This window comes from Patiria miniata, unplaced genomic scaffold, assembly GCF_015706575.1.
Source record: "Patiria miniata isolate m_02_andy unplaced genomic scaffold, ASM1570657v1 HiC_scaffold_27, whole genome shotgun sequence".
In the NCBI taxonomy this organism is placed as follows: domain Eukaryota; kingdom Metazoa; phylum Echinodermata; class Asteroidea; order Valvatida; family Asterinidae; genus Patiria; species Patiria miniata.
In genome coordinates, this window is record NW_024037066.1 from 5540941 (window position 1) to 5613029 (window position 72089).

General features: G+C 40.2%; 2 protein-coding genes and 2 long non-coding RNA genes across 4 annotated transcripts in view; 1 reads left to right on the plus strand and 3 right to left on the minus strand.

The window, feature by feature from the left end:
* Positions 1–1577: 1577 nt before the first annotated feature.
* LOC119734626 lies at positions 1578–10848 on the minus strand. The gene is made up of 3 exons (XR_005272085.1): positions 10564–10848; positions 4008–4112; positions 1578–3583 (listed from the first exon to the last, which is right to left on the minus strand). It is a non-coding gene; the product is annotated as an uncharacterized LOC119734626 (long non-coding RNA).
* Positions 10849–12124: 1276 nt separating this feature from the next.
* Positions 12125–28611, plus strand: LOC119734426. Its single transcript, XR_005272067.1, has 3 exons — positions 12125–12266; positions 26823–26935; positions 27912–28611. It is a non-coding gene; the product is annotated as an uncharacterized LOC119734426 (long non-coding RNA).
* A 12588-nt stretch (positions 28612–41199) lies between these two features.
* On the minus strand, positions 41200–54552 carry LOC119734513. Its single transcript, XM_038208047.1, has 3 exons — positions 54495–54552; positions 44319–44504; positions 41200–43289 (listed from the first exon to the last, which is right to left on the minus strand). Exon 3 carries the CDS (start codon positions 43231–43233, stop codon positions 42394–42396), a length of 840 nt encoding a protein of 279 aa, XP_038063975.1. The 5' UTR covers positions 43234–43289; positions 44319–44504; positions 54495–54552; the 3' UTR covers positions 41200–42393.
* Positions 54553–68939: 14387 nt separating this feature from the next.
* Positions 68940–72089, minus strand: part of LOC119734495 (coiled-coil domain-containing protein 18-like) — a 7027-nt gene continuing 3877 nt past the window's right edge. The window contains exons 6-8 of the mRNA XM_038208029.1: positions 72039–72089; positions 71113–71230; positions 68940–70441 (exon numbers count right to left, since the gene is read on the minus strand). The exon at positions 72039–72089 is cut by the window's right edge and continues 796 nt beyond it. Of these exons, the coding sequence (XP_038063957.1) occupies positions 70303–70441; positions 71113–71230; positions 72039–72089 (308 nt within the window). The 3' untranslated portion in view covers positions 68940–70302. The remainder of the gene's footprint in view (positions 70442–71112; positions 71231–72038) is intronic.

Consider the following 72089-nt stretch of genomic DNA (forward strand, 5'->3'; position numbering starts at 1 on the left):
TCAGACTTGAATTAAGACCAATGGAGTACTGAAACTGAGTACTGAAAATGTGGTCTACTTAACTGTAATAGGTCTCTCTCAAATGACGTCATTTCCTTCAGACCAGCCACGTGCATCGGCATTTTGAGTGTCGACTTGCATAACGCACATCGGCTGCGTCGTATTTCAGACACATTTTGAGCAACAAGCGCATGTTTGGAACATTTTTAACGCTGCATTTTCAATGCGTGCTTGTTGCGTAAAATACGCAGTAGCAGTTCTCCTACAGAGATGACCGTCTTTGAGAGAAACCTATGGGCCACCAACAGGGGGTCTAGTCTCGTTCCAGTTGAAAATAGGTATGACTGATGTACAAGGTACACACCTCCCAACCTGAAGCTGGGTCTATGCTGAACATGTGTAGTCTTGGTTCAAGATAATGGATTTTTTTCCTGGTTAGCACATGCTGTGATATAGTATTCAAGTGAATCAGGATGATACTCCTGCATCTTGAGCCAAGACTAACTGCCCTTACATCATTTCTAAATTGATATGACATTAACCTTATAAAAAGAGTTCATTTCTGTAATTAATATGCAATTTTCAGGAGCAATTGAATTTTTGACATTACGTGGGCAGGTTTTGAGGTCTTGTACGATTTTTACCAAGGTCAAAATATTTTTTTATACGAATTAAGGTCACTGTGTATTGTATATATAATATATTGGCACTTCATGCTGCGCATATTGTTGTACATTGGAAGAATGGACAGTAAAGAGTAAATAATGTTCAGACAAGAAAAATGTCTTCGAATGTGCAGTTTGTTGGCGTCCGTGTCTTTGTTTGTGTCTTGAATGAGGAACAAGTGTTTTGGGTAAGATCGGCCGAATTCGTGGGGCTTTTAAACATTCGTCAGAAATTCAGCCGATTTTTTTAGCTGAATAATGAAAAATAAATGAAAAAAAAAATGGTAAAAAGTGACAAAATGCCCCCAAAGTCTGATAAAGTATGCAATAAAGTATTTATTCTTTACATATTATGCACATAAATACTTACATATACGAGAAAAAACACCTACCAACCATGTTTTTGGCCTTATTTTTTCAACACGACATCCAGGTCGCAAATTGTTTTATGCAACCAAGAATTGTCGACTATCCAGTTCCGTAGTGTGACGTCATCTGAACTAAACCACGAGTACTTCACACGATGTAGCATAGCACAAATGGAACCGGAAGTTAACACAACTTGAGCGTTTATCCAATGGCGCTAGTAATCAGTGGTGCGCGCATGTGTATGATGTTTTCACTAACGAACTGGATAATGTGCATGCATCGGTAACGAAATATGGTTCTCGGACTAAAGTTCCTTTTTTAAGACAACACTCGAGAGCCATGAATAAAATAAAAAAAGTATTATTTCATCGATGCAGAAGAAAAATTTGCATTCCAGCCACGAAAGAGTTGAGGTTTGCAAAACTTTTCTTCATGACCTTTTTTGGCAAGTTTTTGTCCTTGTATTAAGCCCACAAAAAAGTGCATTATGAGTGGATTTTTGCATATATAAATACAACTACAAATGACCATGGAGGAAATGACTTAGGTATTGAATACTCAATTTTTATTGCTCTAAGAGAATTCATTGCTTTACTATATCACCGGTGGTGAAAAAGGCAGTATTTTTATTCTTTGTTGTATAACAAGGCACACGTATTTCTAAACACCTTTACAAGTAAAGTTACAGCGCACTGTGACACAAAATATACAAAATATACATAACTTTACAAATAGATGTGGCACTCCATAAGGCTTGTAAAGGCATTTCTTTTTAAATATTTATATTAACATACAACATGTATTGCTTTCCTCTATGGGCCAAGTCAAATAATATTGCTAAATTAGGGGGATTTTCGCTACTGTTATCGGTCAAATTCATGTACAAGGTAAAGATATATTCTATTTAATCATTCCAGACTTCTATTTTTTTCAAATACTGGCTTTGTCAGACATCCATTGATGACCAAAAGCCAATAGACAATCCATTAACCCTCCTAAGTATGCAATCATACATTCTGTGCCAAGTAGTCCTTTCAGTCAAAATCAATCAAGTGACTGGCTGTGACTGTTATGTAACTTGATACAGCTTCGCTTTGACTGTAGGTGATTGTAAAGCCAGCTGTGCCTACCTCTTGCCTGCCCTGCTTTGTCTGTTCATGGTCTGTTGACTGAGTTTGACTGGTCACAGTGCTTGCTTGACATATGTGACCTGGCACCACAAAATGGGTGGTTGCAAAATTTAAAAAATGAGATTATGACATTTCTGGAAAGAGAAAGTCATAAGCTTTTAAATGATGTATTGTCTGTTGCTGTAGCTTGTTCCCAGCTGTTGCTATACCCTTTTGAAATTGATAGAGTCATGCCCCATTGTTTTAAGAAAACAAGGCTTAAAGTTTGTGAACCGTGTCAACTATACTCACAGTGCATGTGACCCCAAATCACACTAGCAACCAAGATGTTCCTTTTGCTCAATCGTTCAGCACAAACGTTAACTGTCAGCGAAACACAAAAATGTATCTTGAGGACCTACATAGTACAATAGAATTTAAAAACATATGTACATACATAACAGGTCAACAGTAACAGCATGTATAATCACCCTCCCCCCCCCCCCAGAAAAAAAATATCCAAATGTTTAGATAAAAAGGCACTTAATGAAATATTTATATTTCAAAATGGAAATGTTTCCTTTGCTGTAGCTCATGAAGACAGAAATCATTGTGATCCCTTAAAAAAAGTGACAAGAATATTAAGTAAATTAACACACATCGCAAATACAAAGGGAATATTCTTTTCTTAAAAAGAGGCCTGAACATTTTCTATTTCTGACAATTAAATCATTAGAAATATAACTTTTCCCCAGCATATAAATGTAAACAGTCAAACACTTATATGATGTAATTATAAATGTCAACCGGGCTAGGCAACATGCTCTGATGACCCTGGACCTGTTTCAATAATGTTATGGTTTGCTATGTTGACCTGGACCTGTTTCAATAACTTTATGGTTTGCTAGTGTAAACAGCACAATACATTGAGCACCTACATTTATTTTAAGTACATTCAGGGATGTGAGTGACCACTGATAAAAATAGCTAAAAACAGCTGAAAAAGGTGTAAAAAGCTGAACTTTGGCAATCTGCTATACTTTTGTACACAGCAAGTGAGGGAAAAAAGCTGAAATCCAAAACAATAAAAGCTGAAATCAGCTTTTAAGCTGAGATTTCACACCCCTGTACATTGCAGAACAGATCTTTAGACAAGTGTCAGGACCAGTCCGAGAATTCAGAAGATCATTGTGCAATTAGTCTCTAATGTCAGAGATCCTAAACAACGCTGGCAAACAGAAATGTAAGTACTCCTCTTTGCTGACTTGAAGAGGCTTTGACCCTGGACTTTCCTCCACTGCTAGAAATAAGAAGTGGGAGACTGGTGGAGTGGTTCGCTCCTGGTGTGCAATCCGTGATGGTGAAGAAAGTCCACGATGATGGGGTTTAATTGTCTTGCTCCTGTGCTTTTGACTCTTAATTTTCTGGAGAACCAAGAACCTTGAAGAAAAAGAAACAAAAGCTGAATTGAGAATGATGATGGTCTAGGACAAAATAGTTGGGTGTGCCCATATTGACTGGTGGCGGTGCTGGTGCAGTATCCTCCCAAGACATTGCCGAAGGGAAATGAAAAGCTCCCTGGATTACCCTGGGATGCTTAAGTTTAACAGGAACCCTCAACCATAGCAGCACAAGTTCAAAGCAGATACATTTTTCTCATTGTTTCAACCACAGATTCCACTTTAATAGACAACTTATAAATTTAGCCAAAACACAAATAATAAAGAACTAGTACATATGCAACATGATTGTGTCATACATTCTCAGTTAATGGTCAACAAGATAATTGCCAAGCGAATCGATTTCGGCCAATCCAGAGGCAGAATCTTTGGGTGATGTATTGTAAAACGTATATGCTACTTACTCGTCCATACATTGTATTCCAATGGCCTCTCCTTCCTTCCTGGAATTTTTCATAATATTTGTTTCCTCAAGTTGATGAACTTCTCTCAGTAAAGTTCCTCCGTCCCTGTTTACAAATTGATGTTTGAAGTTAGTACAAATTGGAAATATCATATAAAAACCTGTCAGGCCTGTAAAATTGTTGACCCATTCACCATTGTATGTAAACCTTATTTAGATGTAGGGAAATTTGCTAGTTAGAAATAAATAAGTACAATCTTAAGGAATTTACATAAAGGGAAGGACTTACATAATCCAGGATCACGGAAGAATTAGGGCCGTCTCCACTATACCGAATATTTGAAAATCTGATCATCAACCAAATATTTAAATAGTTTTGAATATTCGAGGAAAAAGAAGAAAAGTTGTGGCACTTTATTGCCAGATGCCACTTTTTTTTTAATAAAAAAAAAATTATTGTAAAACGCTCTAGCGGTCCATAATTGATATTGATCGCCGCCCTTCGTGTGCAACTTTTGACTGGCTCTGCAAGCAGTTGCAGGTGGCCTGTGTAAAAATGAATCAGAGAGTTTCAAATAATCAAATATTCGGTGGATTCGTACATGTAGTTCCGAAAAATCAAACACTAATTTAAGTTATTTGTAAATGGACAGCCCTAGAGAGAATTGACAAATTGCAATGCGAAAGATAAATGTTCATCATCTTCACACTCCCCCCCCCCCAACCCTCCCCAAAAAAAATCCCCGCAAAGAAACACCCAAAACACTACATGATTCTTTCCAAAAACAAATTCATCAATAGTTCCATGTACATTTTTTTGGTAAGATAATAATTCTGTGTACTGTACATATGTATAGGCTTACAAGTACTCATGTAAATGACTAATTAATAGTCACCAGCAACTTTATTCTAACTTGTTTGATCCAACCTCATTCAAGTTGGCAAAGAACTACATGTAACTGACACTTACTGACTCTGTCATTGTTTTCAAAATTTGATGTGAATAGTTGATCCACATTGAAGCTAATAATAGCCGGTGTTCTTCATTTTATCCCATGTCATTGCACACCATTTTCTGATCACAAATACCTTAGTCCATGTCAAAGACACTGATAGCAGTAACTACAGGGAAGAGCTCTCTAACTTCAGCAGCAAACTTTGTTATAATGTAACAATGGAACTTGCAATACACTTACAGGCCTTAGCACAACTTGACCATAAAATACTGCACATTGTTTTGTAGGTAGCCTTTCCTGTTAATTAGCCTCATACATAAGAGAGATAGTAGCTCTGAGCTCCAAATAGGGTGGGTGGGGAATAGGGTGGTGTTGGGGAGGGTGGGGAAAGGGTGAGGCGGGGTTGGATGGGGTGGGGTGTGGTTGGGATAGGAATGGGTGGAGGTGGGGGGAATGGGGACAGGGTTGGAGATGGAGACTGTGGGGAGGGATGGGGATTCGGTGGGGACGGGGTGTGGTCAACATGGTGGCTGTAGTACGAGGACCTTCACTGTACATGTATGTCAAGATAACACAGGTATCCATACCAGTGCTTTTAAGTCTTAAATAAACGGAAATCTTCCCTAGCTGGTTGCAAGTACAATGTTTTCAAAAAGATTCATCAGCTCGCAGAGCCCCTCGTACTCCAATTTTATTATACATCCCATAAAAAGAAAGGAATGAGGAACGGCCCTGCTGATGCTGATAGCATTCCCATCCCCCTCCCACCCATGTTTTAAACCCTTATTCACGGCGGCAACTTTCTTGGAATGACTTTGGAACTTTCCAACAAGTTATTAGTATCAACAGATTGTTCCCTGAATTTTGCTCGCACAAAATCGGTTCTTCCTTGCTATTTTCCTAGCCAGAAAACCACTTCTATTTAAGAAAACACAAGTCTGATAAAAACTTTAATGCATGGTGGCGGCCAAACTCCATTCTATTTAACTTAAAATGTAGTGGCGACATAATGATTACGCCCCTTCCTATTAAACACAAGTACATGAAGAATGAAGGCGCCACCTATTGCCAAGAAAGATACAGTTACGCGACGGGCGACGGCACGACGCGACTGGCGACGGCACGATGCGACGGCACGACACGACGGGCGACGGCACGACGCGAAGGGCGACGGCACGACGCGACGGGCAATGTGTGCGTCGCCTCTTCAAGCAGTCTACTTAGAAGCGCCGAGGTAACAGGCGACAGCACGACCCGTCGGGCGACAGCACGACGCGACGCGACAGGCGACGCGACGGGCGATGGCACGACGCGACGGGCAATGTGTGCGTCGCCTCTTCAAGCAGTCTACTTAGAAGCGCCGAGGTAACAGGCGACGGCACGACGCAACTGGCGACGGCACGACGCGACGGACGACACGACACATGACGGCACAACGCGACGTGTGAAGGTGCGTCGCTTCCTCATGCAGTGTACGTGCTTAGAAACGGTAATTTAAGAGGCGACGGCACGACGCGACGGGCGACGCGACGGGCAACGCGACGGACGACGCGACGGTACGACGCGACGCGACGCAGATTTGGCGTCTATAGAACACCATACGTATGGATAAAAGACAATTATAACATACAATGTAAAACATCAAAATACACAATACAATTACAATGGCTATCAGGAACAACTAACATACGTACATGTACATTCATATACATGATTTTTAACATAAAATAGTTCGAATTTGGTGGCAAAAGTAAGCTCTGGCAATGAGATAAATGTGGCTAAAGATATGGCAGCTCTGACTTCCTCTGATTGGGCGGTCTATCGTCTCAAATCACCACAGCTTTTGCTGTTGGCCACGTCTTCTCCGCCACAGCTTTGATGGGCTCACCTCCGTCAAGGGCACAGTAGTCTATCTTTTTCTTCGTCCTTAATTCCATCAGATTCTAATAAGGAAATAAAGGAATTAAAAAACATTTATATTTTATTTTTTCCTTTTCTAAACATGCATACGGGGTCTTCAGCTTGTTGTTAGGCCATCGCATGAACATAACAGTAAATTGCGTTCCTTTTTGAGTTGATACCTCCAACCAAGTTCAACTAGGCTGCTAAACATTACAGAAATATCTACATTAATAATATTTAGTCAATAAAACATGTGCAATTAGTGCACACCACTGTTCACCCACGTACAAACACTGTCTAATCACACCTAAACAAAAGTGGACTTGGCCAGAAATCACAGCGTGCCTGCACCCGATTTCACGAAGCGCTGCGACGCGTCGCAACTCAAGTTACGACGTGTAACACGTCGCAACTCGCGACGCGTCGTATCTTCCATTTCACTAAAGTTGCGATGTGTTGAACGCGTCGTAAATTCCTTGACAACGGCTTAAAACACGTTGCAAGTTACGACGTGTCTAGTGGTCATCGCAAAATAAGAAGAGTCATTTCTAAGCCAGTTTTATGCCACAAACATTACATTAACAAGATTATATAATACCGAGGCAATGTGTGTAAAGTTGTAAATAGAAAATTCATTGAATAATTATGAATTAGACCGAAATATTAGAGTTGAAATTTCAAAGTAGCTATACAGTCCAATGAGAGCTTGTTTTCCTTCAAAATTGCATCGCACGGCCGCCAGTTTGTTTTACGTTTTAACAACTTTCGAGCTGAGTTCCGACGACTCTTTGTTGAATATCAGACGACTATTTACTGTACACTGCCTAAAGACATAAAACAGTCACCGAGTTGTGCTATAAATACACCTACGACGCGTCGCACTTACGACGTGTTTAGTGAAATGGATCGCAGGACGCGTCGCAGCTGTGACACATCGTAGAGATACGACGCGTCGCAGCGCTGCGATGCATCGTAAGTTACGAAGAGTTTGATGAAATCGGGTGCTGGCCTTGCTCAAGCCACGCACGGCGTGCCAAGAAAGCTGCTTCCATTGCATAAGAAGCCAACATTTACATCACAGTTACAATGTCTTCTGATAAAGTATCTTCATATTTGTTTAGATGCAGAGAATCTTTATACTGTAAGCTTGAATATCATATAGTTTTTAGAGTCCCTGAGGAATTGTAAAGGGGAGAACTTACCGGAGAGAAACAGCAAGTTGGCAGCACAACGATGGGAGTAGGTCGATTATCATCTGTTGATCGTACACGTTCCAATGCAGTTTCAAAAAGCGCTTCTGATTAGCGCAAAAAAATTTAGGCTGAAATGGACGGGCTTTAACATTGGCCAATCAACTTCATTTTTACATTGGACAAACTCATGCTGTTTATTTTGTAGCTCGAACGAAAGAAATCGGTAGAGGGCGTCCAGAATTGTGAGTTCATATGAGCCGCGTTGTGTGACACGATTCTTCGTGAACATCGTTTTTGCATTGTAAAATTGGAGATACCGACTGTTTGTACTTGAAAAATGACGGATCTTTAAAGTGATTAAAAAATAATCTAAATATATATTTAAAAAGAGGAATAATAAACTTTCAATTTGCCGAAAGAACGAACTTGAAAGCATCGATCGAGGGTTCAAAAGTTATGTTCTCAAAAAGGAAAAAAATCGTGCGTTTTTTGAGGTTTTCTGGAGGATTTCCGCTTTGCACAAATTGCAGCGGAAGCCTGTCGCTTAGGTTGCGCTAAGAAATTCATATGGACGCGATGGTACGACGCGATGGCACGACGTGAAAGCACGACGCGACGCAGATTTGGTGTCTATCATGTCTATAGCCCCACTAGTGTGGCCGTCGGTATGCTGCGCTGAACCTAAGGCCACACACCGTGGTCCGCGCACTACTGAGGACGTTTTCATAAAATTTGCAGGGAATTTCTGACATATGGTTGTATTCTACGATGTCCCATCTATCACTTCTGGGATGCTTAGGTGTAATGATGTTCAATTTTCCGAGATATTCTTGAATCTTTCTGGAGCCCATATGCACTCGTGAAACGTTTGGTGATGGCAGCCATTTTGAATGTGACAAGAGATGACCTCAAGCTGTGACGTCGCGTTTATGCAAATTGCTTGTCGAGCGAGGGCGCGAGTTGCAAATGCGACGGCTGTTTCCTGTACCATGCATTTATCGTCTGGGGGCCACGTGCACTGATCTCTATTCAGGATCTACGGCACTTCCCAAATCTCGATTTTCTTTTCCAAACGAAATTCAAAGGATTATAATTTTCAGTAAAAAATAAATTACTTGTTTGTTTTTGCAGGCCTTTGTGTCTTTGGTTTTAAGTGGCACATTTTGTTTCAGTGAGGAAGTTATTAATTTGAAATAACTATTTAGGCCTTTCATTTCATGTATTAAATTGTTTGGTTTTGTTTAATTCACATGCTGGCTTTGAATTTTGTGGGATTTTTTTATGAATCTGTTTAATTTTAATAATTTTTAAAACTTTTTTCCCCCGTGGAACATCATAGTCGAACATACCGGCAGCTACCTGTAAGGCCTTGAAGGATAATCTTCCCAGAGCTCCAACACTCCTTTTTGATGATTGACAGTGCATCTATTTGTAGGGGATTAAACTTGATCATTTTTTAATTCACATGCTGGCTTTGAATTTTGTGGGTTTTTTTTACGAATCCGATTAACTTTTTATACTTTTTTGATTTAACTTTTTGTTTAATATGGAACCTTTCGTTTTTCTTGCAGTGTATGCAATGGTGTTTATGTGGGTTTTTTTTTTAAAGAGATTAGAATAGATCGTTTTTATATCTTATTTATTTTATTTATTGACATAATGTTTACTTATATTCATTGAGTTAATAATGTTATGTTTGAAAGTGTTTATGTTTTAATGCCATACTTTCCAATTTTATTTTTCTATGAAGATCTGTCTGTTCTTAATTTGTATACTCGTTACGTTGAAGTTTGGATTAAAAACGAAATAAATTGCTGTTAAATTTAGCAAGATGGTGTGAGCGATGTCAATTAATATGTTTTAATGAAAATAAATAATTGGTTAAACTTTTAAAGCGAAATATGTTTTAATGGAAACAAATAAAAATAATAAATAATTAATTACACTTTTAAAGCGCATTTCAAAATAGCATTTCAATGCGCTTTACAACGACAAAAATGTTATACTGCTGCAATACAGATATGAGATAATTTACCTTACAATTACAATGAAAATTTATACTAAACAGCATCACTGTAATAACAGATGAGAAGTGGACAAACTTTATGAAATGAATGATTGAAAACGATGTCGAATGATTGAAAACGATGGGTCCGAGTTGGTCATGCATGGGTCCGAGTTGGTAGTGGGTCCGAGTTGGTTGTAGACCCGAGTTGGTAGTGGGTCCGAGTTGGTCGTGGGTCCGAGTTGGTAGTGGGTCCGAGTTGGCATGGGTCCGAGTTGGTAGTGGGTCTGAGTTGGCATGGGTCCGAGTTGGCTTGGGTCCGAGTTGGTTTGGGTCCGAGTTGGATCGAAACCAAACTAAAAGTCCATCACCGATCGCGAAAGTCCATCACCGATCGTGAATATGCATCACCGATTGCAAAAGTGTATCACCGATTCGATGGCGTTCCATATGAAGCGCCCGCAAGCGTTCTTAACTCTTTCGCTACGGAATTTAATTTACCTTTTTTGTCCCAACTGGACGTAATTCAAAGCTGGAAATTCGGCCGAGCGTCGATGTGGGCGCCGCCATCTTTAAATGTAGGCATCTTCGTAAACAAACTGCCCACAAATCACAATAAAAAGTGCGTTTTGGCGGTCATAACCAAGAATTGGTTCGGTGGTTTCTCTTTGGTTAATTGTTTTGGGGATTTGAGTACTACATGATCCATGTGTAATTCTAACCCAATTAAAATTGCCGAAGAAATTCACAGACAAGAAACCACCGGCAGCAACCTCGTCCCCAGGGTCTCGAGCAGTACGCGCCCACGCGGTTGGAAATAAAGTAAGAACTGGGGACGAGGTTGCGCTGGCAGCGGCTCAAACCAGGGTCAGAAGCAACCTCGTCCCCAGGGTGTCGAACAGTACGCGCCCATCACTACCTGCTCTCTGGGTGTCGGACGCTTCGCCCCATTTCCACGTCGCCCCATGTCACTTCGCCCCTTAACCACTTCGCCCCATCCCCACATCGCCCCATCCCCGCTTCGCCCCATCCCCACTTCGCCCCATCCCCACTTCGCCCCATCCCCACTTCGCCCCATCCCCACTTCGCCCCATCCCCACTTCGCCCCATGTAGTATGAAAAAGGTGAAGGCTAGGGGTGCAGACCAAATAAACTGCCAAAGACCCCAGATAATAAATGCTCCCAATTCTAGAAACTTAGGAAAAATACAAACTCTCTGATGAGGTGCTCGAGACACAGATGAGAGAAATGATGGCTCGCATTCAGAGACGCCTCTCCTATTGGCTTGTGAATCATCAGCCGCTGAAAGCGGCTGGATTCAAAAGAATCCGTAGGTATGGGTCAGTGAGTTAAAAGGAACTCACTGCCTTGAGGAAAATGTTCCGTCAAAATTTGTCTGATATGTGACACTTACAACTTCATTTAGATGAGATTGGTTCCTCCAAGAGTGAAATTAGGATGCCAAAGGTATTGTCGTTCTCAGATAAGTGGGAGACGGGTTGGTATAGCCGGGTTGGGAACAAAGTTGGATCTTTTACTTCAAGCTTTTTTCTTGGTAGGGGAGAGCCTAGCTTGAAAGGTTGGTTATGAATTGTTCATTTGGTGATGGGCTAATTCTTTCCGTTGGTTAGCAATTAGTGAATCTGTTGAAATTGTTTTTTAAGCCAAAAAAATAGATGAGATTTTTTTTTACATGTAACGGCTGGGGCGAAGTGGGGATGGGGCGAAGTGGGGATGGGGCGAAGTGGGAATGGGGCGAAGTGGAAATGGGGCGAAGTGGGGATGGGGCGATATGGGAATGGGGCGAAGTGGGGATGGGGCGAAGTGGTTAGGGGCGAAGTGACATGGGGCGACGTGGAAATGGGGCGAAGTGTCCGACATTCCTGCTCTCTCACCCTGGTATTGGATCATTTGCATGTGCAAGATGTTTTCACCATATTCAAATGAGGAATAGTGTGGTGCCTTGGATATGCTTTACATTAGCGTTTGTTTTTGTATGCGGTGTGTCTGGGGTAACAACAGAGTATATGTGATCAATGCAATATTATTAGTCATCTAATAAGATAAGATCATTATTAGTAGGATTTTGTGTGTATTTGAGATGGGCGACGATCCAATCATTACATATACAACGTAGGGTTCCCGTCCGTGTTGTCAAATTCGACTCAAAACTGGATATTTCACCTGTGCTGCAGATTGCGTTGGTAAGTTGTGCTCTCAACAATGCCCATTCTCGTATTTGGCAAAGGGAATTTTGTTTTATTGATGGCGGTCTCTACTGAGTGTATCACCTTCTAAATAGATGTTCGATCCCATTAATATTAATAAATGCTTGATTTTGCTATTGCGGGATTTCTCATTTTGAAGCAATACATACATTTTGTTCATGTTGTTTGTGAGGTGGAATTCTCTATCCCTTGTCTGAATCATGGAAAGATTTCCATATCTGGCCATCACTATTTTTTTCCTTCAGTGACTAGTATCAGCCATCATAAAGTGATATGTCCTAAAAAAAAGTTTTCAAAAAGAAGTCAAATTTAGCAGGGAAAATATTGAAGCTTTTTCTGAGAAAACACTTAATTTTTTTTAGACCAGTCTCATACTCATAGGGTTTGTGCATAGGGTGACAAGTGATGGCCAGATATGGGAATCTTTCCTCAATCATAATAAAAAGGCTACTTTGCAGGGTCAAAATAAAATAGGACCCTTGCCAACTCGGACCCACTACCAACTCAGACCCATGGTAACAACATGTTTTTAATCATTCAATATGGAACAATGTTTGGCAAAAAATCATTGACATATCCCTATACCTATAAGGCTATATCAAAGTTAGTTAGCTCCATTTGTTTTCATTTAAAGAAATTAATTGCAACATCATTTTGCCATCTTTTCTCAATTTAACAACAATTTAATTCATGATTAATCCAAACTTTAAACGTAACGAAAACACAAATATAGCACATAAATTAAATAGAAACATTAAAATTGGAACTATGAAAACGGAAATATAAACAATTTCAAACATAATATTATTACTTACACATAATACTGCACAAAAAAAGTATTATGTAGACAAACTAAAGTGTATAAATAAAGAGATAAATGAAGTCGCAAAAATGTCCCTAGTGAAAAATTATATGGGCTCTGTGCACAAGTACCCCTTCAACAGCCAGAAAATAAGAGTTGGGGGTGACCTAGACTGGTTCCCGGTCCATCCACTGCGTATTTCTATTTTCTATTTAACTTAAATTAAATATAATAAGTAATTATTAAAAAAAAATTACTTGAAACAAATTACCAACTTACAAGCACCATTGCCTACACTTTAAATTACACAAAGAAAAATGAAAATCCCACATGAATTTAAAACGAGTGGACCGTGGACCGCATGTGTCACCCTTTAATGTAGTGTGTTCTTAACAAAAGTCAAAAAGTGGTATTTTTTAAACAACAAACTCAAATGACCCCTAGATGACCTCCAAGGAACACTCCAAGTTAAAATCCTTCAAATTCTGTAGACAGATTTGAACTATGACCTTTAATGACCCCTACCCAACCTTTGACTTTCAGTAATTCGATGAAGAATTGTGTCATACCACCCAAGGGTCACTGCATCCAAGTTTCATCAAAATCCATGAAAGCATGTAGAAATTATACACATATTTTTTTCACAATCTGAACCTAAACTTCTGTGAATTGCATCATAATTGACCTCATTTGACCTTTGACCTGAAATATATTCCACATTATCTTTGGTCCTCAATGACCCATGTGTCCAAGTTTCATGGTGAATATGTTTGTACTTAGGCAATGAGAGTAATCCAGAAACAATCATTTGGGCGACACAAAAACTGACACATTTACTTTAAAAAAAAATATAAATCATATTAAGTATAAAAGGTTAAACAAATGTGTACTACAAAAATCAAAGTCAGCATATTGTGAAATAAAATAATCAATTACATGAAATTAAGGGCCTAAATAGGTGAAATAATAACTTACAACACAGTAGTAAACGAAACGTGCCATTTCCAATTAATAAAAAAATATTTTAATTCAATTAGGCCGAATAAAAAAAAAATAGTTTCTCGTCCGGGTTTTTGAATAAAAGGAGGAAGAGGGGCTTTTTATTTTTTATTTTTTTCAAGATCACCGCCATTTTAAAATTTCCTGCAACCGTTGGTGTGTCCAATGTTCAAAGACACTTTTAAAATGAATGACAAGTTGGACAAGAGAATTTAACATATTTACAGTGTCATTTAGAGTTGTATTGGTCTACAATGAACAGTTTTAGATGCATTTGCTTTAACCACCGAATTTGTGGACTTTTTCTGTTTTTTTTTTACTGCATTTAAAAAAAAAAATAAATAATAAAAAAAATCCAGGCGGCCTCCAAAAAGGAAGCGGCAGGGACGAGAAACATGGTGTGTTTTTTTACTTCGCCTTACACAGCATTCGTAATAAAAAAAATATATGCACAACACCATTGCCTACACTTTAAATTATACATAGAAAAATAAGAGTTCCCAATTGATTTTTAAAACAATGAACACATTCAGAAAAAAATTATAATCACCCATCAAAAACCTAAACAACTTCATAATACATGTACGAAAAGTCAGCATATTCAGGGTTCAACTTAAGCAGTAGCCGGCTAGCCAAGGCCAAAAAGAAAAGTCTCCGGTTTCTGGTATGCGCGCGCGTCGCCGTAGCCATGCGCATCGGCAAAATGAAAAAGTTTTTTTTTCAATGAAAGATGACGTCTCAAAACCGCCAAACTCACCGGTTTGACTGGAATCCTGCTGCTGCACAATTTTAACGTGTTTGTGGATGGGGTTATGATCGAGAATAAGCTTTATGTGGCCTCTCTGCACTCCCATATAATCGCACTAAGTTTAGTCGGGCACCATTTGCAGTCATCGGCCGACATTTGAGGCAAAAAAAATAAAGGGGGAAAAAAAAGACGCGTTGCCACACCAATTTTTGGGCAAGCTCCATACCAGAAACCAGGGACTTTTTTGGGGGGGCCTTAACTATCCCACTGGCATTTTTACTAGTCCGCATGTTTTTTTTCTACAGAATGTCTCATAAACAACAATGTTCATACATGTGTATCCTGATTCAATCCTGTCAGTGCTTTTAATACAACAGATCTAATAATCTAACCCTAAACAGTTAATAAATTTAGATATAAAGTGATACAGGTTTGCTTTCTGAATTTAATATGTTTCTTCCTGTCCTTTCATCTTTGCCGTTATTTTTTGACTCGTCAGCCGAGCTAATTAAGGAATAGTTTGACTAGCCTGCTGCCGTTTTGACTACCATTTGGGCCCAAAAAAAAAGGCTCTGGTTTCTGGATTGGAGCTTGCGAAGTCATCTGCAAACAATCTAATTCTAATGAGGTTGCTTTCATTGATCTTAGTACATGTAGCAATGTCTAGCCCGACTGCATCTGGCAGTCGGGCTATAGATGCAGTCGGGCTATAGCAATGTCATGAATGATGTACAGCAGAAACATCAATGGGCCTAGGACTGTTCATTGGGGCACGCCAGACTGAACGTGCACTCCTGTTGATGATTCTCCGTCCAACAACTTGTACATCATCTACATGTTGTAATGTAAGTTGTGTCTGGTACAGTGACTCGGGACGAGTCGACCGTTGAGACAACTCGACCGTTGAGACAACTCGACCGTATGTGCGATAAATGGAAAGACAAGTCGACCGTTGAGACAAGTCGCCTCGCATGTTTTTGGGGATAGTACCGGGGATTGACGGCGGCTGATCACCATTTGGAAGTGATGACACACAAGTTTTTTTGTTGCATATAACAGAGCCGATATAACGCAGCGTGATTGTCTGTGCAAATCGTTCATTTTCCGGGCCTGTGCGCGCATCCCCAGTCAACTTGTCCGTACCGTGCACGGTGGCATCGTTTGTGCCGGGCGTGTGCATCCATTTGCCGCGCAGGTCGACGTGCCCGCGTGCCGGGCCCGGTCCTCGCGGGCAGGGCGGGGGGCGCGCCGGCCCAACGCGACGGCCACCGGATCGGAGTGCCCTCTGTGCATCGAGTATGCCCGCGCCCGGGACCGGTCCTGCCACAAATTTTTTCAACTTTTTCCGCTCCACGTGTATAAATTTCCATTAAGTAGAGCTGTCTCAACGGTCGAGTTGTCCCGAGTCGAGTTGTCTCAACGGTCGACTTGTCTCAACGGTCGAGTTGTCTCAACGTTCGACTTGTCCCAAGTCGAGTTGTCTCAACGGTCGACTTGTCTGACATTCCTGGTACAGTGGGTAGTGAGCTAATCCCGACATTGAATTTGACCCCCGCAGTGTAGTTTGGTCATGTTGGTCAGCAAACGTTAGTGTGGTAGTACTTTGCCAAATGCTTTTGCAAAGTCAAGGATGAGTACATCTTGTTGTACGCCAGAATCCAGCCCTCTGTGGATGACGACGACAGCTATGGCAGCTTTTTACCATACACTACACAGTACGTGCATGGAGAATTCTATTTCTCCATGGTATATGGAGTACGCAAAATGGGTATCCCGCAAAATCGACGTGTCTGCGCACGAAGGCAATTTTCAAGCATAGGTCGTCACGACGTCAGCTGCAGGTCGTGAAACTATTCTCCATCCAGTAAGTTTAAGTCCAGTTGTCTTGTTTCAACGTTATTGAATTTAACTACACAGGTTTCAAATACTGAAAAGCAGTGCCCTCTTTTTGTGATAGTTGCCAGAGCTGCGCTGAGAGACACTTTGATGCGCGGTGAACGTTGCATGCATATGCGTAAACTGCGTGCCACTGCCGGTGTCATATAAAAATCGGACTCGTATGAAAATCTGACTTTTTCCCCTTTTATTGGTTAAACCCTCTCACGTGACCGGTCCCCCTACAATTATCTATGCATGAGCATGCGCAATATTACCAATGAGTCCGCATTTCATAAAACCTAAATTCATGCTACACCTGCCAACCGCCTTTGTTTCGCACCATGGTGAACCTGGCCGCGTATTCGGCCAGATACAACAGCTGCGTATTCAGCCGTTAGTACGGTGGCCAATAAACAACATTACTGCTGTGATAAATTGTTGATATTTAATGCGGATTTCATCAAGGAGTGTACCTAAAATGCATCACGTCAGAACTATGTTCCAGGACGAGAGTATCACGTGATTCATAGCTTCCCTAGAGCTGAAACCAAAATAATATGTTGGCAAACTCTTTTTTTGATGAAATCTTCATTAAAATAGTGAATTTGGCGGTGAAAGCCCATTTTGTATTGCCACGATCACGTGACAGATACACCGACGGCCAGAGATGATACTTTTCCGATTTTAATCGGAAATCCGACTTTTTGAATTTTCCAACGAAATTTCCGATTTTCTTACAATGCTTCCCACCAAATTTGATTTTTGTAACGATTTTTCACAAAATGTCATTTTATTTCAATCATAATTTCGAAGAAATGTCAATGAAAATTTGATGGAAATGGCATGTTAAAATCATCGCGAACGTAGTTTTAATCTATTTCACCAGTCGTTATTGGAGTGTTTCAACGGTAGAAACACAGGCCACAACACTAATTGGAGCCTTTTCCGGCTGGACAGGTGTATCATTGATACACCTGTAACCAAAATAGAGTGTAGGGGGTCACCTTTCTCTAAGATGTCATTGGCAATTTGACTGCAATTCTCCTACACTGTTTGTTGGTACACTTTGTCTCAAAGTTAGGCTTAATATGTTGTACAACCATGCACAAGTTTAGTACGAATTTGCATGACGAGTATCACGTGATTCATAGCTGTTCTAGATCTGAAACCAAAATAATTTACAGGAAGCCTCTAGTCCTCAATAACCATAAAACATAATTCTGACCTGTTGTTTTTTTCGGTATACACTTTTTGCTAAAATCCATATTAAATATATTCTAAAAAAAGTGAATTCGACGGTGAAAGCCTATTTTGTATTAAATGCCATTTATCACGTGACATATGCATCTCATCCAGCTGAAACCAAAATAGAGTGCTGGCGGGCCCCCACTCTTTAAGATGTCAACGGCGATTTGACTGCTTCTCCCATACTGTTTGGTAGTACACTTTGTCTCGAAATTAAGTTTAACGTTGTACAATCGCAAAATTATTTTAGTACGAATTTTACCAGGACGAGTATCACGTGATTCATAGCTGTTCTAGATCTGAAACCAAAATAATTTATAAGAAGCCTCTAGTCCGATCCTCAATAACTGACCATCAAATTTAATACTGACGTGTAGCATTTTCGGTACACTTTTTTGCTAAAATTATCATTAAATATAAAAAAGGGAATTTGGCGGTGAAAGCCCATTTTGTATTGCCATTGATCACGTGACGGATCCATCTCATACAGCTGAAACCAAAACAGAGTGCAGGCGGGACACCACTCTTTAAGATGTCATCGGCGATTTGACTGCTCCTACACTCTTTGGTACCGTTTGTCTGAAAATTAGGCATAATGTTGTACAACCGGAAAGTGCTATTTTAGTACGAATTTTCCCAGGACGAGTATTTCGTGATCCATAGCTGTTCTAGATCTGAAACTAAAATGATTTATAGGAAGCATCTAGATCATCAATAACTGACCATCAAACATAACACTGACGTCCTTCATTTTAGGTACACTCCTTGATGAAATCTGCATTAAAATATCAAAAAATTATCAGCAATAATGTTGTTTATTGGCCTCTGTACTAACGGCTGAATACGCGGCTGTAGTATCTGGCCGAATACGCGGCCAGATTCATTCTGATTTGTTTCGCTCGGTGCCGTTGTCACATGAAAATCCGACTCCTATGAAAATCGGACCCCTGTTTCCCTATTAGTGGTTGATCCCTTGCACGTGACAGGTCACGCTCCCGAAACGATCCTAAAAATAGCATAGTATCGTACTCGCGCGTGCGCAGTACTACCAATGAGTCCACCAGCTATTGTTCCCTCATGTGCATCTTCACCAAGCATCCTGTACCATGTGCATGCACAATATGGCTGAACTATGAACAACACAAACAACTCATCAGGACTGATAGGAAAAGTAAGTTTGGAAATGCCCCAGTGTCTTACTACCACAACTCAACAGCATCATTTAATATCTTATTAACTGTGTGTGGAGAAATAGAAGATAACCCTTGGCCTGTGAAGGATCCCTGTGGTAGCTGCAGTCGTCCAGTGAAAAGTAATCAGAGATCTCTTCTCTGTGAAGACTGCAACAAGTTTTGGCACCAGAAATGCATCCCTGAAATGTCAATCACCCAGTACAATGAGTTAATATCTAGCACTGTGGACTGGTTCTGCCCATACTGTGTGTACAAGCTGCCATTTTCATCATGCTCTGACACTTCATTCCATGAGGAGTTTGGCAGCGATCATGAGCTCAATTCTACAGTGGAACCTGATAATAACTTGAACAACTATCCTTTGGACTTCCCTGCATCTTCAAAGACTTACAGGAATTCCATCTCCGGTCTACTTCTCAACGCTCGTAGTATCTGTAGTAAGCAACAGGACATGCAGTCATTTCTGGAGCTTCATCCTGTGGACATTGTCTGCATCACAGAGACATGGCTGTCAGCAAATAATGTTCTTAACATACCTGGATATTCCACTATCCGACGTGACCGGAATAACCGAGGTGGTGGCATCATGGCAATAGTGAAGGATTCGTTGCTTTCGGCTCATCTCGACCACCTTAACCCCACTGACATCGAGATAACTTTCTTATTACTGACCCTAAGACACTCAAAATGGCTTGTTGGAATTGTGTACCGTCCCCCAAACTCAGATGTAACATTTTTCGATAAACTTCAAGATGTCTGTGACAACCTCCAATCAGATCTTCGTAACTTTGAGGGAATGATACTGCTAGGCGACTTCAATATAAACTGGTGTACAGAATCTTCCTCACTGACGTATTTGCAAGGAGTAATCAACTCGATAGGCCTCATTCAACTGGTTGATGAAGTGACCCGCCCATCAAATAATTCTTCATCGTCTGGGACTATCATCGATCTTATTTTCACAAACCGGCAGGAGAAATTCCGTTCAGTAGAAACAGTAGCAAATCCAGTCAGCAGCGATCACCACGCAGTGTTTTTCTCATTTGTTGCAAACAGAACTCCCCCTGAACCCAAAATCCTCCGCTCATTTATGCAATACAAGAAAGCCGACTTCTCACATTTGGAGACACTTTTACATCTTGCGCCATGGACTGCATTCATGAAGGACAGTGATCCCACGGAGTCATGGGAGGGGTTCATGGACATACTGGATGCAGCAATTCGAGACAGCATCCCCAGGAAGACATGCAATCGTCGCATGTCCCCATGGATAACACCTGCACTGAAACGCCTCATCAAACAGAAACAAAAGCTCTTCGTCAAGGCCAAATCGAACGGTGACAGCAGTGACTGGAACAGGTATAAACTTATCCGTAATGAGGTGAAAAACAAAACTAAGAAGGAGTACTGGAAATACATCAATGACTTGTTTGCTCTACCGGACAACAAACGTAGCTTTTGGAGCTTTGTTAAGGACCAAAGGAAATCCAAATGCCCACCTGCGTTCAGGACAGCCGAGACACAGCTCCACAAGCCTGCCGATATTTGTCATGCATTCAACAAGTTCTTCACCTCTGTCCATACTCCAACAGGGGTTCCTGCAGAGACCCCACCATCTTGTGACTTCCCAATTCCAGAGATTCACCCCACAACAGTGAACCTTGGCTGGCTTGTTAAGTCGCTGTCCAACGTAAATCCTCATAAAGCACCAGGTCATGACGCTATACCACCAAGGATTTTAAAAGCGACTGCATCATCAATTGCTCCGCCTCTGATGCGATTGATGAACTCATCCCTAACTACTGGCGTTGTCCCAGCAGATTGGAAACTCTCACAAATAACTCCGGTTTTCAAGTCTGGCAGTCGTACCGATATCAAGAATTACCGTCCAGTAGCGTTGACATCAATCATCTGCAAGTTGTTGGAGAGGGCTGTCGCTGACAACATCAACGACCATGTAACATCACTCTGCCTCGGCAACCCCCAGCAACATGGTTTCACTGCCTCCAAATCATGTGTCACCCAGCTTGCAAACACAATCCATGATTGGGCAACTATCTTGGATAAACCGCACCCTCCTCGACTCGATGTAATTTTCCTCGATTTCAGTAAGGCTTTTGATGTTATGCCTCACCATATGGTACTTAACAAACTTGCCAGCAACTTCAATATTCGTGGATCGACATGGACCTGGATAAAGTCCTTTCTAATAGGTCGTCAACAACGAGTTGCGTATCGGGGATGCTTCTCCGAGTGGGCACCAGTTACTTCAGGTGTTCCTCAGGGCAGTGTTCTTGGCCCCCTCCTGTTTAATTTGTTTATTAATGACATTTCTCATGACTTATCCACAAACTGTGCACTCTTTGCGGATGATACACTCCTCTATCAGCCAATCCACTCACCCCAAGATGAACTCGCCCTCCAGTCGGACCTGACTGCACTTGAACAATGGAGCAATCTCAATGGTATGCAGCTGAATATCAAGAAAACCAAGGTCATGCACATATCCAGATCCCGGAAACCAGCAGTTTTTCCAAGTTACATTCTTCATGGTCAATCGCTCAATGTTACACCTACATTCAAATATCTTGGGGTAATCATCAACGACTCACTGAACTGGAACGATCACGTCGATGCCACTGTCTCAAAGGCCAATAAGACATTAGGCTTTATCTGGCATATTGCGGGTGGTGCTTCGACCAAGGCTTTGACATCCCTCTATCGTTCACTTGTTTTGCCCGTGCTGGAATACGGGTTGCCAGCTTGGTCCCCATACACAGCATCCAATGCAGCCAAACTTGAGAGAGTGCAGAGAAGGGCAAGTAGAATGTGCCTCAAACAGCCCAAAGGTGCAATGTCATATGAAGACAGATTGCATGCTTTGAATTGGATGACTCTAGATTCACGTAGACAGAAGCACATAGTTTCCTTCACAGTTAAAGTCCTGTTTAACTTAGTTGACTGCCAATCAGTGAAGGCCAACACAGTAGTGAACACTCGTCACCAGGATTGTCTCACATTTAGTCACCACTATGCTAGAACTCAAACCCTGAAAAACACACCTAGTCATGTCTTCCCCCGAATCTGGAGTAGTTTGCCATCGCATGTAAGGGACTCTCTATTAATTGATTCATTCACACTGTTTAACACCCGATTATCCGCCCATTATTATGAGTGTTAAAACCTTGAGCTGGAAATAGGCCCCCCCCCCAAGTGTTTAACTCTTTTGATCTACTTTAATCTTTTTAAAGTAATTTCATGTGTATATTTTTCCACTGTAAACTGCCATCATTCTTTTATTTCATTGTTATTTTATTTTTTATTATTTTCCTCTTTTGTGGTTAAGTTTATTTATTCATTTATTTATGTCTGAAATAATGTTGGTTTTCAGGCCTATTTTTCCGGTTGCTTATCATTTATTATTACTCGTATTTATTTTGTTATTGATACTTTTGTTGTTGCTTTTCTTGTTCATTGGATGGATATATTTTTTTCTCGCATGTCGACTGTATTTTTTACTTTTCTCTATCAGGTTTTTATTGCTTATTATTTATTTTTTATTTCATTTTAAATTATTTTGTTTACTGTATCAATCTTTCGTTCTGTGTTTTTATGTTGTAGTGTGGTTGTTGTTGTCTTGTCTTGTCTTGTTCGTTTGTTTTTTGTTTTGTTTCGTCTTGTCTTGTCTTGTTTTGTTTTGTTTTGTCTTGTCTTGTCTTGTCTCTTGTCTTGTCTCTTGTCTTGACTTGTTTTGTTACATTTTGTTAAGTCTTATCCTGTCTTGTTTTGTTTCTTTGTTTGTTGGGGTGTTTGTTTGTTTGTTAGTTTTGTTCTGGCTTGTTTGTCTGTTTTTCCACAGTCTTGTATAATCTGCAGTTGTTAGGTTTTTATGCCAGCTATTCTTGCCTTTGAGAAAACTGTTGTAACTGTAATCTTTTAAATCTAATTATCTTTTTAAGTATTATTTTTAAGGCGGTCTTATTTTTCATTGAATTTTATACCTAATTTTTAATATATTTTGTATGTTACATGTACCATTCAAGTTAGGATTGACAGGCTTTCGAGTCACAGTGTTTTATTATACTTTTGTCAATCCTGGCCAGCTTGGATTGGATTGTTTTTGTTTAGTTTTTTGTTTACTTTTGTGAATTGCTTGTTGTACCTTGTAATTTGGCCGAATAAATAATAATAATAATAATAATAATTTCATGGAGTCGGATATTCACGCTACACCGTACGTAGTCTGGTTCCGCTAGATCTGACAATTCCCATCCCGACGCTCACGTCTAAATTGTAGGTCAGGTCTACCTCGTCCCCAGTACTTACTTTATTTCCAACGTCGTTTCTTAGCGCAGGTAGTGGTAGGCGCGTACTGCTTGACACCCTGGGGACGAGGTTGAGGTCAGTCGGCCTCCGTGGCTAAAAATAAACATACATGTACATGTAACGACATTGACGACCCCTTTTCAAAAGCTCGGCTTCGTTTCCGATTGCGTTTTATCACTTATAGCTGCTAATGTTCTGATCAAATTTGTAAACAAATCACTTGCTTGGTAATATTATACAGTTATGATAATACAGGTTGATATTTCTGCAAGATAACATTGACTAATGCTGATCTGGAATCTTCAAAATGATAGGCACCCAAATAGCATTGTTAGCAGGCGGAGCCGAATGGATCAACCGAGTTAAGCGGGCCCCGAACCCCACGCCGTAATTTTTTTTGACCCACTTTTTTGGGGACCAAACATTTTTTGGGGGACCAAACATTTTTTTGGTCCCCCCCCCAAAAAAAATTTGTGTTCTGGATCCGCCCTTTGAAGCCATGCGGCTATATATAGGTAAATCGTCGTTATGACATTTGGCGTTCTCACGCAATTACTAGTCTGCTAGTAACAATTTTACAAAAATACAAAGGCTTTACTTTTCCAAGGGCGATTTTCTTATTAAATCAATGTGAAAATACAATGGCAAAAACTCCGACTTTTACACGCTAATTTTCCCATTCGATGGGTCCGGAAGCGCGCCACCAGGGGTAAACTTTCAGGCTCTATTACACATATACACAAAAAATTTATAATGTATTTTTGAATAAAGGACGCTATGTTATGGTTACGGAAATCGTTACAGGCTATCGTACAGAAATTAAATATAAATCGAACCACCGTTCAGATTTTGTTATATATAAACGTTAAGAGTAATATTTAAACAACACAAATGGGACAATTCGGGAAGGTTGGTGTCTTTTACGGCGTTCAGGGGTTCCTGGAGGATCTGATGCTTGATCGGGATTCTGTGAGAAATTCGTCCATAATGAGCTGCTGACCAGTGACCAGTCACCTGAAGTTCCAGGGTGCCGACGAAGTCGAGATCTAGATCGACCGGGCACACCGCACTGGTCCACCATACCACCCGGTGTAGCCCAATGGCAAGCTGCAGCACTATCAGCTCGGCGCGCCTCACGCGTCCGAGACCTAGTATTCACTGCCGGCGTGTCTTCTCCGATACAACTATCGTCAAGAAAAACTATCGATACACAACTTACAGAGTAAAAAGAATATTAAAGTACATAGCGCAAGCAACACGTAGACATCTCTCACCTTTTCAGGATGGTATCGAGATTAACGATAACAAGGAAATTACAGAAGCATTTAACAACTTTGTTAACATCGGCAGTAGCCTTGCTAGCGATCTCCCGTTAATATGTATAACCTCCTTTGGTTCGTAACAACCTGAATTCAGTTTGTGCATACAATTGCACGCAATGTGCACACAATTTAGGAAGAGGTCGTGGATTGTCTTAACGAAAATTCCTTCTGGAAATGTCCCTAGATTTGACAGTTTAAGTACGTCATTAAACGTGGCAAAGTATTCATTAGCTAAGCCTTTGTTGGCTGATAAATAGGTGTTTGACAGCTGGAGTATTTCCCAATTGTCAAAAAATAAACAAGTGCGAGTGCCCAATAAGCTCTGGTCGTCTTGCAAGAATTTATCAAAATGATTCCTGCCAGAGCTTAAAAATGCGAACATGGGCGTCGCGAGGGGGGGGGGGAAATCAAGGGGGCGCTTGCCCCCCCCCCCCCCGACAAGCAAAAAAAAAAAGGGGGGGGGAAGAAAAAAAGAGGCGCGAAGTAATTTTGTTATTAATTGAACTGGTTGGGGGGGGGGGGTAAATGTCCCTGCCTACCCTCGAAAAAATGATAAATCTGGAAAATGCTGGAAATTATAGGGATTTTTTTTGGGGGGGGGAATGTGCTTTGCCCCCCTCTAGAAAAAAATCCTGGCGACGCCCATGCTCCCAAAAATATGACGCCGATAGCAAATATGGAACACCATACTTTTGATTAAATTTTAAACCTAGACTTAAACAATAGCGATTTGTGATAAATACCACGTGACTATAACATTATACTGCACATATTTTGCCTCCATTTACAAACCTTTCATAAACATCTTTCCAATTGTTACAAACAATTTTTGTTGTTGTTTTTTGTTAATTTTTTTGTGGAAAAAAATGTATTAATTTATTTATTTATTTATTACATTTCTTTGCCCTGCATACACTACCAATGATTATACACTGCATACACTACTAATGACTATACACACATGTACAAATATAATGCATTACAAATACATACAGCCCAATGAAATGAAATGAAAGCATACGGTTACTGCATGATTATGATTATACACATATGTAAAAATACAATACATTACAAATACAATACAATTGAATACATCACTATGAAAGAAAATGAAAGCATACGAGACTACTGCATGATTGTAAAGCACTATAATAAATATTGTACATCATTACAAAGAAACATATACACACAGATAAAATCATATTGATAAACTAGCAACAACAAAAATCCAAGAATTTTTTACATTGTATAAATCATTCATCTTACCATATACTCAATCTTGACTTGGAGCAGTTTGTCATCTAAATGTAACAAATTACTCAGTATACGAAAAGAGCGGTTCGTGTAATTAATTCTGTTTTAATTCTTGTTTTACATTGACGTCTGAGATTCATATACTCGGCGTAGCGCTATAGGAGAAATTTGTTGGTCTAATTTAACAGAACGTCATTGTCTAAAAATAGTGATGTTTATCGAGGCATCTCATACTGGAAAAGTTTAGATACTCTTAAATCACTACCCTTGTCTTTGTGAAAATTTTCAGAGCTCTGTTCCTCGACTCATATTAATAAATTAAGGTGGTTTGTTTATGAAGTAATAATTAGGCCTTGTCTCAAACTTGTCTGTCTCGTGTTGTGTTTTGTTGGTATGTCCATGTTACGGTACCTTGGTTGTATGTTTGTCTGTCCGCATTGGTAGGGCACATAGACGTTTCGCTTAAACCTTACACCCAAATGTTGTCGTTTAATTTGGTAATTATTTTAATCAATGTGTACATATAGTATCTTAATACCACATATTGTATTCCTTATGTAATTTTACACGATTGTACATATATTGAAAAGACTGACAGCATTTAAAGAAACGTTACAGTAAAACGGCAATTACGGTCTCAGTCTGAATTTCCTATATCCATGTGACCCGAACCAAAGGTACTTTTGTATTTGGCCTTATTAAGTGTTATGAAAAGGCAAAACTGTTAGCAAATAATTGTCTGATTTTATTCCTATAAATTAACAGTTAGGCACACCTCAAGGCGATAGACTCGACCGTGGAGAGGCAGTCTGCGGATTGTTTTTCAGAACAAGAAATCTACACGTAGAAGAGGCAAAGTGCAAAGTACTGTGTTAAAGGTAAGTATTTTTGAAAAGTATGTTTTTGAGTGACTTTGTTCATTAGTTTAGGCCCCCTATATGAAAAATATGGAACAAACCGAACCAGGTGCACTCCTATAATTATGGAAATATTTTAAAGTGTATCAAGTCCCCCCACCCCCACTTGAGTGCACACAGTCGTGTTTTACTATACGCCTGAGGACAACCTATTGTGTTTCCCTTTGTCCCTGTACTTTAACACTTTCCCATAGACTAAGCAGGTAAACGTACGAGGACAGTTTCGAACAAAAGCACCGTCGTTCGAGGACTGAAAGGATCTTTTGTTCTCCCTTTGTGTGTCTGTCCTCATCGTAATACAATACTAGAGCACACACCCTTACACAGGCATAGAAGTGGGATATTTCCTTTGTTCTCGTGTACTAAACTTTTGCAATGTCGCACACTAATTTCAAAATGCTCTTAGCCTATTTTAACCAGAATTAATTTCTTGGACTGAAATTCGGACTTCATATCCCTTTTCTAAAACTCTTCCATTTGAGACGGATCAACCCATCTTGGGAATTCCTAGCTTTTGAGTAAAATCCATACATGTATATCTATTTCGTGAAAACTTGCTGGGTACCAAAACGGTATCCCGCAAGTCGGTGGGCATTCCTTGTATTCCGGTACCCCATAAGGCAGTGTTTATACGTTCACTTTATACGGCATTAAATATACCATGTGGGGCAAATTGATCTCAACGTGCACTAATAAATGTTTGCATTTATTCAAGTTCACAATGAGTAAGGCTATTGGTATTTCAATTTTGTTCTACTGTCCAATTTTTGATACGCCCATGTGTCATCAAGGCCGCAGCCGGCATGTCAAAGACCTCTATGAAGGAAAACAGGTTTTGTGTTCTTCGGCAAAGTATTTCATCATGCTTTACCTACTTGGAAATTTATTGGAAGCCTATGGAGGAGCAAATTCTCTATTTCTTTTTTATTTTATTTAGTTACGATCAACTTTTTAAAGTAACCAACTAAAAGAAGTTACTGCACCAACGGGGCACCATGTCGTTTAGTCGAGCAAATGAGACGAATGACTGTACAGAGTTGCCGTTTGAAAACAGCATGACAGATCATGTCATTGGGGCCAATGTCTCTCCAGAAAATCCGATTGAAGATTTAGATGCACCTGGAGCAGGAGATGAAACTGAACCATTGCTTGGTGCTTCCAGCACTGCTGATGAAGTTGGCAATGATGCGAGCTCTGTGGAGCCTGAGCGGCACTTGAATCGCCGCAAAACTGGCTGTTGTTTGAGAGGTTTTAATGTTTTTTCATCATTGAGAAAAATATTTGATAAAAATGATTCAGTTCCACAAGAAAGAGGAAAAGGGGGGTTGGAAAAATCCGTACCTGAAAAACATGCTGTGGGGGTTGGCGAAAAAGCAAAAGAACATCCATCAGATCCTTGTGAGGCTCGTCACTATACGAGCGTCCAGGGAGATGGCAACAAGTTTGTATCAGTTCCACCTGGATATCAGGGCAATCTGACTGTGAATTTTTCATAAATACATTCCATATTGTGTGAAATTGTCCGTTCATGTTCACCTTCATATTAACGCAAGTGCCTCAAAAGGGAAAGCCTCTTCTTTAGTTTTTTTATGCATGTATTTTTAGGTGGACAAGATTGTAATTTTAATACTCAATTATCGTAAGAACTTCCATTTCGTAATTTGTATTTTTGGTACTTAACACGGCCGGCCCCTTGAAAAAAAAAATCGCTAAATGGGTTATCTGTGGCTAAATAAAGCTAATAAAAATAACAGTAATTATCATGTGAATGTTTTTCTTGGTCATAATATGTGCTTTATAGTAAAGCTGTACGTAGGGCACATTTATAAGTTTTCTTTAAATAAACCCCAGACTACATTTCTCAAATAAGTTTGGATCATATTAGTGGGTTAGTGGAGAAGGGGTTTAAGTTAATGTATTATTCTTTTTATTAGTTTGTCCTTGATTTGCATATTATTAATTCCTTTTCCTATCAAACGGAAATTTACGGCGTTGTAAAAGATCAAAAACAGCAATAGAGCAACAGCTTTAAAAAAATATTGAAAAAAGTCCATTAGAATGAACAGGATTACTATACTTGTATACTGATCTGTAAATAAGTCGCAATACTGAAATAATGATATTTAGGCCAAAAAAAATCGGTCTCTGGTCAGACCAAAGTTCCGGAATTGATGCGGCGATGCGGTTTTTTTTTTTTTGGCTTTTATTTTTTTGGAAGCTTGGATTGTACAGACAAAGTGGGTACTATTTTGCTTTTGTTGTGTCCTCATATACATTGGGGACCTCCATCATTTGCCTTGGTGCAATTTCCCCATTCCTTGGTACAAAAACTTGAGGTGCGGCAATAGAGGGCGCTGCTGTAGCTACCGCGGACAATTTGAAGAAGAAAAAAAGGTTGACGCGCATGATTAAAATCGACGCGCACGCTGACCAGAGACCGACTTATTTTTTTTTGGCCTTAAATATATTAATATTTTTCGAAATTACTCCAATTATGCCGATAGAAATAGATATATTAAGTGTTAAAAAAAGTAACTTTATAGTGGACATCAACCTGCCACCTTCAGAATACTTTTCAGGTGCTCTGCCAAATTAACTGAACATTATTTTTGTAAAGGTTTCAAAAGGCCTCAGAGAACTATAAGAATACTTGGGAAATTAATTGTGTAACTAAAATTTCTCTTAAATTTCACATTTTCAATATTTTATTACATGCACAACTCAATCTTGCGAGTTTATACGTGCCTTACGTCAACAAGCAAATTATTTGTAGCTTGACGATCTTTATTAAAATAGTTTTAACTTAAAACCAAACGAAAACCTAAAACCTAAAAAGAAAGTGTACTTAATGTATCAAGGGCAGCTGAACCTTCTATATGTTCATTATTTTGTTCTTTTTCCAGTAAGTTTACAATCTTCCAGTTCAGTTTAGAATACCAGAACTTAAAACTTGCAGAATTGTTTTGTAGCTTTTGTTTTAATTGTTTTAATCTTTGCAAGTATGACTTGTATTCAATTTTGTTCAGGATTGATATGAGTTTTCTGCATGTACATACTTGCTGTAAAATTCTGAATGCTTTGAACTTGGGTGGTATTTTATGCTGGCAAAACCAGGCAGAAGTTTCTGTTTTTACTAATTGCAGAGGAGTGTGTAAAAAATTCATGGATCCGCAACTGTTATATACTTTGCTAAATAAGAAAAATATTGCAATCAAAAACGTTAAGAATTATATAACAACTTTGAAAAAGATATCATTGTGTTGTGTGATTGGCAAATGTCAAGTTCTTATTAAAGCAATGTGTGAAGTTTATTAACGTGTAAAGAAATAAATAGTAACCACGCTTTTAAAGCACCCCTGAACATTGAACAGGGTCAATCTGTATAAATGTAGATTTGCTGAGAGTGAATAATACAGGGTGAATAATAGAAAAGGAAACCCAGATGTAAATGTAGATTATAAAAATATCTTTGAAATATTTTCAAATAAGTTAAAGATCATGTGAAACGCCAATGTGTCCTCTTTCCAACGATGTATTGATTGTGCGTCTGTGGCCACGGATGACTGAGCATGCGTCATTATTCTGTCAAGTGTCAAAACCTGTACTGGGCCAAGTTTTACCTGGCTAAGAATAGATTGCTGGCTGGTTTGTTAATGCAAAGGTTGAAATGGACTTGACTTCGTGCAGGGCTTTATGTAGAAAGAGGTGGTGGCCACTTTGAAGGCATTGGGCCATGAGGGGTTAACTTCAACAAAGAGAGTGGTTAAATCACTGTGTCAAAAAGGAATAAATTGTGCTAAAGAAACAAGATGTCTTCTTTCTTTAAGCTGTTCAACATGCCCAGAATAACGGTTACCTTTTGCACAAACTTGGCACAGTGCAGGTTTTGACCCTTGACAGAATAGCAACGAATGCTCAGTCATCCGTGGCCACAGACACACAAGCAATATATCATTGGAAAAAGTATTTGAAATTCTTTATTACATTTTTTTATAATTGACATTAACATATGGGTTTCCTTTTTTTAAATTTTTATACATTCTGTGTTTCTTAAAGAAAGAACGCGGCACATTGAAGGGAATACAAACAATCTTGTTAATATTCACAGTATCGAAAGCAGCACTTTGAATTTTGACCATGCTTTGTCAAATGATAATAGTTAGGTTTATCTTCAATGTTTTCCTTCAAAATTTGGAACTGTAAAAATTACATCGTATTTTGTAATATAATTACAGATGAATAAATGATGGATTATAATTTTGATATCGAAACTGCTTTTGTTTTAAAATGTAAATTACTAATACACATAATGCAATGATCGAGGTACGTGTTGTAAACACCCAACCACTCGTAGCAGAACTTCCTTAGGTGATCAGGCCTTTCAAAATGCTGCCCTTTCTCTGTGGAATAAGTTACCAGTTCATGTCAGAAATGCTACAGGCTTAAGCCATTTTAGGATGCTGCTGAAAACGCATCTTTTCCAAAACGCTTTTGATTTGTAACGGGTTATTATAGTAAGTATTTTTAATGAATTTGTGGTAAGGTTAATGGTTCTCGTGTTTTAACCCGTTCTTATTGAACTTAATTTGTATGTAATACTTTATTTTTTAACGATGTACTTCTGATCCTGATTCTTATTTTAATGTTTCTGGTGATTTTCATGTATTTTAATCAACACTAGCTTTTATACCCAGTTTATTGTTTTATTGTTGTACAGTGCATTTGAATATATGTTACATAGATAGTATTAGCGCTTTATAAATACTATTATTATTATTATTAAATGACACCATCGAAAGCGCCGAGGTTAATAAAGCGTCCAAGGGCGTCAATCGCTTCTCAAAAGTGGGAGGGGAAATACCTTGATCATGTTGAACTAGTGAATGAGAGCGCGAAGCGCAGAGCCCTTACAGCATGCGGCGTGGGGATCGGGGCCCGCTTAAGGGCCCCCCAAAAAAATTGAATTCTAGACGCTGTGGTGCGATCTGAGGCAAAGCTGACCACTTTAACCAATTTGTTTTGAACGAAAAATAATCATTTAAGCATCATTTTCGAGTTTGGAGTCATTAAATCAGCTATTCTGAGCTATGGATCTGGAATCAATATAGGCTACAATTGTTATTTGTGGACAAAAAAGTGTCGGGACAATGATACCCCCACTTTAAAAACTGGGGGGGGGGGGAGATGTCGCCCTGCGCTCCCTTTTGTGGCGCAGATTGAACTTGACGAAAAGGTTCCCAGTGTCCTACATGGCTTGGCGCCGACAACCTCGGTTTGGAAGCCAACTTGAAATCGGTTTATTTTACGATACGTGGGTGCATCTTCAAGACACATAAAAAATAAGTGGACCGAGGCGCTCATTATAAACGTTCACTTACTTACATCGCGTATTTTCCTTTTAAAATAAGCATTAGGGGAAACAGACAAACAACATCCTACAATCCCAAAATCCCAACCCCAAACACAAAACACAAAAGTGGTGATGGTCAGCGAGTCAACAGGGGCACTTGTTAAAATAAAAAAGGCACTCTTTAAAAATATTTGGGGAAGGGATTTAAACGCTGGTGAAAAATGGGCACATGAAGGGAAAAGGGCCGTCTTTACAATATATTGGGGGGGGGGGGTTAAATACCACCCTTACCACCCCCTCCCCCCCCCCCTTGCTGGCTACGACTCTGCAACTCTGGATCGCATTTTGATGACGTCATGATGACGTCACAAGTTTCTATAAAAAAATGGCATATATCTATGACTTTATATCCAAACTTCTTACAAAAAGAACATGGAATTTAGCGTCTTCCGTTCGTAAGATATGCAAGTAAGATTGAAAAAAAAGAAAACAAATCAATAAAAAATCACGACGTCATCATGACGTCACCCAAATATATAATTTTCATTTACAACACATACCAGACTATGTACATACAGCGTTTCAACCCAATTGGTCTTGTATTTCTCTAGATACAATACTTTTAATTTCACACCTTTAAGATGACGTCACATGGCCCATGATTACATCATCGTGACGTCATTGTACACTTTAGCTTGGTCTGTGCCTAGTTTGAAGTCAATCTGATTGCATTTCATGTTAAATTGTGCAACTAGAAAATTTGTGTACAAAATCTATGGGATTTGGGAAAGAACAAGAGCAAAAAAAGAAGAGAAAAAATCAGAAGAAAAAATCTGGTTTTTCCGCTAATGGCGGCAAAGCCAATAACTGAGATATTAAAAATTCTATTTTTCATTTTTATTGCTCTAAGAGAATTCATTACATTTACAATATCATCCGTCGTGAAATACATGTAGGTGACATTTATTTCTCAATTGTATAACAAGGCACAAGTCTTTCTTAACGCCTTTACAAGTAAAGTTACAGTGCACTGTTATATAAAATATACAAAATATACATAACTTTACAAAAAGATGTGGCACTCCATAAGGCTTGTAAAGGCATTTCTTTTTTAAATATTTATATAAACATACAACATGTATTGCTATCCTCTATGGGCAAAGTCATATTGCTAAATTAGGGGGATTTTCGCTACTGTTATTGGTCAAATTCATGTACAAGGTAAAGATATATTCTATATATTCAATCATTCTAGACTTCTATTGTTTCAAATACTGGCTTTGTCAGACATCCATTGATGACCAAAAGTCAATAGACAATCCATTAACCCTCCTAAGTATGCAAACATACATTCAGTGCCAAGTTGTCCTTTCAGTCAAAATCAATCAAGTGACTGTTTTCAACATTTAAGAATTTCCAGCCTACATAAAGCAGGATTGACTGGCTGTGACTGTTATGTTAATTGATACAGCTATGCTTTGGCTGTGGGTAATTGACAAGCCAGGTGTGCCCACAACTTGCCTGCTTTGTCTGTTCATGGTCTGTTGACTGAGTTTGACTAGCCACAGTGCTTGCTTGACATATGATCTGACTGCTGGTGACCAGCCTGTGTTAAAAGTATAACAGGGGAAGTGGATGGAAATTTGGACTGTCTGTGACTGTTTAGCCCCAACCCATGATGTTCTGACCAATCAGAGCCGTTATTTATGTCTGACATGCGTGCACTTGCATATTACGTGCACGGCTGAAACATGCAGCATGGCATTGGAGAGGCACACGTGCAGTGGGCGGAGCCTAACGGATTGATGTATTGTGGCTAGGAACCAATCGCAGACACCTTCATTTCACCGATGCCTTACATATGCCTGGGCTGATGGATCATAGTAAAGCCACCTGCATTTCTATTCTGCACCGCTGGAACATGCAGTGTTGCATTGGAGAGGCACACGTGTTGTTGCCTACACGTGCAGTGGGCGGAGCCTAATGGATTGATGTATTGTGGCTAGGAACCAATCGCAGACACCTTCATTTCACCGATGCCTTACGAATGCCTGGGCTGATGGAACATAGTAAAGCCACCTGCATTTCTATTCAGCACGGCTGGAACATGCAGTGTTGCATTGGAGAGGCACACGTGTTGTTGCCTACACGTGCAGTGGGCGGAGCCTAACGGATTGATGTGTTGTGGCTAGGAACCAATTGCAGACACCTTCATTTCACTGATGCCTTACGAATGCCTGGGCTGAAGGATCATAGTAAAGCCACCTGTATTTCTATTCAGCACGGCTGGAACATGCAGTGTTGCATTAGAGAGGCACACGTGTTGTTGCCTACACGTGCAGTGGGCGGAGCCTAACGGATTAATGTATTGTGGCTAGGAACCAATTGCAGACACCTTCATTTCACTGATGCCTTACGAATGCCTGGGCTGAAGGATCATAGTAAAGCCACCTGCATTTCTATTCAGCACGGCTGGAACATGCAGTGTTGCATTGGAGAGGCACACGTGTTGTTGCCTACACGTGCAGTGGGCGGAGCCTAACGGATTGATGTGTTGTGGCTAGGAACCAATTGCAGACGCCTTCGTTTCACCGATGCCTTACGAATGCCTAGGCTGATGGATCATAGTAAAGCCACCTGCATTTCTATTCAGCACCGCTGGAACATGCAGTGTTGCATTGGAGAGGCACACGTGTTAATTGTTGCCTACATGTGCAGTGGGTGGAGCCTAATGGGTTGATGTATTGTGGTTAGGAACCAATTGCAGACACCTTCATTTCACCGATGCCTTACGAATGCCTGGGCTGATGGATCATGGTAAAGCCACCTGCATTTCTATTCAGCGCAGCTGGAACATGCAGTGTTGCATTGGAGAGGCACACGTGCAGTGGGCGGAGCCTAACGGATTGATGTATTGTGGCTAGGAACCAATCGCAGACACCTTCATTTCACCGATGCCTTACAAATGCCTGGGCTGATGGATCATAGTAAAGCCACCTGCATTTCTATTCAGCACGGCTGGAACATGCAGTGTTGCATTGGAGAGGCACATGTGTTGTTGCCTACATGTGCAGTGGGCGGAGCCTAATAGATCGATATATTTTGGCTGAGAGCCAATTGCGGACACTTTCATTTCACAGGTGCCTGACGAATATGCCCGGGCTGGTACATCATAGTAAAGCCACCTGCATTTCCACATCCAGTTTCTACGAAAGCCCATTAGCGCCACTGCAAGTACATGTATATATGTTACAGATTGTGTAATTCGTTATTACGGATTATTAATTCGTTATTACGGATTATTTAATTCGTTATTACGGATTATTAATTCGTTATTACGGATTACTAATTCGTTATAACGGATTATTAGTTCGTTATTATGGATTATTTAATTCGTTATTACGGATTACTAATTCGTTATAACGGATTATTTAATTCGTTATTACGGATTATTAATTCGTTATTACGGATTATTAATTCGTTATTACGGATTATTAATTCGTTATTACGGATTATTAATTCGTTATTACGGATTACTAATTCGTTATGACGGATTATTAATTCGTTATTACGGATTATTTCATTCGTTATTACGGATTACTAATTCGCTATAACGGATTATTTAATTCGTTATTACGGATTATTAATTCGTTATTACGGATTATTAATTCGTTATAACGGATTATTTAATTCGTTATTACGGATTACTAATTCGTTATAACGGATTATTAATTCGTTATTACGGATTATTAATTCATTATAAACGGATTATTTAATTCGTTATTACGGATTACTCATACGTTCTGAGTCATTACTCGGCAAGAATGGCACAGCGTTTCATTCGGTGCCGGTGTAAAGCAAACGTTGTATGCAAAGATAGCGCCGCCTAGCGGCGCTATATACATAGGCCCCTGGTCACGTGCTCTCCACGTGTGAGAACATCAGACTTAATTCGTAATAACGAATTAATAATCCGTGATGTAACCCCGACCCAAAAAAGAGGTCTTGGGTTATAGTATTATTTTATATTTATGACTGGGTTTACTACTTGCATTAACTTCCCTTTTCTAATCTTTTATGATGTTTCATCTTTTCTACTGGTGACTTGTGTTCCAGTAGACCTTTGATCTTTTCCTACTTTTGTTAAAGCCTGTCTTTGATCTTGCCCACTTCCTGGAAGAATAGAGGATGTCTTTTGTGTCCTCTGCCTTTTATTACTGACTGGTGCCCCAGTTGTGTACTCCTCCAGAAGCTAAGCAGGATGTAGGGACACTTAATCCCTGGTTGTTGATCACACTTTGCAGAAGCTGTGAAAACCACAAACTCTGCTGAGTGTTCATCTGCCTGGTTACTAAATGACCAATCAGTATCAGAGTCTTGTGTGACAATTTGAAGTTTGACCAATGAGAGCCTGGCTATATGTGATCAAGGCATGGTCTTGGTGCTAGCTACCCCAAAATTTTAGCAGAGCTTCAAGGCATTCCTGATTCTGACATCGTGCTGACTGCATGCCTGCCATTTTCACCAGCCATTTTGCATCATTTTGTTGTTCGATTGGAGGATCCTGATTCCAAGTTCCCTCCTTTTTGCACGAATGTTGGCTCTCTGTTTTAGGTAAGTTGAGTAATTATCTATCATGTTTAGATTATCATAGTATATACCTTTTCACTGTGACTTTTGTAAGTTGTGAAGAGAATTGCTTAAATTGATTTTTCCATGAAGTCTGGACTTCACAAATTTTAGTGAGTCTAGACAAATTTATAAGAGTAGAGACTTTGGCATTTTGTGTATATTGTTACCAAGGTTAATGGTGTTCTGAGAGATTTCTAAAAGAATATTCACTTGGAGAGTTTTGCATCTTTTATTGCTATACCTTTAGACAAGTGTTTTAGCGAATTTGTGTAGTGAATTGGATCTGTGCATTTTCTATTTTATCTTTGAAGTTACATAGTGTTTGATAATGTTAGTAATGTGGCATGGACCACCATGTAACTCTCTGTTTTAGGCTAAAAAGACTGGACCGTGTCACTTCAAGGGAGAACTAGGCGGAGCCCTCTGCGTGTTCCCCGATCTGCCCTCAAGACACCATATTACCTGCTCCAGCACTTCTGAGATCCATCGGTATCCCCGGCGTCCGAGACCAACAGCTGTCCAGCACGTCGAAGAACCATCATTACCTTCGGCATCCAAGACATTGGAGTGACCCTAGACACAGCCATCAGCCCTACGCTAGACACAGCCACCAGCATTGCCCTCGACAAAGCCACTTCATCTTTCAAGACTCCGCAAGTATATCTTTGTTTTACTGTACCGACAAATGACGAGAGTCGTCATTTCTACTTCATCTTCAACTGAAGCTTTCATCAACTAGTCTACTTTGTCACATCATTCTTCCATCGTCTTCAAGCTCTTCTACACCATGTATGGACTCCAGAACTATCAAGGATGGATGAAATCACGAGTTTAATCATTTTATAGTTTTGGCGCCCTTTTTCTAAGCTCTAGCTTTGTATTTTAAATTTTACAGGATCCTGTGTTTTCTGTGAATTATATTTAACCTCACTGCATTTTCATTGGTATTGCCATTGCTTGAGACCATTTTATTTCTGGCAATAAAACATATTTCATAGTGTACGTAAATCCTGAATTGTGAGAAGTCAAGAGTTTTTTCAAAAGGGAGTTAAATTAATACAAGATCCTGTTATTTTGAAATGTGAACCACGGGTTACAGTAATAACAAATTAAATAATCCGTAATAACGAATTAAATCATCCGTAATAACGAATTAAATCATCCGTAATAACGAATTAAATAATCCGTAATAACGAATTAATAATTCGTAGTAACGAATTAATAATCTGTAATAACGAATTAAATAATCCGTAATAACGAATTAATCATCCGTAATAACGAATTAATAATCCGTAATAACGAATTACATAATCTGTAACATATAAACTTGCAGTGGCGCTAATGGGCTTTCGTAGGTTTCAGCCATTGTCCGGAACAAAAGAAAAATGCACCTTGTGGGGAACAGTGGCGTAGCCAGGAATTTTTCAGTGGGGGGGGGGGGGGGGGGGGGCCTGCCTGGAACATTTCTTGGGGGGGGGGGGGCGTCAATCGCTTCGCAAAAGTGGGGGGGGGGGGGGCATACCTTGATTATAACTGATGAAAGCGCGAAGCCCTTACGGCGTGGGTTCGGGGACCGCTTAAGGGCCCCGAAAAAAATTGGATTCTAGATGTTCTGTGGTGTGATTTGTAGCAATTTCTTACGACTTTCCTCCATGCTTTAACTAATATTTTCTTGGCAAAAGATAATTATTTGAACATCGTTTTCGAGGTTGGAGACATTGAATCAGCTATCGGTATTCTGAGCTATTGGCGTGGGGTTCGGGGCTCGCTTAAAGGGCACAGAACTGCAAGCTCCCAGTCCTGTGCACGGCTTCCACCCATAGTTTTTACAAACCCTGAAGTTCATGGCCCACAGCATGCCCAAATACCGAAGATTTTGAGGGCATGCAAATCGTGATTTGGCCGGCGCAGGCAATTTCGGACCGATTTACTGGTCTGCACCCCTAACCACTCGTCAGGAGAATGAGGGATTCCAACGATGATGCGATGTAATTATAAGGATGGGTGCGGTGAGGCGTGAGAAGGATGCAAACTGGTGAAGCTCGAAACCGGTGAAGCTGAGAAGGATGCAAGTTGACTGAGGGATGCTGGATGATCACTTCAGCGTGTAAGTACACAGTGAGGGGGCAAAGGGGAAGGAGCCCAGGGTATAGGTGACCCATAGGCGAGAACTGAACCTAAATTGTCCTAGGGTATAGGAGACCCATCGGACTTGGACTTGAGGATGGGGCGCCAGATGTCGCTGATGTAGAAACCGATGTCTTGGGGAACAGTGTTATGCTTGATGATCTCGATGGCTTCTCTGATGTGTCGGGGGTACCAGCGGTCGATGCTAGTGGGTAGTTCTGCTTGGCTCCAGTTGATCGGGTGGTCCTCAGTGTGGAATGTTTGACGATGGAAGATTTCTCGAAGTCTCCCTTCCTGCCATGGGCTTTGTGTTCATTGAGTCTGGTGGGGAGGTCCCTGCCAGTCTGGCCGATATACACTTTGCCACATTGACATGGAATCTTGTACACCCCTGGTCTGCATTCTGGGTCACAACGATCCTTGTGTGAAGTCAGCAGATTCTGCATCTTCAGAGGGGCTGTGTGGAAGACTCGAATTCCATGCTTTTTGGAGGATGCATTGGATGTGATGAGAAGTGGTGCCTAAGTAGGGGAGGTTGATGGAACTAGGGGCCCTAACTAGTTGGCTTTGGGTATAGGAGACCCATCTTTGAAATTTGGTGGGGAGTGAGGAGGGGGAGGGGGGGACATCACAATGAAACTACACATCCCATCAAGCTCAGCTACAGTTGCATGATGGGAAGTATTGTTAGTTATGACCTCGAAAATTGTTAAAACCCTCCCCCCCCCCAAAAAAAAATAATAATAATTCAAAGAGGGCGGTATCCGTGAAACGGCTAGTATCTGACTATTTGAGTAGGCATATGACTATGACTGCGTCAGCGCTCTATTTAATAACATAATAATTAATATAACTAGAGGTTGTAGGAACAACCACACGGTGTTGGGCCATGGATCACCGCAAACTTTGCCACACACATCAACTCAAAATATGCATGTTTAAATCCATGTTTGATTTTTCAACATGCCGCCAGAGGGCGCTCTAACATTTGATGACGTCACCTGTAAAATTGTTGTACAGTACTGCCTAGGCAGACACTCGAATCGTTGAAAGCAAGTTCGCATCTTCTGCCAATTTCAAATAAGGCACTTCCGGTTTTGACCGGAAGGAAGGGTCACGTGATTTTGCACTTAAAACCAAAAATGAAGACCCTGCAATATTTTATCGATTGCCACAAAAAACAAAATCAATCCGTTGCTTGCTAATGTCGCATAGGAAATACATGTACATTGTATTTTGGTTGAAGATGACTACTCAAACAGTAAGAGGGCTTAAGGAAGGCAGTGGGAGGGGACATCTGCACCAAAACTTGAGGTTTCAGGTATTGGTTATGACAGTTTATGGAAACATCTCATCAACCCTCACCCCTCAGGATCTCCCAAACAAATCCCAAGGAGAATGTTTATTTAGTAAATATGTATTTTTTTAAAGTTACTTTCGGGGAATAAAATCTTTGCTTGTCAAGTCAAATGGAGATACATTGTCTAAAGCCATTTCCAGCTTTTATTATAATGACAAAACATTAAATCCCAAAAGTGTTCCAAGATTCTTCCCATGTAAAAATGGCTGCCTATGCATTATGGTCTTGGCTTTAGAAGACGAGCTGTAAACAACTTCTATTCTACAGTTAACTGGAAAAAAAACAAGAGTAAAACTTGACATTAATGTAATTGTGCAAACCTCAGAACAAGAAAAAGAAACAGCTCAAAATAATAACTCTTAATTTGGTTTCAAATACATACAATTTTATTTGAATTCTACATGAATATCCGTGTATTTACTGGAATTAAATAAAACCTATGCTTTTTATGGGACACTTCATTCATTTATTAATGCATAAACTCAAGTTCAAAATATCATTAATAGAAAAAGACATATTTTGTTTATAAATGTGTATACATGTATTGCCAAAAGAAGTTTCGACTTATCTTCAGAGAAAAAAAACATGTACAGTCGAATCCCGTTAGTACAAACTCTGTTAATACAAAATTCTGGTTATAACAAACATAAAGCCTTAGTCCTGACTGTGCATTTATGTGCACAATGAATGGGACTGATGTTCCTCTTAATACAAAATTCTGATATAACAAACAATTTGGCTAGGTCTGAAGGAGTTTGTATTAACGAGACTCGACTGTATTAGCTGACAGGTTTATTTTTTTCTGTGGGTCATAGATGAGAAATTAAACACATCGAAAAGTTGCTTTGACATTTCATGAGCATTGCATCCATTTTAAATAAAAAACAGCAATGTATACTTAAAATTAACCATATGTGTGTGAACTTAGAATTTATTGACCACAAATAAAATTTGTTGTTTTGTGGAGTACATATATAGATTTCCATGTCTAAGTACTATAGAAATTTTACAAATTTATTCACATTCATTGTAAAATAGATTTATGTATATTAGATTGCAATAAGTTAATAAATCTATACAGAGGTACATGTTACATGTACATGTAGATAACAGCATGTGCACAGAACCCTTTACTGTTAACAAACTTTAAAACCTTGAAAGTTTTAAACCCTTTACTGTTTACAAACTTTAAAATATAAGGAGATGTATTTTAACAATATGGCAATTAACCATCAAAATGAAATGGTTGTTTTAACTGATGATTTTGTAACAAACAGATCTTATTCTATTTCTTTTAAAGGGTGGGTGCAATTAAATTGAAAACCAATTTCTAACCAAAGAACTCAGTACATACATGCCAGTATGCTTTAGTTAGTTTCAGGGTCACAAGAAAGCACTCCTTTTGACTCTTTAAATTTTTCATGAAATACAAGGGCATTGTTTGTGCTGTTTCATGAAGGGAACCCAGAGCTAAAAAGTAAAGAAAACACATAAAACTTCAAGGTGCAGCTTGAGTCTACTAAGTTGTTTTGACACCCTACAACTTGTACCGAATCATTACAAAGCAGGTACCAATCTAATCAGGTCAATAGATACAGGAAAAGTCATAGGAAAATAAAAATCGTTCAACTTTTTATCACCAGTGTATGTAATTACTGCTGCTGTTGCCCACATGACATCATAAATTTGCTCGTGAATATGCAAATTTTCATTAGCATAAACACAGGAAATTTGCAATTACAGCTCAAAACTTTTACGAATTTGCATTCAACAGGTAGTAGCATGAAAAGTACACTCTTTTGCATGGTTTTTGAATGTGAAGTAAGCCAGTGACATTATGAGCCTTAGATGCAGCAGTACACTAACCCCCTAGTTAAGTGGAACCACCGACTCGCGACAGTTGGTGAGCGCACAACATACTTGCGCAATTTTATCAACTTTAGGCACCTTTTATTTCTCAGATGTAACTAAGGATTCCCATGGAACTTTTTCAGACAAAATGCTGTAAGTCTCTCTCAGTTCTCCGATGACACGTTCAACATGTATGCGAAGGTGAGCAATTTTCCGTGATCTCTCAACATCCAGTACTGAAAGTTGGGGCTTGCCTTTTGAGAAGGCTGGCGTCAGAAGCTGTGCACAGTAGAATCCGACCTCATCAGAAATGTTAAATCCTCGATCAGCTAAAACGTAGTCACCGGGTAACAGTTTGTACAAGAAGTCAGACTGAAGTGTGATGGCTTTGTCTGATCCCCTTCCTCCCCATGCTGAAGACAGATATGATATGATGCCTGAAGGGGTGATACCTATCAAGAATTTGACTGTATTGTGGTGCTTGTAATTCGACCATGTCTGTGCTCTTGCCTCTACACTTGATGGACGGACACAGAATACTTCAAAGCAATCAATGATCACGGCAACATGTTTGCCAAAGGCTTGTCTGAAATCCATTGGCATTGTTTTCCACAAGGTCTCTCTGGAAGGCCACATTATCAGTGGTGACAGCTGGGTAGATAGAATGTCCAACATCAGAGAAAATATGCGGCACACTGTAGCTTCGCTCACTTGAAAACGAAAAGCAAGATCTTTGTGCTTCAGGTTTAACTTAAGTTTCAACAGAACCAGTACAAGTTGCTGAAATGGTGTCAGAATTTTCCTCACAGGAATTTTAGGTAGTACAAAATTGAAGACTGCCATCAAAACTGTATGTGTCGGAAGTCCAGTGTAAAACTTCACTTTATCATCATCTTTGAAGTACTGTTCATTGATTGTTGCTCTTTCCACTGTCTTCATGGCCCGCTGAAGCTCTGAGCTGTTTCCTGCTGCCCGACCTTCCAGAACACTTATGTCTATGGCATAAAGATCAGGCCAAAAAAAAAATAGTTCTGCTTCCGGTTACCCGACCGACCCTATTCGGCAATTCAAAAAAAATTTAAAAAAATAAAAATTTGAATAAATACTTTTCTGTCTTCACAAAATACCTCTTAACAACCCTTTTGCATCCAAAAATGCTTGTATTTATTTGTTTTCTTACTTACATTTGCTTTTTTTCAAAAGAAACCTCCGTTATTACAAATTCGCTTCGCGATATAACTACTTCGCAACTCGGTGTCACGCACGGTGACTATAATCACGTGGTGACGACTGGTTCCTGCCACGCAGGGGCCAATTTAGAAGACATAATGAAAATGCGGTAACCAGTCCATAGCTAGCTATGTGACCGATAGCGCGCTATCAGTACAGTGCAGGCCACTGTCAACTGGTCTGATTCGACATCGTAAAAATGCCAAGAAAACACCGATGGAGAAAGAACATTTTTGCAAGTTAATTTACAGAATTGATCTAGCTTGTCTGTGTATGTATTTTCTGTGTTCAAGAGTTCATTTTGAGATCGCACTACTCATATTTGGAGTGATACATGCCGCGTGTTTCCCGAAATTGTTGACCGTAAAAACAGGTCTGTCGGCCCATGGTGGGCTGCTCGCCACACACGCACGCATCACACACCTCGGAGTTTTGGCCAGCTTCCCGCGTCTTGACTAGCGTCGTGCATATGGTGCGAACGGCCTGAATTTTCCATTTTTTTTTGAAATTATCGAATGTAAATATATTGACAATAATTAAAGGTAGGTTTTACTCACTTTTTGTTGCCATTTCGTGTATAGCTTTCGTAGTGCAATAGAAATAGTTCAGGCTAAAACTTCGCATATAATTGAATACCCCATTCAATCTGCATAAAAAAAATTGGCCAAAAAAAAAAAAATGTCCGACCGACCGACCCTATTTTTGAAAGGCATGTAATCAGAAGCAGAACTAATTTTTTTTGGCCTCAGTCTGGGTGCTCACGTTCTTAAATGAGGGTTTCTCTGTCTGCACACCTTTGTTGTTTTGGTTTAGAAGTGTTGCTTGGTCTTGGGGTTCCTTGGTCTGGGGTTGATGTCGTTTTGATCGCTCATATCGTTGCTGACTGATGAGAAGGGTGCTTTGACATAGCTTCTTGTGGCCCAAGTTAATGGTTGGCGCCCAGTCTATGCTCAATTCATCATACAAAGCTGCTGGTCGACCTGCAATTAACATAAGTATGCAAAGTGATAAGTACACGTTCACATGCTGAGCACTATATCTTATTCCCAATCTTCTGAAGGTTATAATTCCAAACAAGCTATTTGATCTAATAACAAGTTTCCAACTCCCATTTTAATTGGGAATTATGTGACTGATTATAAAGGCCTAGCTGATGCAAAACACAACTGCAAGAAGTATTTATTTGATTGAATTTCAAAGAAAAATTCATGTGAATGCAGAGTAATGTTCGCTCTATGTTTTTTAGCAGGCTGATAAATTTACAACAGAAAAGAAATGAAAACCAAATGGGTCCAAAATTGTTTGTATTAAAGTAGCAAATACTACAGCTTTTTTTTCGGAAACAGTTTCTGTAATCGTTCACCATTTTCTGACACTGACATCCATTCTTTCATTAAAATGGAAACAAATTATTTGCTAGTATAAAAGGCTAAGAACAAAGCAGGCCTATAGGCTTTGATCTGGATAAGCTCCCTCAATGACATGAATAGGAACTGAATATTTGGCGGAGAAATATTTATTCTTTAAAGAAAAAAAGGAGGAAAAAATGGGTGAAAATTTATTTTAAAAATTACAACGAAAGTACTTTTCGAAATGGATTTTCAGGAGGAGATTGAGTCTTGCCTGTGGGCCAATTGAAGTTCGAATCACACACAAAAATAAAATAAAATATAATAATAAATAAAAGAAAATAAGTAAATAAATAAATAAATACAAAGGTCCATAATTATGAGCCCCCTCCAAAAAACAGAAGCCAAATCCTGGGTGCGCTGCATGGTGCCTGTATTTTAACCAGGATCCCTAAAAAAAAATGCAAATTTTGAAAAGGTAACACTTTGCTTGGGTGGTTTAAAAGTAGATGTCATGCACAACTATGTCAGACTTTGGACAATGGTGCTGGTTATACTACATGTACATGTATAGCGAAAAAGAAAACGTGTTTTTGTGGGAGCAACTATAGAATGCAGGGCCACGCCGGAGCAAGGTTTTTTATTCTGCTTGGAGGCGTGGATCGAGGACGGCGATGTGAGGATAGGAGTAATAGGTTAACAATATAATAATAAATATGCAACCCTGCAAAAAGTGCTAAGTACAGCAAATGCACTTGTCTTCTATTCTTCTCATGAAGGATCGGAAGGGAGGACGCTTGTAAATGTGTCAGGGCACGGAGGCGTGGAGTCGCGGAGACGCGGGGCACTGGAGTCGCGGAGTCGCAGAGACACGCGCAGATAAAGGGCGCAATTCTCGGCGGTATTTTTTTTTGAGAACGTAGCATCCATATCCATTTTAAATGGGCTCGCAAAGGAAGGGAGGAGGGCGACGGGGCACTGGAGTCGCGGAGACGTGGGGCACTGGAGTCGCAGAGACGCGCGCCGATAGAGGGCGCAATTTTCGGCGGTATTTTTTTTTAGAACGAAGCATCCATATCCATTTTAAATGGGCTCGCAAAGGAAGGGAGGAGGGCGACGGGGCACTGGAGTCGCGGAGGCGCAGAGACACGCGCCAATAGAGGGCGCAATTCTCGACGGTATTTTTTTGAAAACAAAGCATCCATATCCATTTTAAATGGGCTCGCAAAGGAAGGGAGGAGGGCGAAGGGGCACTGGAGTTGCGGAGGCGCGGAGTCGCAGAGACACGCGCTGATAGAGGGCACAATTCTCGGTGGTATTTTTGAGAACAAAGCATCCATATCCATTTTAAATGAGCTCGCAAAGGAAGGGAGGAGGGCGACGGGGCACTGGAGTCGTGGAGGCGCGGAGTCTCGTAGACGCGGGGCACTGGAGTCGCGGAGTCGCAGAGACAGGTGCCGATGGAGGTCGCAATTCTCGGCGGTATTTTTTTGAGAACGAAGCATCCATATCTATTTTAAATTGGCTCGCAAAGGAAGGGAGGAGGGCGACAGGGCACTGGAGTCGCGGAGTCGCAGAGACGCGCACCGACAGAGGGCGCAATTTTCAGAGATATCGACTGCGGCTCCACGCCTCCACGATTTTCGGAGGTAGGTCAACTGCGGCTCCACGCCTCCACGCAGCCGTACGGAGGCGCGGATGTAGAGTGAAGTGGCCCTGCATTCTATAGTTGTACCTTTTTGTGCACAGCAAAATACGGCGATGATTTTCCTCATTTTGCTGTCTGCTTTTAGTCGGAATAGGCTACTCCTAGAACTAGTACTATGAGGCTCCCCTGGAGCCTCATAATTCTTTTAGTCGGAATAGGCTACTCCTAGAACTATGAGGCTCCCCTGGAGCCTCATAATTCTAGGAGTAGCCTATTCCGACTAAAAGCAGACAGCAAAATGAGGAAAATCATCGCCGTATTTTGCTGTGCACAACTTCAGGCCTAGTATTAGTTACTACTCCTAGAACTATGACTATGAGTTAGTCCGAGTAACTTGGACCCAACTTATCGCCTTTTTTAACATTTGGACATGGTCTGGGGATAGTAAGGTCCAAGCTAATACCGAGACCTAGACAACACAGTCCCAAAAACCAACATTTTCCAACAAAAAACATCAGATTTCACCTTCAAAACGGCCTCCAAATTACTAGATATGCCACCTGAGGTACAAGTAGACATCGATAATTAAGATGGTTGTACTGAAGTTTACTTGCGATCCGGAAAAAAGTGAAATTTTCCGTTCAATTCTGAAGACCCCCTCTGCCTAGGTTGTCGTTGTTGTGCTCACGTTCAAAACTGCATGATAATGGCGTCTGACCTCGACCTCGTGCAAATGTCGTGACGGCGCGCTTGCGCATAATGCACTGCATGCACGGCAGATTCCCCTGCGCCGCGCCGACGACTGTTTCCTGATGTAGAGTGCTGTGTAAGTTCGCGGTACGCCTAGGAGTCGCGCTGGCTAGCCAGGCGCATGGCTGGCGCTCTACATCAGGAAACAGTCGTCGGCGCGGCGCAGGGGAATCTGCCGTGCATGCAGTGCATTATGCGCAAGCGCGCCGTCCAGACATTAGCATGAGGTCGAGGTCAGACGCCATTATCATGCAGTTTTGAACGTGAGCACAACGACGACAACCTAGGCAGAGGGGGTCTTCAGAATTGAACGGAAAATTTCACTTTTTTTCCGGATCGTAAGTAAACTTAAGTACTACAACCATCTTAATCATCTATGTCTACTTGTACCTCAGGTGACATATCTAGTAATTTGGAGGCCGTTTTGAAGGTGAAATCTGATGTTTTTTGTTGGAAAATGTTGGTTTTTGGGACTGTGTTGTCTAGGTCTTGGTATTAGCTTGGACCTTACTATCGCCAGACCATGTCCAAATGTTAAAAAAGGCGATAAGTTGGGTCCAAGTTACTCGGACTAGACTATGAGTCATACTAGTTCTAGGAGTAGTGTAATACTAGGCTACTCCTAAAACTATGAGGCTCCACGTAGTGGAGCCTCATAGAGTCAGAAGCCCGCAAAATTGTTGTCAACACAAAACACTAATTAAGTACAAAAACGTCCATCCCAACCAAGCTTTTTCCCACAGAACCGCTGCACAGTTTGCCCCTAAACTCCGTACAATACCTCATGACATACTCACGTTATGTGCACCCAACAAACATCGGTGGATTCTGTCTGTTTTTAGGCCAAAATGATGAAAACTATGCCCTTTCCGCACTGAGCCAACCTAACACTTGAAGCGAGCACGCGCGCTGATATCGCAGTCATTTTCGGGTTCGATGCTCGGAGCGCGCCGCGGGGGGTATGGTGTAGGAGCGGATTGATAGTATGCGCATGCGTACAAGTGCAAGTACGTACCCCCCGCGGCGCGCTCCGAGCGATCGAACCCGAAAATGACTGCGATATCAGCGCGCGTGCTCGCTTCAAGTGTTAGGTTGGTACGGAAGCTTGAATTGCCTTCCGCGATACCGCGTTACTGCGATAATTTATCACAGAAATCCGGAAATCAAAGATAAATCCTTCCGCGATACCGCGTTACTGCGATAATTTATCACAGAAATCCAGAAATCAAAGATAAATCATTCAACGATACCGCGTTACTGTGATAATTTATCACAGAAATCCAGAAATCAGAGATAATTCCTTCCGCGATACCGCGTTACAGTGATAATTTATCACAGAAATCCAGAAATCAGAGATACGTTTTCCTCGATACCGCGTTACTGTGATAATTTATCACAGAAATCCAGAAATCAGAGATACGTTTTCCGCGATACCGCGTTACTGTGATAATTTATCACAGAAATCCGGAATTCAAAGATACGTATTCCTCGATACCGCGTTACTGCGATAATTTATCACAGAAATCCGGAATTCAAAGATAATTCCTTCCGCGATACCGCGTTACTGTGATAATTTATCACGGTAACGCGGTATCGCTGAATGATTTATCTCTGAATTCCGGATTTCTGTGATAAATTGTCAGGGTAAGGCCAAAAAAAAAAATAAGTCGGTCTCTGGTCAGCGCGCGCGTCGATTTTAATCATGCGCGTCGATCTTTTTTTCCCCAAAATGTTCCGCGGTAGCTCCAACAGCGCCCTCCATTTCCGCACCTCCTCAATTTTTTTTTCACCAAAGAGCACCAAGGAATGGGAAATTGCACCAAGGCAAATGATCGAAAGCACCAAGGCAAATTATGGAGGACACTAATGTACATGAGGACACCAAAAAAGCAAAATAGTACCCACCTTGTCTGTACAATCCAAGCTTGAAGAAAAAAAAAAAAGCCGCGTGGCCGCGTCAATTCCGGAACTTTGGTCTGACCAGAGACCGAATTTTTTTTTTTTGGCCTAACGCGGTATCGTTGAATGATTTATCTTTGAATTCTGGATTTCTGTGATGAATTATCACAGTAACGCGGTATCGAGGAAAAGGTATCTCTGATTTCTGGATTTCTGTGATAAATTATCGCAGTAACGCGGTATCGTTGAATGATTTATCTTTGATTTCACGATTTCTGTGATAAATTATCGCAGTAACGCGGTATCGCGGAAGGAATTATCTTTGATTTCCTGATTTCTGCGATAAATTATCGCGGTAACGCGGTATCGCGGAAGGCAATTCAAGCTTCCGTAGGTTGGCTCAGTGCGGAAAGGGCATAGTTTTCATTAGCCCCACTAGTGTGGCCGTCGGTATGCTGCGCTGAACCTAAGGCCACACACCGTGGTACCGCGCGCTACTGAGGACGAAGTTTTCATAAAATTCAGGGCAGTTTCTTACATTCTCAGTTTCTTACTTTCTTATGGTTGTATTCTATGATGTCTCACCAATCACTTCTGGAATGCTAAGGTCTAATGATGTTCCATTTTCCGAGATATTCTTCAATCTTTCTGGAGTCCATATGCACTCGTGAAACGTCTGGTGATGGCAGCCATTTTGAATGGGACAAGAGATGACCTCAAGCTGTGACGTCGCGTGTATGCAAATTGCTTGTCGAGCGCGCGAGGGCGCGAGTTGCAAATGCGACGGCTGTTTCCTGTACCATGCATTTATCGTCAGGGGGCCACGTGCACCGATCTCTATTCAGGATCTACGGCACAGGAAACAGCCGTCGCATTTGCAACTCGTGCCCTCGCGCGCTCGACAAGCAATTTGCATAAACGCGACGTCACAGCTTGAGGTCATCTCTTGTCACATTCAAAATGGCTGCCACCACCAGACGTTTCATGAGTGCATATGGGCTCCAGAAAGATTGAAGAAGAATACAGGTCAACTCGTACGCGAACCAACTCGTACGCGACCAACTCGTACGCGGGTCAATTCGTACGCGAACCGACTCGTACGCGGACCGACTCGTACGCGGACCGACTCGTACGCGGACCAACTCGTACGCGGACCAACTCGTACGCGTGAGTTTAGACGATTGGTTTAGCTCACATGGACAGATGAAATTAGGTTCGGTACGGTAGGTCGGCATAATTTTACCTTTTCTGAAAGGTTGAGATTTTCAAATTACATGTAGTTGATTTTTGAATCCGCCAGTGCTACTTACAGTAGAAGAATTCTGCGTTTGTTTTTTTTTTTACAAGTTCGCTTGATTGATTGGGAAGTTGTCATATTTGCGAGGTCTATTGTATAAAAAGGAGCTACTATAAAAAAAGGAATATAGCATCACGCATGCTTGTACAGTTGTACGGACAGTGTCCGCCAGTTTTTTGCTAGGTTCAGATAGTTTTTTAGTCCTAATTATTATATATCCAAATAATATTTTGTAAAAAAAGAAAAAATGGGGAGTTGATTTTTTCATTTTTTGTTAAAATCAGAATTTTATATTATTTCACCGGAAATGCGAGGTTTCTTGGGTCAAATGCGCTTTTCTTGGGTCAGAAAATTAATTTTTTGCTTGGGTCCGATAATTTTTTAGTCCTAATTATTATGTATCCAAATTATATTTTGTAAATTAAAACAATGGGGAGGTGAATTTCATTGATTTTTTAAAATTAGAATTTTATTTAATTTCACCAGAAATTCGAGGTTGCCCTAAAAATATTTTTTTTTCTTGGATCCGAAAATTAATTTTTAGCTTTGGTCCGATAATTTTTAGTCCTAATTATTATGTCTCCAAATTATATTTTGTAAAATAAAACAATGGGGAGGTGAATTTGATTTATTTAAAAAAAATTGAATTTTATTTAATATCACTGCAAATGCGTGGTGGCCCTGAAAAGGACCGATTGTGTTTTCAGTTAGTGCAATTGTCTATTCTCTCACTCCCAATCACACACAACGGTCACACATTGAACTACGGACTACCCGTCACACTATTCCCAAATTCTTCCCAACCATGCCAACCCAATCCTCGAAACCACTCCTAAAATGGCCCGCGTACGAGTTGGTTCGTGTACGAGTTGGCTCGCGTACGAGTTGGCTCGCGTACGAGTTGGCACGCGTACGAGTTGGTTCGCGTACGAGTTGTCTCGCGTACGAGTTGACCAATCCGCGTACGAGTTGACTCGCGTACGAGTTGGTTCGCGTACGAGTTGACCTGTTTCCTTGAAGAATATCTCGGAAAATGGAACATCATTAGACCTAAGCATCCCAGAAGTGATAGGTGAGACATCATTCATAGAATACAACCATAAGAAAGTAAGAAACTGAGAATGTAAGAAACTGCCCTGAATTTTATGAAAACTTCGTCCTCAGTAGCGCGCTGTACCACGGTGTGTGGCCTTAGGTTCAGCGCAGCATACCGACGGCCACACTAGTGGGGGGTCGCACTAAACAGCGTCAACGCTTTCGAGTCAACTCGTACCTTGGGCGACTCGTACCTTGGACAACTCGTACCTTGGACAACTCGTACCTTGGACATCTCGTACCTTGGATAACTCGTACCTTGGACAACTCGTACCTTCAATTAAGACGACTCGTACCATCAGAATAAAAAGTAGAGTACATGTACACTGTACGTGCGTGACTTAGTGTGTGGTTCCTTGGCTCCGAAACGATACGATTCTTTTCAAGTCAAAGTTAATTTCCTTCTCACAGAATAACCAAAGTATACAAGAGCAGTCAGTACTTTTAAATGATTCAGTCCTTTCATAGCTATAAGTCTGAAAGTCTAAAATGTAAAAAATAAAATTCACAGTTGGTTTATTCATCAACTGGTTTATTCGAAACATTTACAAATTGGGGGCGGGGGTTTGGCCAGATGTTTCGTCATAGTCCGACTTGTTGAAATGAAATCGATTCACGATGAACAGCAGACAAGCAATCGTCTCTTGAGCAGCGCAATGGTTCATCAGAAACCCGCAAGATCATCTGAAAAAAAAATAGCGGTAAACACATAGTTTTGGGATGAAAATATATCGATTCCGTAATACATGTATTTGCAATTTTTTAAGTAGGCCTAAGTTGAAAAACGGGAAACTGCAACAATGTCACCGTGCACGGACGGTCCGACTTGTTAAAATGAAATCAATTAATAATGGTGGACTAGCAGCAATTGTCTTTCGAGCAGTGCAGTGGTTCATCAGAAAACCGCAGGTTCATCTGTAAAAAATAAATAAAAAAAATTGCGGTGAACACATAGTTTGGGATGAAAATTAGTATTTCCTAACAAAATTGGAAATATTTGTCAGTCCAAGATTCACGTCTTATCATTTTTGCGGGGAAAAAAAAGAAGTAGTTCAGGCGATTATAGGGATCAATAATAGAAAAATGTTGCAACCTGACGCCACTTTTTTCTTCATATATATATCATTTCAATGATGGTCATTTATTGCAAAAATGATGGTAAGACGTGAATCTTGGATAAAAACATCAGTTCCATAATATTTTCACGTAGCCTAAGTCTCTAAACGTAACGGCAGACTGCATCAATGTCACCGTTCACAGACGTCCATATTGACCGGTCAGCGCGGCGCAAGAACCGTGTCACTTTGCACGGATGCCGCGTGGGCCTGTGCATGCCGCGCACACAGTGCGTGTAAGCTGCCGCGGCCGGCTTCGCGCTTAATAAATTCTTCTTTTGGGGGGGAAAGAGAGCCTTTACCAAAAAGAGATTCACCTTTATTTTAATAAGCATTCCACTTTCAATGAGTTACGGTCCACTTTATTCAGCCTCGGATCATTATCCTGATTGACGGGTAAATCATTGACGGTACGACTTGTCTTATGCGTGATGGTACGAGTCGTCTTAACTGAAGGTACGACTTGCCGAAGGTACGAGTTGTCCAAGGTACGACTCGGTATAATGACGTCGAGTTGAAGGTACGAGTTGTCCAAGGTACGAGTTGCCCAAGGTACGAGATGACCTGTTACCGCGTCAACACAGCGTCAACACAGCGTCAACACATGACAGAAGCGTCAACACACCGTCAACACATCCAAAACACATTCTGAATTGACAAAAAGGGCATATAATTGTGAAACATACAATAAAAGAGAATTTCCATTGGATTGAGTTTCCATTTCGTTGTTAAAAATATCGTATTTTCACGCGAAAAAAATTACCTTCACTTGCACGGCCGTTGTCCGCCATCTTGACTTCGCACAAAGCTTGGACTACACCATTTCAAGTAGGGGTGTGTAGGTAATGACATTATCTTGTCATAAACAACAGAGGGCGCCTTGCTGGAGACTAGACAGAGGGATACCAGATCTGTGTGAGGACTAAGGATCGGAGGAGTGGTAGATCATTATTTTGTGAGTTGTGTTTATGTTTTGGTCTTTGCAGATATTTTTAACACTGGCGACCCCGGCCGCGTCCCTCTCTGTTGGTTTATTGTACAACGCTATCACCCTTTAGAATAATGGTATGGTCCGCGCTGCCACTGAGGCAACATGGCGGGTGTTCGGCAGCCGATTTCGGAGCGGCACGGAGAGCCAATTTTCTTGAACTAAAAATCGCGATTTTCAGACGTTTAACCTTTTGATTTTAAGCACAAATCTTGTTTCTGTCCATACTGTATGGGTTACATACTGCTTTTGTAAATTTCGGAGCGGCACGGAGAGCCAATTTTCTTGAACTAAAAATCGCGATTTTCAGACGTTTAACCTATTGATTTTAAGCACAAATCTTGTTTCTGTCCATACTGTATGGGTTACATACTGCTTTTGTAAATTTTAATGCATTTTGGATGTGTTGACGCTGTGTTGACGCTTTGGAGTGTGTTGACGCTGTTTAGTATGACCGCTAGTGGGGCTAAGTTTTCATCATTTTGGCCTAAAAACAGACAGAATCCACCGATGTTTGTTGGGTGCACATAACGTATGTCATGAGGTACTGTACGGAGTTTAGGGGCAAACTGTGCAGCGGTTCTGTGGGAAATAGCTTATTTGGAATGGACGTTTTTGTACTTAATTAGTGTTTTGTGTTGACAACAATTTTGCGGGCTTCTGACTCTATGAGGCTCCACTACGTGGAGCCTCATACTAGTTCTAGGAGTAATACTAGGCCTGAAGTTGGGTTTGAAAGCAGCTACATGCTTTAATGGTAAAACCTTTGCCTTATGTGTATTTTTATCTCAAGAAAGTCTGCTTATGATGAACCATAGGATAAACTGACCTGAATCAAAGTGGTCCGAGCAAACTTTGTAGTGGGTTTTCGTCGCATCCAAGTCTGCACGTCATGCACGTGAAATGTTTGCAACTGCAAGCCACTGCACTCTTTTCCTTATACTATAGTTGTTTTTTTCCCCCTGGTGGTGGATAATTTTGGGGATGGAATAGCACGATTTGTCCTTTTCTCGTTCACTTCGATTGCTGCAAGCGTAAATACAGCACACATGCACCATTTTCGACGGAAAATGCAGCACTGCAGCATGCATGCAACACACAACACACAACACACACGACGTCAACTGCTACTAGCTTGTCCCATGTCGACATGTCATGGCGGACAGATCGTTGCTAAGTTACGACTTGACCTTTTGACCCCGCATGCAAGCGCGCGCTCGGACGCCCAATAAAACCATAGAGATAATCTATGAATAAAACATATCGCGTCCTGCACGCGCCGCCTGTGTAGCTGGGCGGAGACAGCATCAATGTCGTAGGGGGTTTCGTCGTAGGTGTAGAACTAGAGGCTCGAGCAATCAAACCTCGTCCCCAGTGTTTACTTTATTTCCAACCGCGTTTCCAATAGTAAACCCTGGATAGGAAACTTTCTTCCTATATCCTGATTGGATACCGCAATTGGCTAGTAATGGATTTTTATCGTGTACTTGGTGCTATATATTCACAACGTGCAGTACGTGTTTTCGCGATCATTCGTCCACACCTTCTCGAAAATACTAATTTCCTTTCCAATTTGCTCATATTAATATGAAATATGATACTGCATGTTGTCTTGTTAAGATCGTAACAGTTTGATTTCAAAAATCGTGTTTTCGTAACTCACGCCGTGCTCGCGCTGCTACGAATTGACTCTGTTTTAACCCCAGACACCGCATACAAAAACAAACGCTAATGTGTAACGCATATCCAGGTACCAGACTGTTCCTTATTTGCATACGTGTGCAAAAATCTTGCTCATGCAAACGATCCAATACCAGGGTGAGAGAGCAGGTAGTGGTGGGCGCGTACTGCTCGTAACCCTGTTGACGAGGTTGAAGCAAACAACACAAGTTGCAAGAGATAGTGTTCTGCAGTGTACGTGTTTGTACAACATGGCTGGTAGACTTGATGACAAATTCGACTAAAAAAATGGATATTTCGAGGCTGTGCAGCAGATCGCGTTGGTAAGTTGTTCTCTCAATGCCCATTCTTGTATTCATGGTATTTGGCAAAGGGAATTTGTTTTGTTGGTAGTTTTTAAAGGTCCTCAAGTTGAAGTGTAGGCCTACTTCTAAAACTCTCTCGACTCTCTAAAACTTCTAAAAAGTACCATGGACCAATTTACATGATTGCCATGTGCATGCCCGGCAGAAGGGCATAATGAGCAAATGCAATTAGTCCAGCAGATATGTGACAAAATATTGATGAATTGTGCACTTTTGCATAAAAGCATGAAACTTGGCAGAGATTTTCATATATGCCAGAAAATGTTTTAGATGTGGAGCCATCGCAAATTTACCTTTTTAGGGGCGTGGCATCTATTAAAAAAAAGAAGAAGTAAGGGGTGGGATGTCGTGCCCGAGGCAGAGGTGGCAGCAAGTCATTTTTTGCAAGTCCAAGTCCAGTCACAAGTCATTGTTTGCAAGTCCAAGTCAAGTCACAAGTCATTAGGTCCAGTCACAAGTGAAGTCACAAGTCATTAGGTCCAGTCACAAGTCAAGTCACAAGTCATTGGGTCCAGTCACAAGTCAAGTCACAAGTTATTTGGTCTAAAAACAAGTCAAGTCATAGTCCGAGTAACTTGGACCCAACTTATCGCCTTTTTTAACATTTGGACATGGTCTGGCGATAGTGGGGTCCAAGCTAATACCGCAACCTGGACAACATCATCCTGTCACTGTCCCAAAAATCAACATTTTCCAACAAAAAACATCAGATTCCACCTTCAAAACGGCCTCCAAATTACTAGATATGCCACTTGAGGTACAAGTAGACATCGATAATTAAGATGGTTGTACTGAAGTTTGCTTAAGATCCGGAAAAAAGTGAAATTTTCCGTTCATTTCGGAGAGCTCCCCTCGCGATCTTGAACACGTTAAATTTCCGATCGTGTTTAATGTTTGAACGACGCGATTTCTTCTACATGCCCAGCGTACATTCGATGGTCCCCGTATCCCGAGTGCGATGCATCGATTATGATAATGAGTCACGTTTGTAAACACATACACTGTACATGTGCATTTCGAACTGTAAAAGGGAATCGGGAACCAGCTTGAACTGGTACCCGCCATAAAAGCTGCGCATGTTCCCGACTCCCTATTATCGTTTGAAATGCACATGTGTTTACAAACGTGATCCAGTCTACTCATTATCATAATCGATGCATCGCGCGCACTCGGGATACGGGGACCATTGACGCTGGGCATGTAGAAGAAATCGCGTCGTTCAAACATTAAACACGATCGGAAATTTAACGTGTTCAAGATCGCGAGGGGAGCTCTCCGAAATGAACGGAAAATTTCACTTTTTTTCCGGATCTTAAGTAAACTTCAGTACAACCATCTTAATTATCGATGTCTACTTGTACCTCAAGTGGCATATCTAGTAATTTGGAGGCCGTTTTGAAGGTGGAATCTGATGTTTTTTGTTGGAAAATGTTGGTTTTTGGGACAGTGACAGGATGATGTTGTCCACGTCGCGGTATTAGCTTGGACCCCACTATCGCCAGACCATGTCCAAATGTTAAAAAAAGGCGATAAGTTAGGTCCAAGTTACTCGGACTAGTCAAGTCACAAGTTTCTTTGTCCAAGAACACGTCAAGTTGCACATTATTTTGGTTTCATGGGGGGGGCTGTCCCCCCCCCCCCATGAAACCTTGTCACCCCCAGTCGTCCCCCGCCCAACTGAGATTTTGAGTTTCTAAAAAAATTATCATTGATCTACATGACGCCCCACATGGAATGTTCCAGCCCCCCCCCCCCCCCCCCCCCCAGCATGAAAAATTCCTGGCTACGCCACTGGACAGTGGATCCACAGATTTTACAAACAGCAGACCTTTTACTTGCTGCAGTTGAATTGTAATATCGGTATGCAAAACTCCACCCGGCCGTGGAACAACACCGCTAGAAGCCGCCATGCTTGCTTGTCAATTATGACATATTGAGGGCACTATTTATTTCACTCAAGCGTACGCAACGTAACAGCTCAGCTCACTGATATGATCTACAGCTGCAGCTGGGCGAAGTAGAAACCGCGCAAGCCAAAGTCCGTTTTTTAATGCACGTAAGGCGTAAACCGAATAGCTAATTAAAAGTATAATAACTTAATTAAAGTGTATTGGGTCGCTCGAGTAGCGTCTGACTTGGGTTGGTAACAAGTCATTTTTTGCAATCTCAAGTCAAGTCAAAAGTCATTGTTTGCAAGTCCAAGTCAAGTCACAAGTCAAAGCTGGTATTTACAAGTCAAGTCACAAGTCACAAAAATAGCGACTCGAGTCCGACCCGAGTCCAAGTCACATGACTCGAGTCAGCAACTCTGGCCCGCAGTGAATACGGTTGTTCCCACTTGTCACAAAAGCAGGAACTTCACAAAGACATAATTATATAGATTATAAGTGTTATCCAGATTCGGAACCGCCACAAAAGTACCTTTTTGGGGGCGTGGCAGCCATTTACAAAAAAGGGGGAGGGAATTATTATGCCCACCTTGGGAAAAACTGTGCCCATATTTAATGAACGAATAAAACGTCCCCAGACGTTTATGTTCATGAGAAGAAAAAAAATTCCAGATGTGGAGCCATCTCGAACACACCCTTTAGGGCGTGGCAACCATTTATTAGGAAAAGGGGGAGGGTGGGGTTTTCATTATGAATTTGGGAAATATTGTTCCCAAATTCACAGAGAAATGGAACTTTCCACAGACATTGACATTCATAAGAAAAAAAATTAAAGATGTGGAGCCATCGCAAACACACCCTTTTAGGGACGTGGCAGCCATATTGAAAAAAGGGGGTGGGGTTCTCATTATGCCCACCATGGGAAAAATGTGTCCACATCTCATTAACAAATAAAACTAATTGCCACAGACATTAATATAGGTTTTCCCGGCCAATTTCACAAAATTTTCATTCAATTTAACGCCTGGCTCATTCGATTTAGATTGAAATTGAAAGATCATGCAGATCGGCATTAGACAATCAGAAAGAATCATTCAATTTCACTATCCGAGCATTCTATCGCCTTTTAGCTTCACTCGTCCCTATCAAAGATGCATTCATATTAAAAGTATCGCGTTGTTCATTCAATTTCGTCTAAACCATTAGTACGGGGTTTATCGGGCATTCGTTTTCATTAATGGGCAAACGTGTTTCACATTTTGTCAAACATCTTTTAAGACTTCATATCATACGTGTCCGTATTCCTTAGCGTAAATCATATTTAATTTGATGACTTCAAACCGTACATTGACTTTCTGTCTTAAAGGGTATGTGCAATGAATTTTTCTCAGGAATTCTTTTTGCGCAACTCTGTGAAATGTAAGAAAACTACACATTTGACAACACTTTTTTGGGTTTAATCTTATTGCAAATGTGCACTTCTTTAAGCATTTAAAAGTTTCCATGTTTTTCCGGACTAACGCTGTTACTGTGATGTCATTTCGGGAAGACACTGTTCAGTTTAGGGTTGTTTCTTTCAAATTATTCATCCAAAATTTGCTAATTAAAAAACATTTGTGGGAAAGGGATGGTCATTGGCTTAATGCCATTTACTGACACATCATATAAGCACCAAGTAAAAGAAATTTATGACTACAAAAGATCCAAAATTCTAGCAACTTGTTTTGCTGAAATAGCCGTGTACTTCACAGGTTTTTCTAATGAATATGAAACTTTGCATTAGCATAAAAACGGAGAAGGCACCAAAAACACCCCTCAAAATGGAAAATAAAACTTGCAAATAAGGTTAAATGTGACACAAAGATGTATTGCATTGAAAACTTTGCATGGGCCCTATGAATATGGTAAGTGTTCGGTCAGACATACGCAAGAAAACATTTAAGAAATAAGATCCAATGACCTTTTTATGAAAGGTAGGCACAACTTTTTTTTGTATAGGGGCATCATGACTAACCCCCCAGTATTACTATGGCTGCCACGCCCCTAAAAGGGTGTGTTTGCAATGGCTCCCAGTCTGATTTTTTTTTGTGGTGAATATAGGCTTTCCCGGCGAATTTCCTAATTTTTCTTATCGGTTTCATTATCAGCCATTCAATTTCACGTGAGTCTTGCACATGTGGTCCAATTGGGGTTTCTTTTTCATTTGGGGTTCATTCAATATCATATTTAGGCAGCCAAGATTTTGCTGTGAATGTTCGTTTTCGTTTTCGGGCAGCCTATTTCGTTTTGGTGCATTCAAGACTTAACTGGTAGCAGTCTTAAATTAAGTCTTTGCAACCTTTTGACGGTTGACGCATTCAAATTAGCGAACATATGTGCGCTTGTAACGTATAACCATGTTTTTCGTTTCTTATTCGCTTATGGGCAATCGCTTTCATCATTTGGTCATTTAAATTAGTAACCTTTTTTAATCGATATATTTTGCCATTTTTCTCCGAGGTTCATTTCCCTCCCCCCCCCAAATTGATGACTGTAAAATTTACAATGTAACAAATTAACTGATATGAGGGAAATAAGATGTAACGAAATAATTAACTGAAAGGGACTAAGATATATAATTTCTTTTTCACTGTTGATCGTTTCTACTTGTTTAAACGTTTGAGCAAGGTGCATCTTTACGTTGACAATTTCTTGACGTGCAAGACATCGGGACACGTATGTTTGGCAATGGTTGTACCACCAGGAACACTTCTCTTGCATTATTTCTTAATGTTTTCTTGCGTGTGTTTGACCGAACGCTTACCGTATTCAAAGGGCCCATATGCAAAGTAAGTTTTCAATGCAAACCTTGGAAATACATCTTTGTGTCACATTTAACCTTATTTGCAAATTTTATTTTCCATTTTGAGGGGTGTTTGTGCCTTCTCTGTTTTTATGATAATGCAAAGTTTCATATTCATTAGAAAACCTATGATGGCATTCCGGGTATGATTAATGTTACATAGCCTTGGTCAAGGCGCTAGTTGTTATTCATCCGGCCGTAATGCGGTAAACGATGTCTTCGTAGCGCTATGCATGCAGTCATATGTCTATGCATGCAGGGTGCGCGCCTGCAATAAAATTCCCATAGACGCTAGTGCTAAATGCCCATACTTCAAAATTCATTTAAAAATACTCAGAACTCTCACAGGTATTCAAGCTGCACAGAAAAATGATGATCAACATGTCATCTTTCATTTTCTTTTTAATTTTGGGTGGGTTGACCATTGACTTTTTGAGATATTCTCACCCAAAGAGGAACACCCCTAAAACGAATGATGTTTCCCAAACTGGAAAAGTAGCCATTTTGAAAAAAGAATCCCTCCACAACATGGCTAAATAGAGCCACTTTCGGGCCCGATTGGATGCTCAGAATTGGAAGCTCCAAGTCCAGGCCAGAGGTTCAGTGCCACATGTCTTCAATTCCCCAATTCCATGGTTCTCAGAACTCTCTAATATAGAATATTTTGAGGGTATAACTTTTATTCATGAGCTCGGCGGACAGATTTTTGGCCTATTTACAGGCGTGCACCCTGCAGTGCGTTAAAAATACAGCGCGAACAGCGACCTCACGCGGCCACTATTTTTATGCAAATCAGTTGGACCCAATCTAGCGCCTTGGTTCAATCGTCCATGTGAGATTTTGGGGGTGGTGCTCATTATGTTAAAAGCCTTAGCTGACCTTAAATGTCGTTTTCTTATTGGTCGATCGTTGCGTGGAAACTTGCATAGTGAAACGTGGCACCGTACATAATCCATACACGTACACGTTGTGTGTCTCTGCACACGGAACCAATGCACAAAACATGTGGTTCCTGTCACGTCCGCAAAAGGCGAATAGCTGCAAATAATTTGATGACGTCCGGATTTACCAAGGTGTGATTGGACACTCCACAAATTAGCCCCGCCTACACTTATCTGTATTCGCATACGAGGTCGTGCGCTAGAAATTCAGCGCAAAATAAAGAAAAACATAAGCTGTTGTCGACGATTGAACCAAGGCGCTAGATTGGGTCCAACTGATTTGCATAGAAATGTGGCCGAGTGAGGTCGCTGTTCGCGCTGTACTTAGCACCGCATGCATAGCGCTAGCGAGGATATCGGCCGGGATGAATAACAACTAGCGCCTTGACCAAGGCTAAATGTTACATGGCTTTTTCAGCACCAAAAGTTGCTAGAATTTTTGATATTTTGCTGTCAGAATTGGTTTTTTTTTTGTGATTCTATGATGTGTCAGTACATGGCAGTAAGCCAGTGAGCAACCCTTTCCCACAAATGTTTTCAATCAGCAAATTTTGGATGAATAATTTGAAAGAAAAACCCCTAAACTGAACAGTGTCGTTCTGAAATGACATCACAGTAACAACGCGCTCATAAGTAGTCCGGAAAAGTATGGAAACTTTTTAATGTTTAAAGAAGTGCACTTTTGCAATAAGATTAACCAACAAAATGTTGTCAAATGTGTAGTTTCCTTACATTTCACGGAAGTAAAGAGTTGCACAAAATAAAAATCCTGAGAAAAATTCATTGCACACCCCTTTAATAAAGAAAGAAAGGTATCTACGGATTGAAGACATCAAATATGATTTTAATACGCTAAGGAATACAGACACGTATGTTTGACAAAATGTGAAATATGTTTGCCCATTAATGAAAACAATGCCCGATCAACCCCTTATTGCTGGTTTAGACAAAATTAAATGAATAACGCGATATTTTTTAATATGAATGCATCTTTGATAGGGACGAGTGAAGCTAAAAAGCGATAGAATGCTCGGATAGTGAAATTGAATGATTCTTTTTGATTGTTGCATGCCGATCTGCGTGATCTTCCAATTTCAATCTAAATCGAATGAGCCAGGCGTTAAATTGAATAAAAACTTGGTGAAAGTGGCCGGGAAAACCTATAGTATTCCTTATGTAATTTCTACACGGTTGTACATAATTGTAAAGAATGACAGCATTGAAATAAATGTTACAGAATGAATGAATAGCAGTAAATTTGCACATTTTAAAAAGAAATGCAATTACGGTACCCAGTCGGAACTTCCTCTATCCATGTGACCCGAACCAAAGATACTTTTTCATTTGGCCTTATTAAGTGTTATAAAAAGGCAAAATTGTGAGCAAATAATTGTCTGATTTTATTCCTATAAATTAACAGTTAGGCACACCTCAAGGCGATAGACTCGACCGTGGAGAGGCAGTCTGCGGATTGTTTTTTTTTCAGAACAAGAAATCTACACGTAGAAGAGGATACAAGTGCGAAGTACCAGTGTAAGAGGTAAGTATTTTTGAAAAATATTTTTTTTTAACTTTGTTCATTGGTTTATATGAAGAACTTGGAACAACCCGGACCATGGTGCACTGCTATAGAAACATTTTACAGTGTATCAAGCCCCCCCCCCCCCCCCCCCACCTGATCTGAGTGCACTTAATATACGGCACTAAATATAACGCATGGGGAAAATGGATCTCAACGTGCACTAATAAATATTTGCAAATATTCAATGAGTAATGCTTTTGGTATTTCAATTTTTCATTTTCAAAATTCAAAAGTTCTACTGTCCATTTTTGATACCCCATGTGTCATCAAGGCCTCATGTCAAAGACCTCTGTGAAGGAAAACAGGTTTTGCGTTCTTCGGTAAGGTCTTTCATCATGCTTTACCTGCTTGGAAATTTATTGGAAGCCTATGGAGGAGCAAATTCTCTATTTCTTTTTTATTTTATTTAGTTACGATCAACTTTTTAAAGTAACCAACTAAAAGAAGTTACTGCACCAACGGGGCACCAAAATCCATGCACCATGCACCAAAATCCGATTGAAGATTTAGATGCACCTGGAGCAGTAGACGAAACTGAACCATTGCTTGGTGCTCCTAGCACTGCTGATGATGTCGGCAATGATGCGAGCTCTGTGGAGCCTGAGCGGCACTTGAATCGCCGCAAAACTGGCTGTCGTTTGAGAGGTTTTAATGTTTTTTCATTATTGAGAAAAATATTTGATAAAAATGATTCAGTTCCACAAGGAAAAGGAAAAGGGGGGTTGGAAAAATCCGTACCTGAAAAACATGCTGTGGGGGTTGGTGAAAAAGCAAAAGAACACCCTACAGGTCCTGATGAGGCTCCTCGTGTGAGCATCCAGGGAGATGGTAACAAGGTTGTATCAGTTCCACCTGGATATCAGGGCAATCTGACTGTGAATTTTTAATAAATACATTCAATATTGTGTGAAATTGTCCGTTCATGTTCACCTTCATATTAACGCAAGTGCCTCCAATTGGAAAGCCTCTTCTTTGGTTTTTATACATGTATTTTTAAGTGAACAAGATTGTAATTTAAATACTCAATTATCGTAAGTACTTGCATTTCGTAATTTGTATTTTTGGTACTTAACACGGCCGGCCCCTTGAAAAAAAAAATTCGCTAAATGGGTTATTTGTGGCTAAATAAAGCTAATAAAAATAACAGTAATTATCATGTGAATGTTTTTCTTGGTCATAATATGTGCTTTATAGTATAGCTGTACGTAGGGCACATTTATAAGTTTTCTTAAAATAAACCCCAGACTACATTTCTCAAATAAGTTTGGATGATAATAGTGGGTTATACAAGTGGAGAAGGGGTTTAAGTTAATGTATTATTTTTTTATTAGTTTGTCCCTGATTTGCATAATATTAATTCCTTTTCTTATCAAACGGAAATTCACGGCGTTGTAAAAGATCAAAAACAGCAATAGAGCACCAGCTTTAAAAAAATATTGAAAAGAGTCCATTAGAATAAGCAGGATTACTGTACTTGTACAAATCTGTAAATAAGTCACAATGCTGAAATGGTAATATTGAAATATATTTATTTCTTCGAAATCACTTCCATCATGCCGATAGTAAAAACAAAATACATTTTATAGTGTTTAAAAACAGTAATTTTATAATTGACATCAACCTGCCACCTTCAGAATACTTTTCAAGTGCTCTGCCAAATTACCTGAATCTTTTTTTTTAAAGGTTTCAAAAGGCCTCAGAGAAGAATATTCTCTCTTATCCTTAAAGGATAATGGTAAATTAATTGTGCAACAAATATTTTTCTTAAATTTTACATTTTGAATTTCTTTTTACATGCACAACTCAATTTTGCAAGTTTATACGTGCCTACGTCATCAAGCGAATTGTTTTAAGCTTGACAATCCCTATTTGAATATATTAACTTAAAACCAAACGAAAAAAACCTAAAACTCTTGCCCAATTGAACGGTGTATTTAATTGATCAGTGGCAGCTGCAGTTTTTGGCATAACTGTTGGTTAATAAAGTTCTGCATTTCAATTAATTTGTTGTTTTCCAGTAAGATTACAATCTTCCAGTTCAGTTTAGAATACCAGAACTTAAAACTTGCAGAATTGTTTTGTAGCTTTTGTTTTAACTGTTTTAATCTTTGCAAGTATGACTTGTATTCAATTTTGTACAGAATTGATATGCGTTTTCTGCATGTACATACTTGCTTGGGTGGTATTTTATGCTGGCAAAACCAGGCAGAAGTTTCTGTTTTTACTAATTGCAGAGGAGTGTGTAAAAAATTTATGGATCCGCAACTGTAATATACTTTGCTAAATAAGAAAAATATTGCAATCAACGTTAAGAATTATATAACAACTTTGAAAAAGATATCATTGTGTTGTGTAATTGGCAAATGTCAAGTTCTTATTTATGCAATGTGTAAAGTTTATTAACGTGTAAAGAAATAAATAGTAACCAGGCTTTTAAAGCACCCCTGAACATTGAACAGGGTCAATCTGTATAAATGTAGATTTGCTGAGAGTGAATAATACAGGGTGAATAACAGAAAAGGAAACCCAGATGTAAATGTAGATTATAAAAATATCTTTGAAATATTTTCAAATAAGTTAAAGATCATGTGAAACACCAATGTGTCCTCTTTCCAATGATGCCTTGATATGTGTGTCTGTGGCCACGGATGACTGAGCATGCGTCATTATTCTGTCAAGTGTCAAAACCTGTACTAGGCCAAGTTTTACCTGGCTAAGAATAGATTGCTGGCTGGTTGTTAATGCAAAGGTTGAAATGGACTAGACTTCATGTAGGGCTTTATGTAGAAAGAGGTGGTGGCCACTTTGAAGGCATTGGGCCATGAGGGGTTAACTTCAACAAAGAGAGTGGTTAAATCACTGTGTCAAAAAGGAATAAATTGTTTTAAAGAAACAAGATGTCTTCTTTCTTTAAGCTGTTCAACATGCCCAAAACCTGGCTAAGAATAGATTGCTGCCCAAAATAGTAGTTACCTTTTGCACAAACTTGGCCCAGTGCAGGTTTTGACCCTTGACAGAATAACAATGAATGCTCAGTCATCCGTGGCCACAGACACACAATCAATGTATCATTGGAAAAAGTATTTGAAATTCTTTATTATATTTTTTGGGGTTTCCTTTTTTTTTAAATACATCCCGTGTTTCTTAAAGAAAGAAGGCGGCACATTGAAGGGAACACAAACAATCTTGTTAATATTCACAGTATCGAAAGCAGCACTTTGAATTTTGACCATGCTTTGTCAAATGATAATACTTAGGTTTATCTTCAATCTTTTCCTTCAAAATTTGGAACTGTAAAAATTACATCGTATTTTGTAATATAATTACAGATGAATAAATGATGGATTATAATTTTGATATCGAAACTGCTTTTGTTTTAAAATGTAAATTACTAATACACATAATGCAATGATCGAGGTACGTGTTGTAAACACCCAACCACTCGTAGCAGAACTTCCTTAGGTGATCAGGCCTTTCAAAATGCTGCCCTTTCTCTGTGGAATAAGTTACCAGTTCATGTCAGAAATGCTACATGCTTGAGACATTTTAGGATGCTGCTGAAAACGCATCTTTTCCAAAATGCTTTTGATTTGTAACTGGTTTTTATAGTATTTTTAATGAATTTGTGGTAAGGTTAATGGTTCTCGTGTTTTAATCCGTTCTTATTGAACTTAACTTGTATGTAATACTATATTTTTTAACGATGTACTTGATCCTGATTCTTATTTTAATGTTTCTGGTGATGTTCATGTATTTTAATCAACACTAACTTTTATACCCAGTTTATTGTTTTATTGTTGTACAGTGCATTTGAATATATGTTACATAGATAGTATTAGTGCTTTATAAATACTATTATTATTATTAAAATGACAGCATCGAAAGCGCCGAGGTTAATAAAGCGTCCAAGGGCGTCAATCGCTTCTCAAAAGTGGGAGGGGAAATACCTTGATCATGTTGAACTAGTGAATGAGAGCGCGAAGCGCAGAGCCCTTACAGCATGCGGCGTGGGGATCGGGGCCCGCTTAAGGGCCCCCCCAAAAAATGAATTCTAGACGCTGTGGTGCGATCTGAGGCAATTTCTGACCACTTTAACCAATTTGTTTTGAACAAAAAATAATCATTTAAGCATCATTTTCGAGTTTGGAGTCATTAAATCAGCTATTCTGAGCTATGGATCTGGAATCAATATAGGCTACAATTGTTATTTGTGGACAAAAAAGTGTCGGGACAATGATACCCCCACTTTAAAAACTGGGGGGGGGGGGGGGGGAGATGTCGCCCTGCGCTCCCTTTTGTGGCGCAGATTGAACTTGACGAAAAGGTTCCCAGTGTCCTACATGGCTTGGCGCCGACAACCTCGGTTTGGAAGCCAACTTGAAATCGGTTTATTTTACGATACGTGGGTGCATCTTCAAGACACATAAAAAATAAGTGGACCGAGGCGCTCATTATAAACGTTCACTTACTTACATCGCGTATTTTCCTTTTAAAATAAGCATTAGGGGAAACAGACAAACAACATCCTACAATCCCAAAATCCCACAATCCCAACCCCAAACACAAAACACAAAAGTGGTGATGGTCAGCGAGTCAACAGGGGCACTTGTTAAAATAAAAAAGGCACTCTTTAAAAATATTTGGGGGAAGGGATTTAAACGCTGGTGAAAAATGGGCACATGAAGGGAAAAGGGCCGTCTTTACAATATATTGGGGGGGGGGGTTAAATACCACCCTTACCACCCCCTCCCCCCCCCCCCCTTGCTGGCTACGACTCTGCAACTCTGGATCGCATTTTGATGACGTCATGATGACGTCACAAGTTTCTATAAAAAAATGGCATATATCTATGACTTTATATCCAAACTTCTTACAAAAAGAACATGGAATTTAGCGTCTTCCGTTCGTAAGATATGCAAGTAAGATTGAAAAAAAAGAAAACAAATCAATAAAAAATCACGACGTCATCATGACGTCACCCAAATATATAATTTTCATTTACAACACATACCAGACTATGTACATACAGCGTTTCAACCCAATTGGTCTTGTATTTCTCTAGATACAATACTTTTAATTTCACACCTTTAAGATGACGTCACATGGCCCATGATTACATCATCGTGACGTCATTGTACACTTTAGCTTGGTCTGTGCCTAGTTTGAAGTCAATCTGATTGCATTTCATGTTAAATTGTGCAACTAGAAAAATTTGTGTACAAAATCTATGGGATTTGGGAAAGAACAAGAGCAAAAAAAAAGAAGAGAAAAAAATCAGAAGAAAAAATATGGTTTTTCCGCTAATGGCGGAAAAGCCAATAACTGAGATATTAAAAATTCTATTTTTCATTTTTATTGCTCTAAGAGAATTCATTACATTTACAATATCATCCGTAGTGAAATACATGTAGGTGACATTTATTTCTCAATTGTATAACAAGGCACACGTATTTCTGAACGTCTTTACAAGTAAAGTTACAGTGCACTGTGATATAAAATATACAAAATATACATAACTTTACAAAAAGATGTGGCACTCCATAAGGCTTGTAAAGGCATTTCTTTTTTAAATATTTATATTAACATACAACATGTATTGCTATCCTCTATGGGCAAAGTCATATTGCTAAATTAGGGGGATTTTCGCTACTGTTATTGGTCAAATTCATGTACAAGGTAAAGATATATTCTGTTTAATCATTCCAGACTTCTATTGTTTCAAATACTGGCTATGTCAGACATCCATTGATGACCAAAAGTCAATAGACAATCCATTAACCCTCCTAAGAATTGCAAACATACATTCTGTGCCAAGTTGTCTTGTCAGTCAAAATCAATCAAGTGACTGTTTTCAACATTTAAGAATTCCAGCCTACATAAAGCAGGATTGACTGGCTGTGACTGTTATGTTAATTGATACAGCTTTGCTTTGACTGTGGGTAATTGATAAGCCAGCTGTGCCCACAACTTGCCTGCTCTGTGTTTTTATAGTCTGTTGACTGAGTTTGACTAGTCACATTGCTTGCTTGACACATGATCTGACTGCTGGTGACCAGCCTGTGTTAAAAGTATAGCAGGGGAAGTGGATGGAAATTTGGACTGTGTGTGACTGTTTAGCCCCACCCGATGATGTTCTGAACAATCAGAGCCGTTATTTATGTCTGACATGCGCGCACTTGCATATTACGCGTACGGCTGAAACATGCAGCATGGCATTGGAGAGGTACACGTGCAGTGGGCGGAGCCATATGGATTGATCTATTGTGGCTAGGAACCAATTGCAGACACCTTCATTTCACCGATGCCTAACGAATGCCTGGGCTGATGGATCATAGTAAAGCCACCTGCATTTCTATTCAGCACCGCTGGAACATGCAGTGTTGCATTGGAGAGGCACACGTGTTAATTGTTGCCTACATGTGCAGTGGGCGGAGCCTAACGGATTGATGTATTGTGGCTAGGAACCAATTGCAGACACCTTCATTTCACTGATGCCTTTTGAATGCCTGGGCTGATGGATCATAGTAAAGCCACCTGCATTTCTATTCAGCACCGCTGGAACATGCAGTGTTGCATTGGAGAGGCACACGTGTTAATTGTTGCCTACATGTGCAGTGGGCGGAGCCTAACGGATTGATGTATTGTGGCTAGGAACCAATTGCAGACACCTTCATTTCACCGATGCCTTACGAATGCCTGGGCTGATGGATCATAGTAAAGCCACCTGCATTTCTATTCAGCACCGCTGGAACATGCAGTGTTGCATTGGAGAGGCACACGTGTTGTTGCCTACATGTGCAGTGGGCGGAGCCTAATAGATCGATGTATTTTGGCTGAGAGCCAATTGCGGACACTTTCATTTCACAGATGCCTTACGAATGCCTGGGCTGGTGTATCATATAAAAGCCAAATGCATTTCCAATAATCAAGTTTCCACTTGATGTATACAAGACTATTCCGTGGGTTTCAGCCATTGTCCGGAACAAAAGAAAAATGCACCTAGTGGGAAAGTACCAGGATGGAAAATGGTGCCGACAACTCCCCATCAAATGACACTGGTAGAGGGCGCCCTAAAACCAAGCCTAATCAGGCCTTTGTTCTTACATTGTTTTCCTCATCCTATATTCGTCCACTCTTTCCAAAGATGCAGTTGGTGATCTTGCTTGTTGGCTATCAGTCACTGCTAGAGGGCGCCCTTCGCACGCACAATACCGATCCTAATGACGTGATTGGTCTATTTTTCCTTCATCTTTTCTCCAGTTTCTCTTTCTTTCCCAAGCTGGCAGTCAGTGATCTTGCTTGGTGATGATCTTTCCCTGCTAGAGGGAGCCCTTCTATCTACCTGTCCTCGGATTCGTCTTTTCCCAGGATGCGGTTGGTGATCTTGCGGGCGTGGTCCCTCATGTTGTACAGCTGGTCGTCAATGCGGCGACGCCTCTCATCGTTGGCTCGCAGTCTGTCCTGCAGATCCGCCATGCTAAGAAGGAGAAGGAAAAAAAAACACCTCACCGAATACATCTTTTTAATCTATACTTGCAATGATAATTAATCTTGAATTTGAGCATCCCCCGATCATTTTGAAAATAGCAGGAGAATGTGTTCAACGAATGGCTGAAAATAAAATTTTCAATTTTCAGCCACATAAACATAAACAATATCCTTTTGAAGAACAACTGTACGCAACAAAACTAAAAACTACCATTGAACTAATTCTCCTACACAAATTTCCATTCCACGCAGTATCTGCACTGTAAAGCAGGAGGTCATGGGTTCGAATCCCACCAGAGCAAGCACTGAGCACACTAGAGCTTAAGATGACAGCTTACTTTATATCTGTTCGGGTGGGTTAAACTAAAAGCCAAGAAACTCGACTTGGTAACAATTTCCTTGTGACCAAGTCTTGTTAGTCTTGATCCAAGACTAAATTTCTAATTTTGTTACCCTAATTTATCAAGTCCCATTCCCTGGCAAGCCCAGTCAAGCCACCGAGGTGACAGAGGAGAATATAATACATATCCAGACTTGGACCCAGGCTAAGACTTCTTTGCTTCACATCTCTAGTATCCATAATTGCCATGGAAGTGCCAAAATGAAGTCGTAAATGAAATTGTTCTCTGGCCCCACTACCCAAAATGCATCTTTTGTTACCAGTCTTCCGGCTTGAGAGGTGCCTCCGTCGTTGTCTTGTTTGTAACCAGCTTGGCCCGTTGAGCAGCTAGACGCTTCTTGAGAGGTAGGACTTTTGGAGATGAACCATCTGACTGACCTGATCAACAAGTGCATAGAATAGAAACATAGATTGCAAACGAAATACAATCACACAAGATATTTCAAAATATAGAATTGGTATCCTCGTACATGACAGACTCATCTTATAATATTTTACTCAGAAATTTAAATTGAACTGATGGCTTGGACTGAGTTGCAGTATGATGGCCAAGTGGTATTGACTCCATGCACAAATACCTCTCTCAACAGCGACAGAGACAGAGACAGACAGAGACAGAGTTAGGCAGACTGTCACCTGGTACATATGGAAGGTAGGGCTGTGCATTTTCAATAATTGAGTATTCGATTATTTTACTTGGTGCACCAGCATAACTGGTCCCCTATTGGGACTTGCATGTACCAGTGTTTGTTTTTAAATTGACAAAGAGCTTCTTAAAGTAATATGAAGAAGAGGTAGCGCAATGATATTTAAGTGATTTGCAAAAAGAAATTTGGGGTTTTTTTTTCTCATGGAAGCTCTCAAATCATGCCCCAAAATGGCTTACTATAAAAATGTAGCATTTGACAAAAAAAGAACCTGCAACTGAAATGATGAAAAGCACATCCTGGACCTTTTTCATTATCTCCTTCAGACCACTCAAATTTTACGAATATTTGAATTGAAAGAAATAACCCTGTTCAAATACTTGGTTGATGATCGATTATTTGAATATTTGGTTTATTTAGCCCTAATGGACGGTTTTAATACGGAAATCGGCTGATCTGAGGATAAAGTCTCAAGCCTGATGTGAAAGCTGTGCAGTTTAAATTCAGGAATTAGTTAACATTCCTCAGTGTATCCTTACCAGGAGATTTCATGATCCTTGGCTTGTGACCCTGAGCCCTCCCTCTGTCTG

Bases quoted from the DNA above. Each gene is read 5' to 3' on its own strand.
- LOC119734513 (XM_038208047.1), bottom strand. From the start codon at position 43,233: ATGAAGACAGTGGAAAGAGCAACAATCAATGAACAGTACTTCAAAGAT.